Below are 72,089 nucleotides of genomic sequence, written 5' to 3' on the forward strand. Positions count from 1 at the left end.
GGAGGCAAGGACTTACCTCCACCAAACTTGGACTGAAAAGTCACTGGACTGTGGGAGTCAATTGGACAGAGTTGCTGTATTCAAGGGACCTCGCTCGTTGTGCTGAGAGGAGACCCAAGGGACCGGTAATGCAGCTTTTTGGTGCCTGCGGTAGCAGGGGGAAGATTCCGTCGACCCACGGGAGATTTCTTCGGAGCTTCTAGTGCAGAGAGGAGGCAGACTACCCCCACAGCATGCACCACCACGAAAACAGTCGAGAAGGCTGCAGGATCAGCGTTACAGAGTTGCAGCAGTCGTCTTTGCTACTATGTTGCAGTTTTGCAGGCTTCCAGCGCGGTCAGCTATCGATTCCTTGGCAGAAGGTGAAGAGAGAGATGCAGAGGAACTCTGATGAGCTCTTGCATTCGTTATCTAAAGTTTCCCCAGAGACAGAGACCCTAAATAGCCAGAAAAGAGGGTTTGGCTACCTAGGAGAGAGGATAGGCTAGCAACACCTGGAGGAGCCTATCAGAAGGAGTCTCTGACGTCACCTGGTGGCACTGGCCACTCAGAGCAGTCCAGTGTGCCAGCAGCACCTCTGTTTCCAAGATGGCAGAGGTCTGGAGCACACTGGAGGAGCTCTGGACACCTCCCAGGGGAGTTGCAGGTCAGGGGAGTGGTCACTCCCCTTTCCTTTGTCCAGTTTCGCGCCAGAGCAGGGCTAAGGGGTCCCTGAACCGGTGTAGACTGGCTTATGCAGAATTGGGCACAAATGGGCCCAAGAAAGCATTTCCAGAGGCTGGGGGAGGCTACTCCTCCCCTGCCTTCACACCATTTTCCAAAGGGAGAGGGTGTAACACCCTCTCTCAGAGGAAGTCCTTTGTTCTGCCATCCTGGGACAAGCCTGGCTTGACCCCAGGGGGGCAGAAACCTGTCTGAGGGGTTGGCAGCAGCAGCAGCTGCAGTGAAACCCTGAAAAGGCAGTTTGGCAGTACCAGGGTCTGTGCTACAGATCACTGGGATCATGGGATTGTGCCAACAATGCCAGGATGGCATAGAGGGGGCAATTCCATGATCTTAGACATGTTACATGGCCATATTCGGAGTTATCATTGTGAAGCTACATATAAGTAGTGACCTATATGTAGTGCACGCGTGCAATGGTGTCCCCGCACTCACAAAGTCCGGGGAATTGGCCCTGAACAATGTGGGGGCACCTTGGCTAGTGCCAGGGTGCCCTCACACTAAGTAACTTTGCACCTAACCTTTACCAGGTAAAGGTTAGACATATAGGTGACTTATAAGTTACTTAAGTGCAGTGTAAAATGGCTGTGAAATAACGTGGACGTTATTTCACTCAGGCTGCAGTGGCAGGCCTGTGTAAGAATTGTCAGAGCTCCCTATGGGTGGCAAAAGAAATGCTGCAGCCCATAGGGATCTCCTGGAACCCCAATACCCTGGGTACCTCAGTACCATATACTAGGGAATTATAAGGGTGTTCCAGTAAGCCAATGTAAATTGGTAAAATTGGTCACTAGCCTGTTAGTGACAATTTGAAAGAAATGAGAGAGCATAACCACTGAGGTTCTGGTTAGCAGAGCCTCAGTGAGACAGTTAGGCACCACACGGGGAACACATACATATAGGCCACAAACTTATGAGCACTGGGGTCCTGACTAGCAGGGTCCCAGTGACACATAACAAACATACTGAATACATAGGGTTTTCACTATGAGCACTGGGCCCTGGCTGGCAGGATCCCAGTGAGACAGCGAAAACACCCTGACATACACTCACAAACAGGCCAAAAGTGGGGGTAACAAGGCTAGAAAGAGGCTACTTTCTCACACAACCCCCCCCCCCCAAACGAAGGACAATAAGGCTAACCTTGGCCAGTTGAGACTTTATTGTCTAAGTGGTGATAAGTAAAGAGTAGCTCTGCAATAGACTGGTTACTCCCTTTATCATCCACTATATGGTTACTTCCCTGTGGGGATGTAAACCACCCTGTTTGAAGTTTATTAGCTAAACAACAATGTGAAGATGTATTTTCAGAGTTTCTATCAGTAAGTTTTAGTTTAGAGCAGTGGGAATTATCCACTGAACCTATTTGTAATGATGGAAATGCCAGACAGGGATGCTGTCTCAGTAAAGCCATAGCTGGGCAAAAACTTTGTCCATATTGCTGGAAGAGATAACAGGGATGCTGTTTCTCTTTAGTTGGAGCAGGGCAGGGATGCTGTCCTATAAGCTCCACACTAGGGCAGGGATGCTGGCCTAAGTGTTGTGAGGTAGTGCAGGGTTTTTGCACTAAAGTGTCTCTGGGAGGGTTGGAGGGATGCTCCATGTTAACTAAAATGGTGCTCTTTTTCTCACCAATGTTAGTTATCCCACAGAGAGGTACTTCCACCTCAGGGAGTACAGTTTTGCCAACTGATGATTCCCTTGGAACAGGTGCCACCCCAGGAGAGGTTTCTCCTACCACAGGAATGGTATCCTGAATGGTAGGGTGGTTAGGGGATACTGTGATACCCTTGTTACCTGTTGTTGGAGAGGGATCCTGAGTTTTCAGGCCTTCTCTCCTTTGCTTTTTCATTTCAGTAGAAATGAGAGGGAACAATTCCTCTGGGATGCCCAGCATGGCTGCATGGGCATAAAACTCTACATCAGCCCAGCCTGAGGCCTCTAGGTCATTACCTAAGAGACAGTCTACAGGTAAGCTAGGTGATACCACCACCTGCTTAGGGCCAGTAACTCCACCCCAACTAAACTGAATTATAGCTAAGGGAAGAAACTTAGTGGAGTTATGGACATCAATAATTTTATACTGTTGTCCAATGATGTGTTGTTCAGGAGGCACTAGGTTTTCGGTCACCAAAGTGATACTGGAACCTGTGTCCCTGTAGGCCAAGGCCTCAACACCATTTATTGAAACTGTCTGCCTGTATTTATCCATTGTAAGGGGACAAGCAGCCAGTGTGGCAAGGCCAATGCCACTAGGTGTGACAGAAACTGTCTTGGGACTGACTACCCCAGTTTCTACTATGGACCCATAAGTGAGCCCAACTACACCCTTAACTTGACTGTTGCCAGCAGTCCCACCACTAGTACCACTACTGCTAGGGGCACTAGAGCTTGATGTATTAGTGGTGGTAGGCTCAGGGGGTTTACCTGGACAGGACTTATCCCCTGGCCTATGGCCTCTGTTTTTACACACAAAGCACCAAGGCTTTTTAAATTGTGTAGGTTGAGAAGAAGAGGAAGAATTTGTTTTATCCCCACCCCCTGAAGAGTGTTTAAGATTTGAAGTGGGATCTTTGGTTTTACCCTTGCTTATCTTGAGTTTTTCACCATCTTTCTTCTTATTGTTCTCTTTGTCACCCCCTGTATGAACTTTTCTGTTCACCCTTGTTCTGACCCATTTGTCTGCCTTCTTTCCCAATTCTTGGGGAGAGGTCAGATCAGAGTCGACCAAGTACTGGTGTAACAAATCAGACACACGATTATTAAGAATATGCTCTCTCAGGATCAAGTTATACAGGCTGTCATAATCAGTAACTTTACTGCCATGTAACCACCCCTCCAAGGCCTTCACTGAATGGTCAATGAAATCAACCCAGTCTTGTGAAGACTCCTTTTTGGTCTCTCTGAACTTTATCATGTATTGTTCAGTGGTTAAGCCATAACCATCCAGGAGTGCATTCTTAAGTACTGTAAAATTATTGGCATCACTTTCTTTCACAGTAAGGAGCCTATCCCTACCTTTTCCACTAAATGATAGCCATAGGATAGCAGCCCACTGCCTTTGAGGGACATCCTGTACAACACAGGCCCTCTCAAGTGCAGCAAACCACTTGTTAATGTCATCACCCTCCTTATAAGGGGGAACTATCTTGTGCAGATTCCTGGAATCATGCTCTTTTACAGGATGACTATGGGGAATACTGCTGCTGCCACCATGGGTATCTAAACCCAACTTCTGTCTTTCTTTCTCTAGTTGAAAAGACTGTCTATCCAAATCCAGCAGTTGCTTTTTAAGCTTCAGTCTGGTTTGTTCCACTCTCAACTTGTTGAGTTCCCTTTCTAACATTCTGTCATCAGGGTTGGTGGGAGGGACATTCTTAGACACAGAAGAATGAACAGAAGGAGACCTGTCCCTTACAGAAGCCACCCTAACAGCTTGGCTAACAGAAACATCACTTCCACTGTGGTGTGAATAAATGCTCTTGCTATGATGTGAGACAACACTATTTGTATGGTGTGGCTCTTCATCATTACCAACTATGCTAGACTGTCTAGTAATGGGCAGGATAGGAACTTTCTTTCCTGAATCTTTTCCTGGGGGAGTCCCTTGTTCAGATTGGGAACCATTTGCTACTTTTTCAACAGATATGGCCCCTATGGCCTTATCTTGTTCTCTAAGCATATTAAGCAACAATTCCAAGGAAGGATTCTTCCCTACACTCAAACCTCTCTCTACACAGAGACTCCTTGCTCCTTTCCAGCTAAGGTGGTCATATGCAAGTTTGGACAGATCAACATTTTGGCCTGTGCCAGACATTTTTAGAGAGAGTTAAAGTGATAGAAAAAAGTTTTCAGAACTTTTTAGAAAGACAGAAAAAAACTTTTAAAACTTTTTAGAACTTTTAAGAAAGTTTGAAGTACTTTTCAGCACTTAGAAAAGAGTGAAAAGAGGAAATGCAAAACTTTTTAGCAATGTGTACACACACTGAACTTGTTTTGTATATTTTTCTCTTATGAAAAGTACAATGACAAGAGTGGTAAGTAGTCTCAAAGCACTTATCCCACCGCTGCACAACCAATGTAGGAGGCTGGACTGGCTTGTAGTGAGTACCAAGGGGTACTTGCACCTTGCACCAGGCCCAGTTATCCCTTATTAGTGTATAGGGTGTCTAGCAGCTTAGGCTGATAGATAATGGTAGCTTAGCAGAGCAGCTTAGGCTGAACTAGGAGACGTGTGAAGCTACTACAGTACCACTAGTGTCACTTGCACAATATCATAAGAAAACACAATACACAGATATACTAAAAATAAAGGTACTTTATTTTTATGACAATATGCCAAAGTATCTCAGTGAGTACCCTCAGTATGAGGATAGCAATTATACACAAGTTATATGTACACAATACCAAAAATATGCAGTATAGTCTTAGAAAACAGTGCAAACAATGTATAGTTACAATAGGATGCAATGGGGACACATAGGGATAGGGGCAACACAAACCATATACTCCAAAAGTGGAATGCGAACCACGAATGGACCCCAAACCTATGTGACCTTGTAGAGGGTCGCTGGGACTATTAGAAAATAGTGAAAGTTAGAAAAATAGCCCTCCCCAAGACCCTGAAAAGTGAGTGCAAAGTGCACTGAAGTTCCCCAAAAGACAAAGAAGTCGTGATAGAGGAATAATGCAGGAAAGACACAAACCAACAATGCAACAACTGTGGATTTCCAATCTAGGGTACCTGTGGAACAAGGGGACCAAGTCCAAAAGTCACAAGCAAGTCGGAGATGGGCAGATGCCCAGGAAATGCCAGCTGTGGGTGCAAAGAAGCTTCTGCTGGACAGAAGAAGCTGAGATTTCTGCAGGAACAAAAAGGGCTAGAGACTTTCCCTTTAGTGGACAAATCCCACTCGCCGTGGAGAGTCGTGCAGAAGTGTTTTCCCGCCAAAAGAACGCCAACAAGCCTTGCTAGTTGCAATTCATGCAGTTAGCGTTTTTGGACGCTGCTGCGGCCCAGGAGGGACCAGGAAGTCGCAAATTGGACCAGGAGAGAGAGGGGATGTCGAGCAAGACAAGGAATCCTCTCAGCAGCAGGTAGCACCCAGAGAAGTGCCAGAAACAGGCACTACAAGGATGCATGAAACGGTGCTTGCCGAAGTTGCACAAAGGAGTCCAACGTCGCCGGAGACCAACTTAGAAAGTCGTGCAATGCAGGTTAGAGTGCCGTGGACCCAGGCTTGGAGGTGCACAAAGGATTTCCGCCGGAAGTGCACGGAAGCCGGAGTAGTTGCAAAAGACACGGTTTCCAACAATGCAGTCTGGCGTGGGGAGGCAAGGACTTACCTCCACCAAACTGGGACTGAAGAGTCACTGGACTGTGGGAGTCACTTGGACAGAGTTGCTGGATTCAAGGGACCTCGCTCGTTGTGCTGAGAGGAGACCCAAGGGACCAGTAATGCAGCTTTTTGGTGCCTGCGGTAGCAGGGGGAAGATTCCGTCGACCCACGGGAGATTTCTTCGGAGCTTCTAGTGCAGAGAGGAGGCAGACTACCCCCACAGCATGCACCACCAGGAAAACAGTCGAGAAGGCGGCAGGATCAGCGTTACAGAGTTGCAGTAGTCGTCTTTGCTACTATGTTGCAGTTTTGCAGGCTTACAGCGCGGTCAGCTATCGATTCCTTGGCAGAAGGTGAAGAGAGAGATGCAGAGGAACTCTGATGAGCTCTTGCATTCGTTATCTAAAGTTTCCCCAGAGACAGAGACCCTAAATAGCCAGAAAAGAGGGTTTGGCTACCTAGGAGAGAGGATAGGCTAGCAACACCTGGAGGAGCCTATCAGAAGGAGTCTCTGACGTCACCTGGTGGCACTGGCCACTCAGAGCAGTCCAGTGTGCCAGCAGCACCTCTGTTTCCAAGATGGCAGAGGTCTGGAGCACACTGGAGGAGCTCTGGACACCTCCCAGGGGAGGTGCAGGTCAGGGGAGTGGTCACTCCCCTTTCCTTTGTCCAGTTTCGCGCCAGAGCAGGGCTAAGGGGTCCCTGAACCGGTGTAGACTGGCTTATGCAGAATTGGGCACAAATGGGCCCAAGAAAGCATTTCCAGAGGCTGGGGGAGGCTACTCCTCCCCTGCCTTCACACCATTTTCCAAAGGGAGAGGGTGTAACACCCTCTCTCAAAGGAAGTCCTTTGTTCTGCCATCCTGGGACAAGCCTGGCTTGACCCCAGGGGGGCAGAAACCTGTCTGAGGGGTTGGCAGCAGCAGCAGCTGCAGTGAAACCCCTGAAAAGGCAGTTTGACAGTACCAGGGTCTGTGCTACAGACCACTGGGATCATGGGATTGTGCCAACAATGCCAGGATGGCATAGAGGGGGCAATTCCATGATCTTAGACATGTTACATGGCCATATTCAGAGTTATCATTGTGAAGCTACATATAAGTAGTGACCTATATGTAGTGCACGCGTGTAATGGTGTCCCCGCACTCACAAAGTCCGGGGAATTGGCCCTGAACAATGTGGGGGCACCTTGGCTAGTGCCAGGGTGCCCTCACACTAAGTAACTTTGCACCTCACCTTTACCGTGTAAAGGTTAGACATATAGGTGACTTATAAGTTACTTAAGTGCAGTGTAAAATGGCTGTGAAATAACGTGGACGTTATTTCACTCAGGCTGCAGTGGCAGGCCTGTGTAAGAATTGTCAGAGCTCCCTATGGGTGGCAAAAGAAATGCTGCAGCCCATAGGGATCTCCTGGAACCCCAATACCCTGTGTACCTCAGTACCATATACTAGGGAATTATAAGGGTGTTCCAGTAAGCCAATGTAAATTGGTAAAATTGGTCACTAGCCTGTTAGTGACAATTTGAAAGAAATGAGAGAGCATAACCACTGAGGTTCTGGTTAGCAGAGCCTCAGTGAGACAGTTAGGCACCACACAGGGAACACATACATATAGGCCACAAACTTATGAGCACTGGGGTCCTGACTAGCAGGGTCCCAGTGACACATAACAAACATACTGAATACATAGGGTTTTCACTATGAGCACTGGGCCCTGGCTGGCAGGATCCCAGTGAGACAGCGAAAACACCCTGACATACACTCACAAACAGGCCAAAAGTGGGGGTAACAAGGCTAGAAAGAGGCTACTTTCTCACACACAGAGGGTGTGTGAAATGACATAGGTACAGCAGCCCGGCTAGCTCAGTCGGTAGAACATGAGACTCTGAATGTCAGGGTCTTTGGTTCGAGCCCCACGTTGGGCATGATGCTTTTCAAAAGCTTCTCCATTTTCGGGTTTAACATTCACTCTCACCTTTTTCAGATATTTCTCTGAGGCTTAAAACTACACACACACACATCCTGCAGTTTGCCTCACGATTCCCACAGGACCCCACACAACGCAGCACTTCCCGTCCCAGGAGGTGCCGCGGGAAGCGGTACTAGGCCGAGCCTTTCCTGCGCCCTTTCCTAGCCTGAGCCGCCCGTGCTTACAGCGAACTCTGAGTCCGCTCTGGTCCGTCCTGTCCCCCCCCCATCCTTTCAAAAAGAGGAGTTTAAGGTCTCATCCCCGCTGGTGTTATGATTAAAGTAGGTATGAAAACTACTTTATATCGGCAGCAGGATTTGTTGACAGGACTGGGGAAGACACTGCTCTTGAATGTGGCGCCTTACACCGCTCGGCCATTCCGGCAGCCTCCGGAACACGGCTCTGGAGGCTGACTGCCACCTCGCGAAACAGGGAGAGTTCACACTGTTCTCTACTGGACATTTAAGTATGTGCCCAGAGACAGGTTGAGAGGACAGATGCATGTATGTACCAGAGTGAGCTCCAGAGAGACTGATGGGAACATAAGACTGGGGTAGAGCGAGAGATGGAGAAAGAGAAAGGTTCCTGTGTCGAGTCAGCAGCAGAGAAAATTAAACAAAGGAGCCTCCTGGGATAACCACACACTACTTCCTCACAAAGAACACACAGAGGGTGTGTGAAATAACATAGGCACACCAGCCCGGCTAGCTCAGTCGGTAGAGCATGAGACTCTAAATCTCAGGGTTGTGGGTTAGAGCCCCACGTTGGGCATGATGCTTTTTAAAGGCTTCTCCATTTTAGGCTTTAACATTAACTCTCACCTTTTTCAGATATATTTCGCTGAGGCTTAAAACTACACACACACACACACACACACACACACACATCCTGCAGTTTGCCTCTCGATTCCCACAGGACTCCACACAATGCAGCACTTCCCGCCCTGGAAGTCGCCGCTGGGAGCGGTCCTAGGCCGAGCCTTTTCTGCACCCTTTCCTAGCCTAAGCCGCCCGTGCTTACAGCGAGCTCGGAGTCCGCTCCGGTCTGTCCTGTCCCTCCCCATCCTTTCAAAAAGAGGTGTTTATGGTCTCATCCCCGCTGGTGTTATCATTAAAGTAGGTATGAAAACTACTTTATGTCGGCAGCAGGATTTGATCACAGGACTGGGGAAGATACTGCTCTAGAATGTGGCGCCTTACACCGCTCAGCCATTCCGGCAGCCTCCGGAAAACGCCTCTGGAGGCTGACTGCCACCTCGCGAAACAGGGAGAGTTCACACTGTTCTCTACTGGACATTTAAGTATGTGCCCAGAGACAGGTTGAGAGGACAGATGCATGTATGTACCACAGTGAGCTCCAGAGAGACGGACGCGGACATAAGACTGGGGTAGAGCGAGAGATGGAGAAAGAGAAAGGTGCCTGTGTCGAGTCAGCAGCAGAGAAAATGAAACAAAGGGGACTCCTGGGATAACCACACACTACTTCCTCACAAAGAACACATAGACGGTGTGTGAAATGACATAGACACAGCAGCCTGGCCATCTCAGTCGGTAGAGCAGGAGACTCTTAATCTCAGGGTCGTGGGTTCGATCCCCACGTTGGGTGTGATGCTTTTTAAAGGCTTTTGCATTTTTGGGTTTAACATTAACGCTCACCTTTTTAAGATATTTCGCTGAGGCTTAAAACTACACACACACACATCCTCCAGTTTGCCTCACGATTCCCACAGGACTCCACACAACGCAGCACTTCCCGCCCTGGGAGGCGCTGCTGGGAGAGGTCCTAGGCCGAGCCTTTCCTGCGCCCTTTCTTAGCCTGAGCCGCCCGTGCTTACAGCGAGCTTGGAGTCCGCTCCGTCCTGTCCCCCCCCATCCTTTCAAAAAGAGGAGTTTAAGGTCTCATCCCCGCTGGTGTTATGATTAAAGTTAATATGAAAACTACTTTATGTCGGCAGCAGGATTTGATCACGGGACTGGGGAAGATACTGCTCTTGAATGTGGCGCCTTACACCGTCTCGGCCGTTCCGGCAGCCTCCAGAACACAGCTCTGGAGGCTGACTGCCACCTCGCAAAACAGGGAGAGTTCACACTGTTCTCTACTGGACATTTAAGTATGTGCCCAGAGACAGGTTGAGAGGACATATGCATGTATGTACCAGAGTGAGCTCCAGAGAGACTGATGGGGACATAAGACTGGGGTAGAGCGAGAGATGGAGAAAGAGAAAGGTGCCTGTGTCGAGTCAGCAGCAGAGAAAATAAATGAAACAAAGGGTCCTCCTGGGATAACCACACACTACTTCCTCACAAAGAACACACAGAGGGTGTGTGAAATGACATAGGCACAACAGCCCGGCTAGCTCAGTCGGAAGAGCATGAGACTCTTAAGCTCAGGGTTGTGGGTTCGAGACCCACGTTGGGCGTGATGCTTTTTAAAGGCTTCTCCATTTTCGGGTTTAACATTAACTCTCACCTTTTTCAGATATTTCGGTGAGGCTTAAAACTACAGACACACACATCCTGCAGTTTGCCTCACGATTCCCACAGGACTCCACACAACGCAGCACTTCCCTCCCTGGGAGGCGCCGCTGGGAGCGGTCCTAGGCCGATCCTTTCCTGCGCCCTTTCCTAGCCTGAGCCGCCCGTGCTTACAGCGAGCTTGGAGTCCGCTCCGGTCCGTCCTGTCCCCCCCCCCCCCCATCCTTTCAAAAAGAGGAGTTTAAGGTCTCCTCCCGCTGGTGTTATGATTAAAGTAGGTATGAAAACTACTTCCAGTCGGCAGCAGGATTTGATCACGGGACTGGGGAAGATACTGCTCTTGAATGTGGCACCTTACACCGCTCGGCCATTCTGGCAGCCTCTGGAGCACGGCTCTGGAGGCTGACTGCCACCTCGCGAAACAGGGAGAGTTCACATTGTTCTCTACTGGACATTTAAGTATGTGCTCAGAGACAGGTTGAGAGGACAGATGCATGTATGTACCAGAGTGAGCTCTAGAGAGACTGATGGGGATATAAGACTGGGGTAGAGCGAGAGATGGAGAAAGAGAAAGGTGCCTGTGTCGAGTCAGCAGCAGAGAAAATGAAACAAAGGGGCCTCCTGGGATAACCACACACTACTTCCTCACAAAGAACACACAGAGGGTGTGTGAAATGACATCAGCACAGCAGCCCGGTTAGCTCAGTTGGTAGAGCATGAGACTCTTAATCTCAGGGTTGTGGGTGTGAGCCCCACGTTGGGCGTGAAGGTTTTTAAAGGCTTCTCCATTTTCGGGTTTAACATTAACTCTCACCTTTTTCAGATATTTCGCTGAGGCTTAAAACTACACACACACACATCCTGCAGTTTGCCTCACGATTCCCACAGGACTCCACACAACGCAGCACTTCCCGCCCTGGGAGGCGCCGCTGGGAGCGGTCCTAGGCCGAGCCTTTCCTGCGCCCTTTCCTAGCTTGAGCCGCCCGTGCTTATGGCGAGCTCGGAGTCCGCTCCGGTCCGTCCTGTCCCCCCCCATCCTTTCAAAAAGAGGAGTTTAAGGTCTCATCCCCGCTGGTGTTATGATTAAAGTAGGTATGAAAACTACTTTATGTTGGCAGCAGGATTTGATCACGGGACTGGGGAAGATAATGCTCTTGAATGTGGCCCCTTACACCGCTTGGCCATTCAGGCAGCCTCCGGAACACGCCTCTGGAGGCTGACTGCCACCTCGCAAAACAGGGAGAGTTCACACTGTTCTCCACTGGACATTTAAGTATGTGCCCAGAGACAGGTTGAGAGGACAGATGCATGTATGTACCAGAGTGAGCTCCAGAGAGACTGATGGGGACATAAGAATGGGGTAGAGCGAGAGATGGAGAAAGAGAAAGGTGCATGTGTCGAGTCAGCAGCAGAGAAAATGAAACAAAGGGGCCTCCTGGGATAACCACACACTACTTCCTCACAAAGAACACACAGAGGGTGTGTGAAATGACATAGGCACAGCAGCCCGGCTAGCTCAGTCGGTAGGGCATGAGACACTTAATCTCAGGGTCGTGGGTTCGAGCCCCACGTTTGGCGTGATGCTTTTTAAAGGCTTCTCCATTTTCGGTTTTAACATTAACTCTCACCTTTTTCAGATATTTTGCTGAGGCTTAAAACTACACACACACACACACACATACACACATCCTGCAGTTTGACTCACGATTCCCACAGGACTCCACACAACGCAGCAATTCCCACCCTGGGAGGCACCGCTGGGAGCGGTCCTAGGCCGAGCCTTTCCTGCGCCCTTTCCTAGTCTGAGCCGCCCGTGCTTACAGCGAGCTCCGAGTCCGCTCCGGTCCGTCCTGTCCCCCCCCATCCTTTCAAAAAGAGGAGTTTAAGGTCTCATCCCTGCGGGTGTTATGATTAAAGTAGGTATGAAAACTACTTGATGTGGGCAGCAGGATTTGATGACGGGACTGGGGAAGATACTGCTCTTGAATGTGGCGCCTTACACCGCTCGGCCATTCCGGCAGCCTCCGGAACACATCTCTGGAGGCTGACTGCCACCTCGCGAAACAGGGAGAGTTCACACTGTTCTCTACTGGACATTTAAGTATGTGCCCAGAGACAGGTTAAGAGGACAGATGCATGTATGTACCAGAGTGAGCTCAAGAGAGACTGATGGGGACATAAGACTGGGGTAGAGCGAGAGATGGAGAAAGAGAAAGGTGCCTGTGTCGAGTCAGCAGCAGAGAAAATGAAACAAAGGGGCCTCCTGGGATAACCACACACTACATCCTCACAAAGAATACACAGAGGGTGTGTGACATGACATAGGCACAGCATCCCAGCTAGCTCAGTCAGTAGAGCATGAGACTCTTAATTTCAGGGTCGTGGGTTCGAGCCCCCCATTGGGGGTGGTGCTTTTTAAAGGCTTCTCCTTTTTCGGGTTTAACATTAACTCTCACCTTTTTCAGATATTTCGCTGAGGCTTAAAACTACACACACACACACACACACACATCCTGCCGTTTGCCTCACGATTCCCACAGGACTCCACACAACGCAGCACTTCCCGCCCTGGGAGGCGCCGCTGGGAGCGGTCCTAGGCCGAGCCTTTCCTGCGCCCTTTCCTAGCCTGAGCCGCCCGTGCTTACAGCGAGCTCGGAGTCCGCTCCGGTCCGTCCTGTCCCCCCCCATCCTTTCAAAAAGAGCAGTTTAAGGTCTCATCTCCGCTGGTGTTATGATTAAAGTAGGTATGAAAACTACTTTATGTCAGCAGCAGGATTTGATTACGGGACTAGGGAAGATACTGCTCTTGAATGTGGCACCTAACACCGCTCGGCCATTCCGGCAGCCTCTGGAACACGACTCCGGAGGGTGACTGCCACCTCGCGAAACAGGGAGAGTTCACACTGTTCTCTACTGGACATTTAAGTATGTGCCTAGAGACAGGATAAGAGGACAGATGCATGTATGTACCAGAGTGAGCTCCAGAGAGACTGACGGGGATAGAAGACTGGGGTAGAGCGAGAGATGGAGAAAGAGAAATGTGCCTGTGTCGAGTCAGCAGCAGAGAAAATGAAACAAAGGGGCCTCCTGGGATAACCACACACTACTTCCTCACAAAGAACACACAGAGGGTGTGTGAAATGATATAGGCACAGCAGCCTGGCTAGCTCAGTTAGTAGAGCATAAGACTCTTAATCTCAGGGTCGTGGGTTCGAGACCCACGTTGGGCGTGATGCTTTTCAAAGGCTTCTCCATTTTCGGGTATAACATTAACTCTCACCTTTTTCAGATAAATTTCGCTGAGGCTTAAAACTACACACACACACACACACATCCTGCAGTTTGCCTCACGATTCCCACAGGACTCCACACAACGCAGCACTTCCTGCCCTGGGAGGCGCTGCTGGGAGCGGTCCTAGGCCGAGCCTTTCCTGCGCCCTTTCCTAGCCTGAGCCGCCCGTGCTTACAGCGAGCTCGGAGTCCGCTCCGGTCCGTCCTGTCCCCCACCATCCTTTCAAAAAGAGGAGTTTAAGGTCTCTTCCCCGCTGGTGGTATGATTAAATTAGGTATGAAAACTACTTTATGTCAGCAGCGGGATTTAATCACGGGACTGGGGAAGATACTGCTCTTGAATGTGGCGCCTTACACCGCTCGGTCATTCCGGCAGCCTCCGGAACACGGCTCTGGAGGCTGACTGCCACCTCGCGAAACAGGGAGAGTTCACACTGTTCTCTACTGGACATTTAAGTATTTGCCCAGAGACAGGTTAAGAGGACAGATGCATGTATGTACCAGAGTGAGCTCCAGAGAGACTGAATGGGACATAAGACTGTGGTAGAGCGAGAGATGGAGAAAGAGAAAGGTGCCTGTGTCGAGTTAGCAGGAGAGAAAATGAAACAAAGGGGCCTCCTGGGATAACCACACACTACTTCCTCACAAAGAACACACAGAGGGTGTGTGAAATGAGATAGGCACAGCACCCTGGCTAGCTCAGTCGGTAGAGCATAAGACTCTTAATCTCAGGGTCGTGGGTCCGAGCCCCACGTTGGGTGTGAAGCTTTTTAAAGGCTTCTCCATTTTCGGGTTTAACATTAACTCTCACCTTTTTCAGATATTTCGCTGAGGCTTAAAACTACACACACACACACATCCTGCAGTTTGCCTCACGATTCCCACAGGACTCCACACAACGCAGCACTTCCCGCCCTGGGAGGCGCCGCTGGGAGCGGTCCTAGGCCGAGCCTTTCCTGCGCCCTTTCCTAGTCTCAGCCGCCCGTGCTTACAGCGAGCTCGGAGTCCGCTCCGGTCCGTCCTGTCCCCCCCCATCCTTTCAAAAAAAGGATTTTAAGGTCTCATCCCTGCTGGTGTTATGATTAAAGTAAGTATGAAAACTACTTTATGTCGGCAGCAGGATTTGATCATGGGACTGGGGAAGATACTGCTCTTGAATGTGGCACCTTACACTGCTCGGCCATTGCGGCAGCCTTTGGAACACACCTCTGGAGGCTGACTGCCACCTCGCGAAACAGGGAGCGTTCACACTGTTCTCTACTGGACATTTAAGTATGTGCCCAGAGACAGGTTGAGAGGACAGATGCATGTATGTACCAGAGTGAGCTCCAGAGAGACTAATGGGGACATAAGACTGGGGTAGAGCGAGAGATGGAGAAAGAGAAAAGTGCCTGTGCTGAGTCAGCAGCAGAGAAAATGAAACAAAGGGGCCTCCTGGGATAACCACACACTACTTCCTCACAAAGAACACACAGAGGGTGTGTGAAATGAAATAGGCACAGGAGCCTGGCTAGCTCAGTCGGTAGAGCATGAGACTCTTAATCTCAGGGTCGTTGGTTCGAGCCCCACGTTGGGCGTGATGCGTTTTAAAGGCTTCTCCATTTTTGGGTTTAACATTAACTCTCACCTTTTTCAGATATTTCGCTGAGGCTTAAAACTACACACACACACATCCTGCAGTTTGCCTCACGATTCCCACAGGACTCCAGACAAATCAGCACTTCCCACCCTGGGAGGCGCCGCTGGGAGCGGTCCTAGGCCGAGTCTTTCCTGCGCCCTTTCCTAGCAAGAGCCGCCCGTGCTTACAGCGAGCTCGGAGTCCGCTCCAGTCCGTCCTGTCCCCCCCGATCCTTTAAAAAAGAGGAGTTTAAGGTCTCATCCCCGCTGGTGTTATGATTAAAGTAGGTATGAAAACTACTTTATGTCAGCAGCGGGATTTGATCACGGGACTGGGGAAGATACTGCTCTTGAATGTGGTGCCTTACACCGCTCGGCCATTCCGGCAGCCTACGGAACACACCTCTGGAGGCTGACTGCCACCTCGCGAAACAGGGAGAGTTCACACTGTTCTCTACTGGACATTTAAGTATGTGCCCAGAGACAGGTTGAGAGGACAGATGCATGAATGTACCAGAGTGAGCTCCAGAGAGACTGATGGGGACATAAGAATGGGGTAGAGCGAGAGATGGAAAAGAGAAAGGTGCCTGTGTGGAGTCAGCAGCAGAGAAAATGAAACCAAGGGGCCTCCTGGGATAACCACACACTACTTCCTCACAAAGAACACACAGAGGGTGTGTGAAATGACATAGGCACAGCAGTCCGGCTAGCTCAGTTGGTAGAGCATGAGACTCTTAATCTCAGGGTCGGGCGTTCGAGCCCCACATTGGGCGTGGTGCTTTTTAAAGGCTTCTCCATTTTCGGGTTTAACATTAACTCTCACCCTTTTCAGATATTTCGCTGAGGCTTAAAACTACACACACACACATCCTGCAGTTTGCCTTACGATACCCACAGGACTCCACACAACGAGGACTTCCCGCCCTGGGAGGCGCCGCTGGGAGCGGTCCTAGGCCGAGATTTTCCTGCGCACTTTCCTAGCCTCAGCCGCCCGTGCTTACAGCGAGCTTGGAGTCCGCTCTGTCCTGTCCCCCCCATCCTTTCAAAAAGAGGAGTTTAAGGTCTCATCCCCGCTGGTGTTATGATTAAAGTAGGTATGAAAATTACTTTAAATCGGCAGCAGGATTTGATCACGGGACTGGGGAAGATAATGCTCTTGAATGTGGCACCTTACACCGCTCGGCCACTCCGGCAGCCTCCGGAGCACACCTCTGGAGGCTGACTGACACCTCGCAAAACAGGGAGAGTTCACACTGTTCTCTACTGGACATTTAAGTAAGTGCCCAGAGACAGGTTGAGAGGACAGATGCATGTATGTACCAGAGTGAGCTCCAGAGAGACTGATGGGGACATAAGACTGGGGTAGAGCGAGAGATGGAGAAAGAGAAAGGTGCCTGTGTCGAGTCAGCAGCAGAGAAAATGAAACAAAGGGGCCTCCTGGGATAACCACACACTACTTCCTCACAAAGAACACACAGAGGGTGTGTGAAATGACATAGGTACAGCAATCCGGCTATCTCAGTCGGTAGAGCATGAGACTCTTAATCTCAGGTTTGTGGGTTCGAGCCCCACGTTGGGCGTGAAGCTTTTTAAAGGCTTCTCCATTTTCGGGTTTAACATTAACTCTCACCTTTTTCAGATATTTCGCTGAGGCTTAAAACTACACACACACACACACACATCCTGCAGTTTGCCTCACGATTCCCACAGGACTCCACACAACGCAGCACATCCCGCCCTGGGAGGCGCCGCTGGGAGTGGTCCTAGGCCGAGCCTTTCCTGCGCCCTTTCCTAGTCTCAGCCGCCCGTGCTTACAGCGAGCTCGGAGTCCGCTCAGGTCCGTCCTGTCCCCCCCAATCCTTTCAAAAAAAGATTTTAAGGTCTCATCCCCGCTGGTGTTATGATTAAAGTAGGTATGAAAACTACTTTATGTCAACAGCAGGATTTGATCATGGGACTGGAGAAGATACTGCTCTTGAATGTGGCACCTTACACCGCTCGGCCATTCCGGCAGCCTCCGGAACACAATTCTGGAGGCTGACTGCCACCTCGCGAAACAGGGAGAGTTCAGACTGTTCTCTACTGGACATTTAAGTATGTGCCCAGAGACAGGTTGAGAGGACAGATGCATGTATGTACCAGAGTGAGCTCCAGAGAGACTGATGGGGACATAAGACTGGGGTAGAGCGAGAGATGGATAAAGAGAAAGGTGCCTGTGTCGAGCCAGCAGCAGAGAAAATGAAACAAAGGGGCCTCCTGGGCTAACCACTCACTACTTCCTCATAAAGAACACACAGAGGGTGTGTGAAATGACATAGGCACAGCAGCCCGGCTAGTTTAGTCGGTAGAGCATGAGACTCTTAATCTTAGGGTCGTGGGTTTGAGCCCAATGTTGGGCGTGATGCTTTTTAAAGGCTTCTCCATTTTCGGGTTTAACATTAAGTCTCACCTTTTTCAGATATTTCGCTGAGGCTTAAAACTACACACACACACATCCTGCAGTTTGCCTCACGATTCCCACAGGACTCCACACAACGCAGCACTTCCCGCCCTGGGAGGCGACGCTGGGAGCGGTCCTAGGCTGAGCCTTTCCTGCGCCCTTTCCTAGCCTGAGCCGCCCGTGCTTACAGCGAGCTCGGAGTCCGCTCCGGTCCGTCCTGTCCCCCCCCCAATCTTTCAAAAAGAGAAGTTTAAGGTCTCATCCCCGCTGGTGTTATGTTTAAAGTAGGTATGAAAACTACTTTATGTCGGCAGCAGGATTTGATCACGGGACTGGGGAAGATACTGCTCTTGAATGGGCGCCTTACACCACTCAGCCATTCCGGCAGCCTCCAGAGCACAGCTCTGGACGCTGACTGCCACCTCGCGAAACAGGGAGAGTTCACACTGTTCATACTGGACATTTAAGTATGTGCCCAGAAACAGGTTGAGAGGACAGATGCATGTATGTACCAGAGTGAGCTACAGAGAGACTGATGGGGACATAAGACTGGGGTAGAGCGAGAGATGGAGAAAGAGAAAGGTGCCTGTGTCGAGTCAGCAGCAGAGAAAATGAAACAAAGGGGCCTCCTGGGATAACCACACACTACTTCCTCACAAAGAACACACAGAGGGTGTGTGAAATGACATAGGTACAGCAGCCCGGCTATCTCAGTCGGTAGAGCATGAGACTCTTAATCTCAGGGTCGTAGGTTCGAGCCCCACGTTGGGCACGATGCTTTTTAAAGGCTTCTCCATTTTCGGGTTTAACATTAACTCTCACCTTTTTCAGATATTTCGCTGAGGCTTAAAACTACACACACACAAATCCTGCAGTTTGCCTCACGATTCCCACAGGACTCCACACAACGCAGCACTTCCTGCCCTGGGAGGCGCCGCTTGGAGCGGTCCTAGGCCGAGCCTTTCCTGCGCCCTTTCCTAGCCTGAGCCGCCCGTGCTTACAGCGAACTCGGAGTCCGCTCCGGTCCGTCCTGTCCCCCCCATCCTTTCAAAAAGAGGAGTTTAAGGTCTCATCCCCGCTGGTGTTATGATTAAAGTAAGTATGAAAACTACTTAATGTCAGCAGCAGGATTTGATGACAGGACTGGGGAAGATACTGCTCTTGAATGTGGCACCTTACACCGCTCGGCCATTCCGGCAGCCTCCGGAACACACCTCTGGAGGCTGACTGCCACCTCGCGAAACAGGAAGATTTCACACTGTTCTCTACTGGACATTTAAGTATGTGCCCACAGACAGGTTGAGACGACAGATGCATGTATGTACCAGAGTGAGCTCCAGAGAGACTGATGGGGACATAAGACTGGGGTAGAGCGAGAGATGGAGAAAGAGAAAGGTGCCTGTGTCGAGTCAGTGTAGGAGGCTGGACTGGCTTGTAGTGAGTACCAAGGGGTACTTGCACCTTGCACCAGGCCCAGTTATCCCTTATTAGTGTATAGGGTGTCTAGCAGCTTAGGCTGATAGATAATGGTAGCTTAGCAGAGCAGCTTAGGCTGAACTAGGAGACGTGTGAAGCTACTACAGTACCACTTAGTGTCATATGCACAATATCATAAGAAAACACAATACACAGTTATACTAAAAATAAAGGTACTTTATTTTTATGACAATATGCCAAAGTATCTTAGAGTGTACCCTCAGTGAGAGGATAGGAAATATACACAAGATATATATACACAATAGCAAAAATATGCAGTATAGTCTTAGAAAACAGTGCAAACAATGTATAGTTACAATAGGATGCAATGGGGAAACATAGGGATAGGGGCAACACAAACCATATACTACAAAAGTGGAATGCGAACCACGAATGGACCCCAAACCTATGTGACCATGTAGAGGGTCGCTGGGACTATTAGAAAATAGTGAGAGTTAGAAAAATAACCCTCCCCAAGACCCTGAAAAGTGAGTGCAAAGTGCACTAAAGTTCCCCTAAGGACAAAATAGTCATGTTAGAGGAATAATGCAGGAAAGACACAAACCAGCAATGCAACAACTGTGGATTTCCAATCTAGGGTACCTGTGGAACAAGGGGACCAAGTCCAAAAGTCACAAGCAAGTCAGAGATGGGCAGATGCCCAGGAAATGCCAGCTGCGGGTGCAAAGAAGCTTCGACTGGACAGAAGAAGCTGAGGTTTCTGCAGGAACGAAAAGGGCTAGAGACTTCCCCTTTGGTGGACGGATCCCTCTCGCAGTGGAGAGTCGTGCAGATGTGTTTTTCCGCCGAAAGAACGCCAACAAGCCTTGCTAGCTGCAAATAGTGCGTTTGGCGTTTTTGGACGCTGCTGGGGCCCAGGAGGGACCAGGAGGTCGCAAATTGGACCTGAAGAGAGAGGGGACGTGGAGCAAGAGAAAGAGCCCTCACTAAAGCAGATAGCACCCGGAGAAGTGCCAGAAACAGGCACTACGAGGAAGCGTGAAACGGTGCTCGCCGAAGTTGCACAAAGGAGTCCCACGTCGCCGGAGACCAACTTAGAAAGTCGTGCAATGCAGGTTAGAGTGCCGTGGACCCAGGCTTGGCTGTGCACAAAGGATTTCTGCCGGAAGTGCACAGGGGCCGGAGTAGCTGCAAAGTCGCGGTTCCCAGCAATGCAGCCCAGCGAGGTGAGGCAAGGACTTACCTCCACCAAACTTGGGCTGAAGAGTCACTGGACTGTGGGGGTCACTTGGACAGAGTCGCTGGATTCGAGGGACCTCGCTCGTCGTGCTGAGAGGAGACCCAAGGGACCGGTAATGCAGCTTTTTGGTGCCTGCGGTTGCAGGGGGAAGATTCCGTCGACCCACGGGAGATTTCTTCGGAGCTTCTGGTGCAGAGAGGAGGCAGACTACCCCCACAGCATGCACAAGCAGGAAAACAGTCGAGAAGGCGGCAGGATCAGCGTTACAGAGTTGCAGTAGTCGTCTTTGCTACTATGTTGCAGGTTTGCAGGCTTCCAGCGCAATCAGCAGTCGATTCCTTATCAGAAGGTGAAGAGAGAGATGCAGAGGAACTCGGATGAGCTCTTGCATTCGTTATCTGAAGTTTCCCCAGAGACAGAGACCCTAAATAGCCAGAAAAGAGGGTTTGGCTACCTAGGAGAGAGGATAGGCTACTAACACCTGAAGGAGCCTATCAGCAGGAGTCTCTGACGTCACCTGGTGGCACTGGCCACTCAGAGCAGTCCAGTGTGCCAGCAGCACCTCTGTTTTCAAGATGGCAGAGGTCTGGAGCACACTGGAGGAGCTCTGGACACCTCCCTGGGGAGGTGCAGGTCAGGGGAGTGGTCACTCCCCTTTCCTTTGTCCAGTTTCGCGCCAGAGCAGGGGCTAAGGGGTCCCTGAACCGGTGTAGACTGGCTTATGCAGAATTGGGCACATCTGTGCCCAAGAAAGCATTTCCAGAGGCTGGGGGAGGCTACTCCTCCCCTGCCTTCACACCATTTTCCAAAGGGAGAGGGTGTCACACCCTCTCTCAGAGGAAGTTCTTTGTTCTGCCATCCTGGGCCAGGCCTGGCTGGACCCCAGGAGGGCAGCTGCCTGTCTGAGGGGTTGGCAGCAGCAGCAGCTGCAGTGAAACCCCAGGAAGGGCAGTTTGGCAGTACCAGGGTCTGTGCTACAGACCACTGGGATCATGGGATTGTGCCAACCATGCCAGGATGGCATAGAGGGGGCAATTCCATGATCATAGACATGTTACATGGCCATATTCGGAGTTACCATTGTGAAGCTACATATAGGTAGTGACCTATATGTAGTGCACACTTGTAATGGTGTCCCCGCACTCACAAAGTTCAGGGAATTGGCTCTGAACAATGTGGGGGCACCTTGGCTAGTGCCAGGGTGCCCTCACACTAAGTAACTTTGCACCTAACCTTTACCAGGTAAAGGTTAGACATATAGGTGACTTATAAGTTACTTAAGTGCAGTGTAAAATGGCTGTGAAATAACGTGGACGTTATTTCACTCAGGCTGCAGTGGCAGGCCTGTGTAAGAATTGTCAGAGCTCCCTATGGGTGGCAAAAGAAATGCTGCAGCCCATAGGGATCTCCTGGAACCCCAATACCCTGGGTACCTCAGTACCATATACTAGGGAATTATAAGGGTGTTCCAGTAAGCCAATGTAAATTGGTAAAAATGGTCACTAGCCTGTTAGTGCCAATTTGGAAAGAAATGAGAGAGCATAACCACTGAGGTTCTGATTAGCAGAGCCTCAGTGAGACAGTTAGTCACTACACAGGTAACACATTCAGGCACACTTATGAGCACTGGGGCCCTGGGTTACCAGGGTCCCAGTGACACATACAACTAAAACAACATATATACAGTGAAAAATGGGGGTAACATGCCAGGCAAGATGGTACTTTCCTACACAACCCCCCCCCAAACGAAGGACAATAAGACTAGCCATGACCTGATGAGTCTTCATTGTCTAAGTGGAAATATCTGGAGAGTCCATCTGCATTGGAGTGGCTACTCCCAGGTCTATGTTCCACTGTATAGTCCATTCCCTGTAGGGATATGGACCACCTCAACAATTTAGGATTTTCACCTTTCATTTGTTTTAGCCAAAGTAGAGGTTTGTGGTGTGTCTGAACAATGAAGTGAGTGCCAAACAGGTATGGCCTCAACTTCTTCAGAGCCCAGACCACAGCAAAGGCCTCCCTCTCAATGGCAGACCAACGCTTTTCTCTAGGGGTCAACCTTCTACTAATAAAAGCAACAGGTGGATCCTGGCCCTCAGAATTAAGTTGTGATAGGACTGCCCCTTCTCCTAATTCAGATGCATCAGTTTGGACATAGAATTTTTTAGAGTAACAAGGGCTTTTCAGGACAGGTGCAGAGCACATGGCCTGCTTCAGCTCCTCAAAAGCTTTCTGACAGCTTGCTGTCCATAATACCTTTTTAGGCATTTTTTTGGATGTGAGGTCATTAAGAGGGGCTGCAATGGAGCCATAGTTCTTAATGAACCTCCTGTAATACCCAGTGAGGCCTAGGAAGGCTCTCACCTGAGTCTGAGTGGTAGGGGGAACCCAATCAATAATTGTTTGGATTTTCCCCTGAAGTGGTGCAATCTGTTCCCCACCAACCAGGTGTCCCAGATAAACCACCTTACCCTGCCCTATCTGGCACTTTGAAGCCTTGATAGTGAGGCCTGCCTTTTGCAGGGCCTCCAAAACTTTCCATAGGTGGACCAGGTGATCATCCCAGCTGGAGCTAAAGACAGCTATATCGTCCAAATATGCTGCACTGAAAGCTTCCAGCCCTTGCAGGACTGTGTTCACCAACCTCTGAAAAGTGGCAGGTGCATTTTTCAAACCAAAAGGCATTACAGTAAACTGGTAATGTCCTCCAATGGTAGAAAATGCAGTCTTAGGTTTAGCATCTTCTGATAATTTGATCTGCCAATACCCTGCAGTCAAATCAAAAGTGCTTAGATACTTGGCAGATGCCAGTGTATCTATAAGCTCATCTGCCCTGGGTATAGGGTGAGCATCAGTTTTGGTTACCAAGTTGAGACCTCTATAGTCTACACAAAACCGCATTTCCTTCTTTCCATCTTTAGAATTGGGTTTTGGTACCAGTACCACAGGAGAAGCCCATGGACTGTCAGAGTGCTCAACCACTCCTAGTTCCAACATTTTCTGAACTTCTTGCTTTATGCAGTCCCTGACATGGTCAGGCTGCCTATAGATCTTACTTTTGACAGGTAAACTGTCTCCAGTATCTATAGTGTGCTCACACCAAGAAGTGGTGCCTGGCACAGTAGAGAAGAGTTCTGAAAATTGTCCTAGGAGATTTATGCAATTGTCTTTCTGCTCAGCAGTAAGACAATCAGCCAAAACTACACCTTCCACAAGAGCATCTTGATCTGTGGAAGAGAAGAGATCAGGTAGAGGATCACTGTCTTCTTCCTGTCCCTCATCTGTTGCCATGAGCAGGGTGAGATCAGCCCTGTCATAGTAGGGTTTCAGGCGGTTGACATGGAGCACCCTAAGGGGACTCCTGGCAGTACCTAAGTCAACCAAGTAGGTGACTTCACCCTTCTTTTCAACAATTGTGTGGGGTCCACTCCATTTATCTTGGAGTGCTCTTGGGGCCACAGGCTCCAAGACCCACACTTTCTGCCCTGGTTGGTACTGAACCAAAACAGCCTTCTGATCATGCCATTGCTTCTGGAGCTCTTGGCTGGCCTGAAGGTTTTTACTGGCCTTTTTCATGTACTCAGCCATCCTTGATCTGAGGCCAAGTACATAATCCACAATATCCTGCTTAGGAGCTTTTAAAGGTTGTTCCCAACCCTCCTTTACAAGTGTGAGTGGACCCCTAACAGGGTGTCCAAAAAGAAGTTCAAAGGGGCTGAAGCCCACTCCTTTCTGGGGTACCTCCCTGTAGGCAAAAAGGAGGCATGGTAGAAGGATATCCCATCTCCTGCGGAGTTTTTCAGGGAGACCCATAATCATGCCTTTGAGAGTTTTATTAAATCTCTCCACCAGTCCATTTGTTTGTGGATGATAGGGTGTTGTGAACTTGTACGTTACACCACACTCCTTCCACATGGCCTTTAAGTATGCAGACATGAAATTGCTTCCTCTGTCTGATACTACTTCCTTTGGGAAGCCCACCCTGGAAAATATTCCCAGGAGGGCCTTTGCCACTGCAGGAGCTGTAGTGGTCCTTAAAGGAATTGCTTCAGGATATCTTGTGGCATGGTCCACTACCACCAAGATAAACCTATTGCCTGAAGCAGTAGGAGGGTCAAGGGGTCCAACTATGTCAACCCCTACCCTTTCAAAGGGAACCCCAACCACAGGCAGTGGGATAAGGGGTGCCTTTGGAGTGCCACCTGTTTTGCCACTGGCTTGACAGGTTTCACAGGACTTACAAAATTCCTTTGTGTCCTCAGACATCCTAGGCCAATGAAACAATGGAACCAATCTGTCCCAAGTTTTCATTTGACCCAGGTGCCCAGCTAGGGGAATGTCATGTGCCAGTGTTAGGAGGAACTTTCTGTACTCCTGAGGAATCACTAATCTCCTGGCAGCTCCAGGTTTAGGATCCCTATGCTCAGTGTACAAGAGGTTGTCCTCCCAGTAAACTCTGTGAGAGTCACTGACATCCCCATTAGCCTGTTTGACAGCTTGCTGTCTGAGACCCTCTAATGTGGGACAGGTTTGCTGTGCCACACTCAGCTCCTCTCTGGCAGGCCCCCCTTCACCCAAAAGCTCAGCAGTGTCTGCTTCCAGCTCCTCTGTTGTAGGTTCTGCACAGGGAGGGAATTCTTCTTCCTCAGAAGTAGAATCCACTGTAGAGGGAGGGATAGTAGGAAGTGGTTTGCTTCTACTAGCCCTAGCTTTAGGGAGCACTTGGTCCATTGTTCCAGGATCCAAGCTTCCCTGTCCTTTTTGCTTTTTGGCCTGAGCCCTTGTCAAAGCAAAAATATGCCCTGGGATGCCCAGCATTGCTGCATGGGCCTCCAACTCCACATCTGACCAAGCTGATGTCTCCAAATCATTCCCTAATAGACAGTCTACAGGTAAATCTGAAGCTACCACAACTTTCTTTGGACCAGAAACCCCCCCCCCCCAGTTGAGATTTACAACAGCCATGGGGTGGCTTTGTGTTATGTTGTGAGCATCGGTTACTTGGTACTGGTGTCCAAGTATGTGTTGTTCAGGGTGCACCAGTTTCTCAATCACCATTGTGACACTGGCACCTGTGTCCCTGTAGGCCTGGACCTCAACACCATTTATTAGGGTTAGTTGCTTGTACTTCTCCAAGTTATGGGGGCAAGCAACCAAAGTGGCTAAATCAATAGCCCCTTCAGAGACTAAAGTAGCCTCTGTGGTCTCCCTAATCAGACCAACCCCAACTAAGTTACCAAAAGTGAGCCCAGCTACTCCTTTGGATTGGCTATTAGTAGGTTTGCTCCCACCACCACTGCTATTAGTAGGGACACTAGGTGTAGCAGTAGGGGTTGTAGTGGTAGGAGCTGTGGTGCCTTTCTTTGGACAACTGGGATCTGTTGTCCAATGGCCTTTTATTTTACATAAATAGCACCATGGTTTCTTTTCCTTGTTCTGATTAAAGGAGGATTTGGACCCACCACCCCCACCAGAGTGTTTTTGTGGGCCTGATGAAGACTCATTTTTAGATTTGTCCCCACCCTTGTCAGAAGACTTACCATCCTTCTTTTTGTTGCCATCTTTGTCACCCCCTGTATGAACTTTTCTGTTCACTCTTGTTCTGACCCATTTGTCTGCCTTCTTTCCCAATTCTTGGGGAGAGGTCAGATCAGAGTCCACCAAGTACTGGTGCAACAAATCAGACACACAATTATTAAGAATATGCTCTCTCAGGATTAAGTTATACAGGCTGTCATAATCAGTAACTTTACTGCCATGTAACCACCCCTCCAAGGCCTTCACTGAATGGTCAATGAAATCAACCCAGTCTTGCGAAGACTCCTTTTTGGTCTCTCTGAACTTTATCCTGTACTGTTCAGTGGTTAAGCCATAACCATCCAGGAGTGCATTCTTAAGAACTTGGAAATTATTAGCATCATTTTCTTTTACAGTAAGGAGCCTATCCCTACCTTTTCCACTAAATGATAGCCATAGGATAGCAGCCCACTGCCTTTGAGGGACATCCTGTACAACACAGGCCCTCTCAAGTGCAGCAAACCACTTGTTAATGTCATCCCCCTCCTTATAAGGGGGAACTATCTTGTGCAGATTCCTGGAATCATGCTCTTTTGCAGGATGACTATGGGGAATACTGCTGCTGCCACCATGGGTTTCTAAACCCAACTTCTGTCTTTCCTTCTCTAATTCAAAAGACTGTCTATCCAAATCCAGCTGTTGCTTTTTAAGCTTCAGTCTGGTTTGTTCCACCCTCAACTTATTGAGTTCCCTCTCTAACATTCTGTCATCAGGGTTGGTGAGAGGGACATTCCTAGAAACAGAGCTATGATGGGAGTGAACAGAAGGAGACCTGTCCCTTACAGAAGCCACCCTAACAGCTTGGTTAACAGAAACATTACTACCAGTATGGTGAGAATAAATGCTTTTGCTATGATGTGAGACAACACTATTTGTATGGTGTGGCTCATCATCATTCCCAACTCTGCTAGACTGTCTAGTAATGGGCAGGCTAGGGAGTTTCTTTCCTGAATCTTTTCCTGGGGGAGTCCCTGAATCAGATTGGGAACTATTAGGTACTTTTTCAACAGATGAGGCACCTATGGCCTTATCCTGTTCTCTAAGCATGTTAAGTAACAGTTCCAAGGAAGGATTTTTCCCTACACTCAAACCTCTCTCTATACAGAGACTCCTTGCTCTTTTCCAGCTAAGGTTGTCATTTCCAAGTTTGGACAGATCAACATTTTGGCCTGTGCCAGACATTTTTTAGAGAGAGTTAAAGTGATAGAAAAAGAGAAAAAAGTTTTCAGAACTTTTTGGAAAGACAGAAAAAACTTTTTAAACTTTTAAGAACTTTTTGAAAGTTTAGGAGTACTTTTCAGCACTTAGAAAAGAGTGAAAAGAGGAAATGCAAAACTTTTTGGCTATGTGTATATACACTGACCTTGTTTTGTATATTTTTCTCTTATGAAAAGTACAATGACAAGAGTGGTAAGTAGTCTCAAGCACTTATCCCACCACTGCACAACCAATGTAGGAGGCTGGACTGGCTTGTAGTGAGTACCAAGGGGTACTTGCACCTTGCACCAGGCCCAGTTATCCCTTATTAGTGTATAGGGTGTCTAGCAGCTTAGGCTGATAGATAATGGTAGCTTAGCAGAGCAGCTTAGGCTGAACTAGGAGACGTGTGAAGCTACTACAGTACCACCTAGTGTCATATGCACAATATCATAAGAAAACACAATACACAGTTATACTAAAAATAAAGGTACTTTATTTTTATGACAATATGCCAAAGTATCTTAGAGTGTACCCTCAGTGAGAGGATAGGAAATATACACAAGATATATATACACAATAGCAAAAATATGCAGTATAGTCTTAGAAAACAGTGCAAACAATGTATAATTACAATAGGTTGCAATGGGGAAACATAGGGATAGGGGCAACACAAACCATATACTCCAAAAGTGGAATGCGAACCACGAATGGACCCCAAACCTATGTGACCTTGTAGAGGGTCGCTGGGACTATTAGAAAATAGTGAGAGTTAGAAAAATAACCCTCCCCAAGACCCTGAAAAGTGAGTGCAAAGTGCACTAAAGTTCCCCTAAGGACCAAGAAGTCGTGTTAGAGGAATAATGCAGGAAAGACACAAACCAGCAATGCAACAACTGTGGATTTCCAATCTAGGGTACCTGTGGAACAAGGGGACCAAGTCCAAAAGTCACAAGCAAGTCGGAGATGGGCAAATGCCCAGGAAATACCAGCTGCGAGTGCAAAGAAGCTTCTACTGGACAGAAGAAGCTGAGGTTTCTGCAGGAACGAAAAGGGCTAGAGACTTCCCTTTTGGTGGACAGATCCCGCTAGCCGTGGGGAGTCGTGCAGAAGTATTTTCCCGCAGAAAGAACGCCAACAAGCCTTGCTAGCTGCAAATCGTGCGGTTAGCGTTTTTGGACGCTGCTGAGGCCCAGGAGGGACCAGGAGGTCGCAAATTGGACCAGCTGAGAGAGGGGACGTCGAGCAAGACAAAGAGCCCTCTCTGAAGCCGGTAGCTCCCGGAGAAGTGCCAAAAACAGGCACTACGAGGATGCGTGAAACGGTGCTCGCCGAAGTTGCACAAAGGAGTCCCACGTCGCCGGAGACCAACTTAGAAAGTCGTGCAATGCAGGTTAGAGTGCCGTGGACCCAGGCTTGGCTGTGCACAAAGGATTTCCGCCGGAAGTGCACGGAAGCCGGAGTATTTGCAAAAGACGCGGTTTCCAACAATGCAGTCTGGCGTGGGGAGGCAAGGACTTACCTCCACCAAACTTGGTCTGAAGAGTCACTGGACTGTGCGATTCACTTGGACAGAGTTGCTGGATTCGAGGGACCTCGCTCGTTGTGCTGAGAGGAGACCCAAGGGACCGGTCATGCAGCTTTTTGGTGCCTGCGGTAGCAGGGGGAAGATTCCGTCGACCCACGGGAGATTTCTTCGGAGCTTCTAGTGCAGAGAGGAGGCAGACTACCCCCACAGCATGCACCACCAGGAAAACAGTCGAGAAGGCGGCAGGATCAGCGTTACAGAGTTGCAGTAGTCGTCTTAGCTACTATGTTGCAGTTTTGCAGGCTTCCAGCGCGGTCAGCAGTCGATTCCTTGGCAGAAGGTGAAGAGAGAGATGCAGAGGAACTCTGATGAGCTCTTGCATTCGTTATCTAAAGTTTCCCCAGAGACAGAGACCCTAAATAGCCAGAAAATAGCACTTTGCACTCACTTTTCAGGGTCTTGGGGAGGGTTATTTTTCTAACTCTCACTATTTTCTAATAGTCCCAGCGACCCTCTTCAAGGTCACATAGGTTTGGGGTCCATTCATGGTTCACATTCCACTTTTGGAGTATATGGTTTGTGTTGCCCCTATCCCTATGTGTTCCCATTGCATCCTATTGTAACTATACATTGTTTGCACTGTTTTCTAAGACTATACTGCATATTTTTGGTATTGTGTACATATAACTTGTGTATAATTGCTATCCTCATACTGAGGGTACTCACTGAGATACTTTGGCATATTGTCATAAAAATAAAGCACCTTTATTTTTAGTATATCTGTGTATTGTGTTTTCTTATGATATTGTGCAAGTGACACTTGTGGTACTGTAGTAGCTTCACACGTCTCCTAGTTCAGCCTAAGCTGCTCTGCTAAGCTACCATTATCTATCAGCCTAAGCTGCTAGACACCCTATACACTAATAAGGGATAACTGGGCCTGGTGCAAGGTGCAAGTACCCCTTGGTACTCACTACAAGCCAGTCCAGCCTCCTACAGCTCCAGAGAGACTGATGGGGACATAAGACTGGGGTAGAGCGAGAGATGGAGAAAGAGAAAGGTGCCTGTGTCGAGTCAGAAGCAGAGAAAATGAAACAAAGGGGCCTCCTGGGATAACCACACACTACTTCCTCACAAAGAACACACAGAGGGTGTGTGAAATGACTTAGGTACAGCAGCCCGGCTAGCTCAGTCGGTAGAGCATGAGACTCTTAATCTCAGGGTTGTGGGTTCGAGCCCCACGTTGGGCGTGATGCTTTTTAAAGGCTTCTCCATTTTCGGGTTTAACATTAACTCTCACCTTTTTCAGATATTTCGCTGAGGCTTAAAACTACACAAACGTACATCCTGCAGTTTGCCTCACGATTCCCACAGGACTCCACACAACGCAGCACTTCCCGCCCTGGGAGGCGCCTGCTGGGAGCGGTCCTAGGCTGAGCCTTTCCTGCGCCCTTTCCTAGCCTGAGCCGCTCGTGCTTACAGCGAGCTCGGAGTCCGCTCCGGTCCGTCCTGTCCCCCCCCCATCCTTTCAAAAAGAGGAGTTTAAAGTCTCATTCCCGCTGGTGTTATGATTAAAGTAGATATGAAAACTACTTTATGTCAGCAGGAGGATTTGATCACAGCACTGGGGAAGATACTGCTCTTGAATGTGGCGCCTTACACCGCTCGGCCATTCCGGGAAACCTCCGGAACATGGCTCTAGAGGCTGACTGCCACCTTGCGAAACAGGTTGAGTTCACACTGTTCTCTACTGGACTTTTAAGTATGTGCCCAGAGACAGGTTGAGAGGACAGATGCATGTATGTACCAGAGTGAGCTCCAGAGAGACTGATGGGGACATAAGACTGGGGTAGAGCGAGAGATAGAGAAAGAGAAAGGTGCCTGTGTCGAGTCAGCAGCAGAGAAAATGAAACAAAGGGGCCTCCTGGGATAACCACACACTACTTCCTCACAAAGAACACACAGAGGGTGTGTGAAATGACATAGGCACAGCAGCCTGACTAGCTCAGTAGGTAGAGCATGAGACTCTTAATCTCAGTGTCATGGGTTCGAGCCTCACGTTGGGTGTGATGCTTTTTAAAGCCTTCTCCATTTTCAGGTTGTTCATTAACTCTCACCTTTTTCAGATATTTCGCTGAGGCTTAAAACTACACACACACACATCCTGCAGTTTGCCTCACGATTCCCACAGGACTCCACACAACGCAGCACTTCCAGCCCTGGGAGGCGACGCTGGGAACGGTCCTAGGCCGAGCCTTTCCTGCGCCCTTTGCTAGCCTGAGCCGCCCGTGCTTACAGCGAGCTCGGAGTCCGCTTCGGTCCGTCCTGTTCCCCCCCCATCCTTTCAAAAAGAGGAGTTTAAGGTCTCATCCCCGCTGGTGTTATGATTAAAGTAGGTATGAAAACTACTTTATGTCGGCAGTGGGATTACATCACGGGACTGGGGAAGATACTGCTTTTGATTGGTGCACCTTACACCGCTCGGCCATTCCGGCAGCCTCCGTAACATGGCTCTGGAAGCTGACTGCCACCTCGCGAAACAGGGAGAGTTCACACTGTTCTCTACTGGACATTTAAGTATGTGCCCAGAGACAGGTTGAGAGGACAGATGCATGTATGTACCAGAGTGAGCTCCAGAGAGACTGATGGGGACTTAAGACTGGGGTAGAGCGAGAGATGGAGAAAGAGAAAGGTGCCTGTGTCGAGTCAGCAGCAGAGAAAATGAAACAAAGGGGCCTCCTGGGATAACCACACACTACATCCTCACAAAGAACACACAGAGGATGTGTGAAATGATATAGACACAGCATCCTGGCTAGCTCAGTCAGTAGAGCATGAGACTCTTAATCTCAGGGTCGTGGGTTCGAGCCCCAAGTTGGGCGTGATGCTTTTTAAAGGCTTATCCATTTTCGGGTTTAACATTAACTCTCACCTTTTTCAGATATTTCGCTGAGGCTTAAAACTACACACACACACATCCTGCAGTTTGCCTCACGATTGCCACAGGACTCCACACAACGCAGCACTTCCCGCACTGGGAGGCGCCGCTGGGAGCGGTCCTAGGCCGAGCCTTTCCTGCGCCCTTTCCTAGCCTGAGCCGCCCGTGCTTACAGCGAGCTTGGAGTCTGCTCCGGTCCGTCCTGTCTCCCCCTCATCCTTTCAAAAAGAGGAGTTTAAGGTCTCATCCCCGCTGGTGTTATTATTAAAGTAGGTATGAAAACTACTTTATGTCGGCAGCAGGAATTGATCACGGGACTGGGGAAGATACTAATCTTGAAAGTGGCACCTTACACCGCTCGGCCATTCCGGCAGCCTTCCGAACACGGCTCTAGAGGCTGACTGCCACCTCGTGACACAGGGAGAGTTCACACTGTTCTCTACTGGACATTCAAGTATGTGCCCAGAGACAGGTTGAGAGGACAGATGCATGTATGTACCAGAGTGAGCTCCAGAGAGACTGATGGGGACATAAGACTGGGGTAGAGCGAGAGATGGAGAAAGAGAAAGGTCCCTGTGTCGAGTCAGAAGCAGAGAAAATGAAACAAAGGGGCCTCCTGGGATAACCACACACTACTTGCTCACAAATAACACACAGAGGGTGTGTGAAATAACATAGGCACAGCAGCCCGGCTAGCTCAGTCCGTAGAGCATGAGACTATTAATCTCAGGGTTGTGGGTTCGAGCCCCACGTTGGGCGTGATGCTTTTTAAATGCTTCTCCATTTTCAGGTTTAACATTAACTCTCACCTTTTTCAGATATTTCGCTGAGGCTTAAATCTACACAAACACACATCCTGCAGTTTGCCTCACGATTCCCACAGGACTCCACACAACGCAGCACTTCCAGCCCTGGGAGGCGCCGCTGGGAGCGGTCCTAGGCCGAACCTTTCCTGCGCCCTTTCCTAGCCTTAGGCGCCCATGCTTACAGCGAGCTCCGAGTCCGCTCCGGTCCGTCCTGTCCCCCCCCCCATCCTTTCAAAAAGAGGAGTTTAAGGTCTCATCCCTGCTGGTGTTATGATTAAAGTAGGTATGAAAACTACTTTATGTCAGCAGCAGGATTTGATCACAGGACTGAGGAAGACACTGTTCTTGAATGTGGCATCTTACACCGCTCAGCCATTCCGGCAGCCTCCTGAACACCGCTCTGGAGGCTGACTACCACCTCGCGAAACAGGGAGAGTTCACACTGTTCTCTACTGGACATTTAAGTGTGTGCCCAGAGACAGGTTGAGAGGACAGATGCATGTATGTACCAGAGTGAGCTCCAGAGAGACTGATGTGGACATAAGACTGGGGTAGAGCGAGAGATGGAGAAAGAGAAAGGTGCCTGTTTCGAGTCAGCAGCAGAGAAAATGAAACAAAGGGGCCTCCTGGGATAACCACACACTACTTCCTCACAAAGAACACACAGAGGGTGTGTGAAATTAAATAGGCAGAGCAGCCCGGATAGCTCAGTCAGTAGCGTGTGAGACTCTTAATCTCAGGGTTGTGGGTTTGAGCCCCACGTTGGGTGTGATGCTTTTTAAAGGCTTCTCCATTTTCGGGTTTAACATTAACTCTCACCTTTTTCAGATATTTCGCTGAGGCTTAAAACGACACAGATACACACACACTCACATCCTGCCGTTTGCCTTACGATTCCCACAGGACTCCACACAACGCAGCACTTCCCGCCTTGGGAGACGCCGCTGGGAACTGTCCTAGGCCGAGCCTTTCCTGCGCCCTTTCCTAGCCTGAGCCGCCAGTGCTTACAGCGAGCTCGGAGTCCGCTCCGGTCCGTCCTGTCCCCCCCCCCCCATCCTTTCAAAAACAGGAGTTTAAGGTCTCATCCCCGCTGGTGTTATGATTAAAGTAGGTATGAAAACTACTTTATGTCGGCAGCAGGATTTGATCACGGGACGGGGGAAGATACTGTTCTTGAATGTGGCACCTTACACCGCTCGGCCATTCCGGCAGCCTCCTGAACATGGCTCTGGAAGCTGACTGCCACCTCGCGAAACAGGGAGAGTTCACACTGTTCTCTACTGGACACTTAAGTATGTGCCCAGAGACAGGTTGAGAGGACAGATGCATGTATGTACCAGAGTGAGGTCCAGAGAGACTGATGGGGACATAAGACTGGGGTAGAGCGAGAGATGGAGAAAGAGAAAGGTGCCTGTGTCGAATCAGCAGCAGAGAAAATGAAACAAAGGGGCCTCCTGGGATAACCACACACTACTTCCTCACAAAGAACACACAGAGGATGTGTGAAATGACATAGGCACAGTACCCCGGCTAGCTCAGTGGGTAGAGCATGAGACTCTTAATCTCAGGGTCGTGGGTTCGAGCCCCATGTTGGGCGTGATGCTTTTTAAAGGCTTATCCATTTTCGGGTTTAACATTAACTCTCACCTTTTTCAGATATTTTGCTGAGGTTAAAAACTACACACACACACACATCCTGCAGTTTGCCTCACGATTCCCACAGGACTCCACACAACGCAGCACTTCCCACCCTGGGAGGCGCCGCTGGGAGCGGTCCTAGGCCGAGCCTTTCCTGCGCCCTTTCCTATCTTGAGCCGCCCGTGCTTACAGCGAGCTCGGAGTCCGCTTCGGTCCGTCCTGTTCCCCCCCCATCCTTTCAAAAAGAGGAGTTTAAGGTCTCATCCCCGCTGGTGTTATGATTAAAGTAGGTATGAAAACGACTTTATGTCGGCAGCAGGATTTGATCACAGGACTGGGGAAGATATTGCTTTTGAATGTTGCACCTTTCACCGCTCGGCCATTCCGGCAGCCTCCGGAACATGGCTCTGGAAGCTGACTGCCACCTCGCGAAACAGGGAGAGTTCACACTGTTCTCTACTGGACATTTAAGTATGTGCCCAGAGGCAGGTTGAGAGGACAGATGCATGTATGTACCAGAGTGAGCTCCAGAGAGACTGATGGGGACATAAGACTGGGGTAGAGCGAGAGATGGAGAAAGAGAAAGGTGCCTGTTTCGAGTCAGCAGCAGAGAAAATGAAACAAAGGGGCCTCCTGGGATAACCACACACTACTTCCTCACAAAGAACACACAGAGGGTGTGTGAAAGGACATAGGCACAGCAGCCCGGCTAGCTCAGTCGGTAGAGCATGAGGCTCTTAATCTCAGGGTCGTGGGTTCGAGCCCCACGTTGGGCGTGATGCTTTTTAAGGGCTTCTCCATTTTCAGGTTTAACATTAACTCTCACCTTTTTCAGATATTTCGCTGATGCTTAAAACTACACACACACACATCCTGCAGTTTGCCTCACGATTCCCACAGGACTCCACACAACGCAGCACTTCCCGCCCTGGGAGGCGCCGCTGGGAGCGGTCCTAGGCTGAGCCTTTCCTGCGCCCTTTCCTAGCCTGAGCCGCCCGTGCTTACAGCGAGCTCGGAGTCCGCTCCGGTCCGTCCTGTTCCACCACCATCCTTTCAAAAAGAGGAGTTTAAAGTCTCATCCCCGCTGGTGTTATGTTCAAAGTAGATATGAAAACTACTTTATGTCGGCAGCGGGATTTGATCACAGGACTGGGGAAGATACTGCTTTTGAATGTGCACCTTACACCGCTCGGAAATTCTGGCAGCCTCCCGAACACGGCTCTGGAGGCTGACTGCCACCTCGCGAAACAGGGTGTGTTCACACTGTTCTCTACTGGACATTCAAGTATGTGCCCAGAGACAGGTTGAGAGGACAGATGCATGTATGTACCAGAGTGAGCTCCAGAGAGACTGATGGGGACATAAGACTGGGGTAGAGAGAGAGATGGAGAAAGAGAAAGGTGCCTGTGTCAAGTCAGCAGCAGAGAAAATGAAACAAAGGGGCCTCCTGGGATAACCACACACTACTTCCTCACAAAGAACACACAGAGGGTGTGTGAAATACCATAGGCACAGCAGCCTGGCTAGCTCAGTCGGTAGAGCATGAGACTCTTAATCTCAGGGTCGTGGTTTTGAGCCCCACGTTGGGCGTGATGCTTTTTAAAGGCTTCTCCATTTTCGGGTTTAACATTAACTCTCACCTTTTTCAGATATTTCGCTGAGGCTTAAAACTACACAAACACACATCCTGCAGTTTGCCTCACGATTCCCACAGGACTCCACACAACGCAGCACTTCCAGCCCTGGGAGGCGCCGCTGGGAGCGGTCCTAGGCCGAGCCTTTCCTGCGCCCTTTCCTAGCCTGAACGCCCGTGCTTACAGCGAGCTCGGAGTCCGCTCCGGTCCGTCCTGTCCCCCCCATCCTTTTAAAAAGAGGAGTTTAAGGTCTCATCCCCACTGGTGTTATGATTAAAGTAGGTATGAAAACTACTTTATGTCGGCAGCGGGATTTGATCACGGGACTGGGGAAAATACTGCTCTTGAATGTGGCGCCTTACACTGCTCAGCCATTCCGGCAGCCTCCAAAGCACAGCTCTGGAGGCTGACTGCCACTTCGCGAAACAGGGAGAGTTCACACTGTTCTCTACTGGACATTTAAGTATGTGCCCAGAGACAGGTTGAGAGGACAGATGCATGTATTTAGCAGAGTGAGCTCCAGAGAGACTGATGGGGACATAAGAATGGGGTAGAGCGAGAGATGGAGAAAGAGAAAGGTGCCTGTCTCGAATCAGCAGCAGAGAAAATGAAACAAAGGGGCCGCCCGGGATAACCACACACTACTTCCTCACAAAGAACACACAGAGGGTGTGTGAAATGACATAGGCACACCAGCCTGGCTAGAACAGTCGGTAAAGCATGAGACTCTTAATCTCAGGGTCCTGGGTTCGAGCCCCACTTTGGGCGTGATGCTTTTTATTCTCCATTTTCGGGTTTAACATTAACTCTCACCTTTTTCAGATATTTCGCTGAGGCTTAAAACTACAAACACACACCCTGCAGTTTGCCTCACGATTCCCACAGGACTCTACACAACGCAGAACTTCCCGCCCTGGGAGGCGCCGCTGGGAGCGTTCCTAGGCCGAGCCTTTCCTGCGCCCTTTCCTAGCCTGAGCCGCTCGTGTTTACAGCGAGCTTGGAGTCCGCTCCGGTCCATCCTGTCTCTCCCCCATCCTTTCAAAAAGAGGAGTTTAAGGTCTCATCCCCGCTGGTGTTATGATTAAAGTAGGTATGAAAACGACTTTATGTCAGCAGCGGGATTTGATCACAGGACTGGGAAAGATACTGCTCTTGAATGTGGTGCCCTAAACCGCTCAGCCATTCCGGCAGCCTCCGGAACACGGCTCTGGAGGCTGACTGCCCCCTCACGAAACAGGGAGAGTTCACACTGTTCTCTACTGGACATTTAAGTATGTGCCCAGAGACAGGTTGAGAGGACAGATGCATGTATGTACCAGAGTGAGCTCCAGAGAGACTGATGGGGACATAAGACTGGGGTAGAGCGAGAGATGGAGAAAGAGAAAGGAGCCTGTGTCGAGTCAGCAGCAGAGAAAATGAAACAAAGGGGCCTCCTGGGATAACCACACACTACTTCCTCACAAAGAACACACAGAGGGTGTGTGAAATGACAAAGGCACAGCAATCCGACTATCTCGGTCGGTAGAGCATGAGACTCTTAATCTCAGTGTTGTGAGTTCGAGCCCCACGTTGGGCGTGATTTCTTTTAAAGGCTTATCCATTTTCGGGTTTAACATTAACTCTCACCTTTTTCAGATATTTTGCTGAGGCTTAAAACTACACACACACACATCCTGCAGCTTGCCTCATGATTCCCACAGGACTCCACACAACGCAGCACTTCCCGCCCTGGGAGGCGCCACTGTGAGCGGTCCTAGGCCGAGCCTTTCCTGCGCCCTTTCCTAGCCTGAGCCGCCCGTGATTACAGCGAGCTCGGAGTCTGCTCAGGTCCGTCCTGTTCCCACCCATCCTTTCAAAAAGAGGAGTTTAAGGTCTCATCCCCGCTGGTGTTATGATTAAAGTAGGTATGAAAACTACTTTATGTCAGCAGCGGATTTGATCACTGGACTGGGGAAGATACTGCTTTTGAATGTGGCACCTTACACCGCTTGGCCATTGCGGCAGCCTTCGGAACACGGCTCTGGAGGCTGACTGCCACCTTGCGAAACAGGGAGAGTTCACACTGTTCTCTACTGGACATTTAAGCATGTGCCCAAAGACAGGTTGAGACGACAGATGCATGTATGTACCAGAGTGAGCTCCAGAGAGACTGATGGGGACATAAGACTGGGGTAGAGCGAGAGATGGAGAAAGAGAAAGGTGCCTGTGTCGAGTCAGCAGCAGAGAAAATAAAACAAAGGGGCCTCCTGGGATAACCACACACTACTTCCTCACAAAGAACACACAGAGGATGTGTGAAAGGACATAGGCACAGCAGCCCGGCTAGCTCAGTCGGTAGAGCATGAGGCTCTTAATCTCAGGCTCGTTGGTCTGAGCCCCATGTTGGGCGTGATGCTTTTTAAAGGCTTATCCATTTTCGGGTTTAACATTAACTCTCACCTTTTTCAGATATTTCGCTGATGCTTAAAACTACACACACACACATCCTGCAGTTTGCCTCACGATTCCCACAGGACTCCACACAACGCAGCACTTCCCGCACTGGGAGGCGCCACTGGGAGCGGTCCTAGGCCGAGCCTTTCCTGCGCCCTTTCCTAGCCTGAGCCGCCCGTGCTTACAGCGAGCTCGGAGTCCGCTCCGGTCCGTCCTGTTCCACCACCATCCTTTCAAAAAGAGGAGTTTAAAGTCTCATCCCCGCTGGTGTTATGATCAAAGTAGATATGAAAACTACTTTATGTCGGCAGCGGGATTTGATCACAGGACTGGGGAAGATACTGCTTTTGAATGTGCACCTTACACCACTCGGCCATTCCGGCAGCCTCCGGACCATCGCTCTGGAGGCTGACTGCCACCTCGCAAAACAGGGAGAGTTCACACTGTTCTCTACTAGACATTTAAGTATGTGCCCAGAGACAGGTTGAGAGGACAGATGCATGTATGTACCAGAGTGAGCTCCAGAGAGACTGATGGGGACATAAGACTGGGGTAGAGCGAGAGATGTAGAAAGAGAAAGGTGCCTGTGTCGAGTCAGCAGCACAGAAAATGAAACAAAGGGGCCTCCTGGGATAACCACACACTACTTCCTCACAAAGAACACACAGAGGGTGTGTGAAATGACATAGGCACAGCAGCCCGGCTATCTCCGTCAGTAGAGCATGCGACTCTTAATCTCAGGGTTTTGGGTTTGAGCCCCATGTTGGGTGTGATGCTTTTTAAAGGCTTCTCCATTTTCGGGTTTCACATTAACTCTCACCTTTTTCAGATATTTCGCTCAGGCTTAAAACTACACACACACACATCCTGCAGTTTGCCTCACGACTCCCACAGGACTCCACACAACACAGCACTTCCCGCCCTGGGAGGCACCGCTGGGAGCGGTCCTAGGCCGAGCCTTTCCTGCGCCCTTTCCTAGCCTGAGCCGCCCGTGCTTACAGCGAGCTCGGAGTCCGCTCCGGTCCGTCCTGTCCCCCCCATCCTTTCAAAAAGAGGAGTTTAAGGTCTCATCCCCGCTGGTGTTATGATTAAAGTAGGTATGAAAACTACTTTATGTCAGCAGCAGGATTTGATCGCGGGACTGGGGAAGATACTGCTCTTGAATGTGGCGCCTTACACCGCTCGGCCATTCCGTCAGCCTCCGGAGCACCACTCTGGAGGCTGACTGCCACCTCGTAAAACAGGGAGAGTTCACACTGTTCTCTACTGGACATTTAAGTATGTGCCCAGAGACAGGTTGAGAGGACAGATGCATGTATGTACCAGAGTGAGCTCCAGAGAGACTGACGGGACATAAGACTGGGGTAGAGCGAGAGATGGAGAAAGAGAAAGGTGCCTGTGTCGAGTCAGCAGCAAAGAAAATGAAACAAAGGGGCCTCCTGGGATAACCACACACTACTTCCTCACAAAGAACACAAAGAGGGTGTGCAAAATGACATAGGCACAGCAGCGTGGCTAGCTCAGTTGGTAGAGCATGAGACTCTTAATCTCAGGGTCGTGGGTTCGAGCCCCACGTTGGGAGTGATGCTTTTTTAAGGCTTCTCCAATTTCGGGTTTAACATTAACTCTTACCTTTTTCAGATATTTTGCTGAGGCTTAAAACTAACGCACACACATCCTGCAGTTTGCCTCACGATTCCCACAGGACTCCGCACAACGCAGCACTTCCCGCCCTGTGAGGCGCCGCTGGGAGCGGTCCTAGGCCGAGCCTTTCCTGCGCCCTTTCCTAGCCTGAGCCGCCCGTGCTTACAGCGAGCTCGGAGTCCGCTCCGGTCCGTCCTGTCTCCCCCCATCCTTTCAAAAATAGCAGTTTAAGGTCTCATCCCCGCTGGTGTTATGATTCAAGTAGGTATGAAAACTACTTTATGTTGGCAGCAGGATTTGATCACGGGACTGGGAAAGATACTGCTCTTGAATGTGGCGCCTTACACCGCTCGGCCATTCCAGCAGCCTCCGGAACACGCCTCTGGAGGCTGACTGCCACCTTGCAAAACAGGGAGAGTTCACACTGTTCTCTACTGGACATTTAAGTATGTGCCCAGAGACAGGTTGAGAGGACAGATGCATGTATGTACCAGAGTGAGCTCCAGAGAGACTGACGGGACATAAGACTGGGGTAGAGCGAGAGATGGCGAAAGAGAAAGGTGCCTGTGTCGAGTCAGCAGCAGAGAAAATGAAACAAAGGGGCCTCCTGGGATAACCACACACTACTTCTTCAAAAGAACACACAGAGGGTGTGTGAAATGACATAGCCACAGTAGCCCGGCTAGCTCAGTCGGTAGAGCATGAGACTCTTAATCTCAGGGTTGTGGGATCGAGCCCCACGTTGTGCGTGATGCTTTTTAAAGGCTTCTCCATTTTCGGGTTTAACATTAACTCTCACCATTTTCAGATATATATTGCTGAGGCTTAAAACTACACACACACACACACACACATCCTGCAGTTTGCCTCACGATTCCCACAGGACTCCACACAACGCAGCACTTCCCGCCCTGGGAGGCGCCGCTGGGAGCGGTCCTAGGCCGAGCCTTTCCTACGCCCTTTCCTAGCCTGAGCCGCCCGTGCTTACAGCGAGCTCGGAGTCCGATCCGGTCCGTCCTGTCCCCCCCCGATCCTTTCAAAAAGAGGAGTTTAAGGTCTCATCCCCGCTGGTGTTATGATTAAAGTAGGTATGAAAACTAATATATGTCGGCAGCCGGATTTGATCACAGGACTGGGGAAGATACTGCTCTTAAATGTGGCACCTTACACCGCTCGGCCATTCTGGCAACCTCGAGAACATGGCTCTGGAGGCTTACTGCCAACTCGCGAAACAGGGAGAGTTCACACTGTTCTCTACTGGACATTCAAGTATGTGCCCAGAGACAGGTTGAGAGGACAGATGCATGTATGAACCAGAGTGAGCTCCAGAGAGACTGATGGGGACATAAGACTGGGGTAGAGCGAGAGATGGAGAAAGAGAGAGGTGCCTGTGTCGAGTCAGCAGCAGAGAAAATTAAACAAAGGGGCCTCCTGGGATAACCACACACTACTTCCTCACATAGAACACACAGAGGGTGTGTGAAATGACTTAGGCACACCAGCCCGGCTAGCTCAGTCGGTAGAGCTTGAGACTCTTAATCTCAGGGTTGTGGGTTAGAGCCCCACGTTGGGTGTGATGCTTTTTAAAGGCTTCTCCATTTTCGGGTTTAACATTAACTCTCACCTTTTTCAGATATTTCGCTGAGGCTTAAAACTACACACACATAAATCCTGCAGTTTGCCTCACGATTCCCACAGGACTCCATACAACGCAGCACTTCCCGCCCTGGGAGGCGCCGCTGGGAGCGGTCCTAGGCCGAGCCTTTCCTGCGCCCTTTCCTAGCCTGAGCTGCCCGTGCTTACAGCGAGCTCGGAGTCCGCTCCGGTCCGTCCTGTCCCCCCCCCATCCTTTCAAAAAGAGGAGTTTAAGGTCTCATCCCCGCTGGTGTTATGATTAAAGTAGGTATGAAAACTACTTTATGTCGGCAGCAGGATTTGATCACGGGACCAGGTAAAATACTACTCTTGAATGTGGCACCTTACACCGCTCGGCCATTCCGGCAGCCTCCGGACCACTCCTCTGGAGGCTGACTGCCACCTCGCGAAACAGGGAGAGTTCACACTGTTCTCTACTTGATATTTAAGTATGTGCCCAGAGACAGGTTGAGAGGACAGATGCATGTATGTACCAGAGTGAGCTCCAGAGAGACTGATAGGGACATAAGAATGGGGTAGAGCGAGAGATGAAGAAAGAGAAAGGTGCATGTGTCGAGTCAGCAGCAGAGAAAATGAAACAAAGGGGCCTCCTTGGATAACCACACACTACTTCCTCACAAAAAACAAACAGAGGGTGTGTGAAATGACATAATTACAGCAGCCCGGCTAGCTCAGTCGGTAGAGCATGAGACACTTAATCTCAGGGTCGTGGGTTCGAGCCCCACGTTGGGCGTGATGCTTTTTAATGGCTTCTCCATTTTCGGGTTTAACATTAACTCTCACCTTTTTCAGATATTTCGCTGAGGCTTAAAACTACACACACACACACACACACATCCTGCAGTTTGCCTCACGATTCCCACAGGACTCCACACAACGCAGCACTTCCCGTCCTGGGAGGCGGCGCTGGGAGCGGTCCTAGGCCGAGCCTTTCCTGCGCCCTTTCCTAGCCTGAGCCGCCCGTGCTTACAGCGAGCTCCGAGTCCGCTCCGGTCCGTCCTGTCCCCCCCCCATCCTTTCAAAAAGAGAAGTTTAACGTCTCATCCCTGCGAGTGTTATGATTAAAGTAGGTATGAAAACTACTTGATGTGGGCAGCAGGATTTGATGACGGGACTGGGGAAGATACTGCTCTTGAATGTGGCACCTTACAGCGCTCGTCCATTCCGGCAGCCTCCGGAAGACAGCTCTGGAGGCTGACTGCAACCTCGCGAAACAGGGAGAGGTCACTCTGTTCTCTACTGGACATTTAAGTATGTGCCCAGTGACAGGTTAAGAGGACAGATGCATGTATGTACCAGAGTGAGCTCAAGAGAGACTGATGGGGACATAAGACTGGGGTAGAGCGAGTGATGGAGAAAGAGAAAGGTGCCTGTGTCGAGTCAGCAGCAGAGAAAATGAAACAAAGGGGCCTCCTGGGATAACCACACACTACTTCCTCACAAAGAACACACAGAGGGTGTGTGAAATGACATAATTACAGCAGCCCGACTAGCTCAGTCGGTAGAGCATGAGACTCTTAATCTCAGGGCCGTGGGTTCGAGCCCCGTATTGGGCTTGATGCTTTTTAAAGGCTTCTCCATTTTCGGGTTTAACATTAACTCTTACCTTTTTCAGATATTTCGCTGAGGCTTAAAACTACACTCACACACACATCCTGCAGTTTCCTCACGATTCCCACAGGACTCCACACAACGCAGCACTTCCCGCCCTGGGAGGCGCCGCTGGGAGCGGTCCTAGGCCGAGCCTTTCCTGCGCCCTTTCCTAGCCTGAGCCGCCCGTGCTTACAGCGAGCTCGGAGTCTGCTCCGGTCCGTCCTGTCCCCCCCCGATCCTTTCAAAAAGAGGAGTTTAAGGTCTCATCCCCGCTGGTGTTATGATTAAAGTAGGTATGAAAACTAATATATGTCGGCAGCCGGATTTGATCACAGGACTGAGGAAGATACTGCTCTTAAATGTGGCAGCTTACACCGCTCGGCCATTTTGGCAACCTCTGGAACCTGGCTCTGGAGGCTTACTGCCAACTCGCGAAACAGGGAGAGTTCACACTGTTCTCTACTGGACATTCAAGTATGTGCCCAGAGACAGGTAGAGAGGACAGATGCATGTATGAACCAGAGTGAGCTCCAGAGAGACTGATGGGGATATAAGACTGGGGTAGAGCGAGAGATGGAGAAAGAGAAAGGTGCCTGTGTCGAGTCAGCAGCAGAGAAAATGAAACAAAGGGGCCTCCTGGGATAACCACACACTACTTCCTCACAAAGAACACACAGAGGGTGTGTGAAATGACATAATTACAGCAGCCCGACTAGCTCAGTCGGTAGAGCATGAGACTCTTAATCTCAGGGTTGTGGGTTAGAGCCCCACGTTGGGTGTGATGCTTTTTAAAGTCTTCTCCATTTTCGGGTTTAACATTAACTCTCACCTTTTTCAGATATTTCGCTGAGGCTTAAAACTACACACACATAAATCCTGCAGTTTGCCTCACGATTCCCACAGGACTCCATACAACGCAGCACTTCCCGCCCTGGGAGGTGCCGCTGGGAGCGGTTCTAGGCCGAGCCTTTCCTGCGCCCTTTCCTAGTCTGAGCCGCCCGTGCTTACAGCGAGCTCGGAGTCCGCTCCGGTCCGTCCTGTCCCGCCCCCATCCTTTCAAAAAGAGGAGTTTAAGGTCTCATCCCCGCTGGTGTTATGATTAAAGTAGGTATGAAAACTACTTTATGTCGGCAGCAGGATTTGATCACGGGACCAGGGAAAATACTACTCTTGAATGTGGCACCTTATACCGCTCGGCCATTCCGGCAGCCTCTGGACCACTTCTCTGGAGGCTGACTGCCACCTCGCGAAACAGGGAGAGTTCACACTGTTCTCTACTTGACATTTAAGTATGTGCCCAGAGACAGGTTGAGAGGACAGATGCATGTATGTACCAGAGTGACCTCCAGAGAGACTGATGGGGACATAAGACTGGGGTAGAGCGAGAGATGGAGAAAGAGAAAGGTGCCTGTGTCGAGTCAGCAGCAGAGAAAATGAAACAAAGGGGCCTCCTGGGATAACCACACACTAATTCCTCACAAAGAATACACAGAGGGTGTGTGACATGACATAGGCACAGCAGCCCAGCTAGCTCAGTCAGTAGAGCATGAGACTCTTAATCTCAGGGCCGTGGGTTTGAGCCCCGTATTGGGTGTGATGCTTTTTAAAGGCTTCTCCATTTTCGGGTTTAACATTAACTCTTACCTTTTTCAGATATTTCGCTGAGGCTTAAAACTACACTCACACACACATCCTGCAGTTTCCTCACGATTCCCACAGGACTCCACACAACGCAGCACTTCCCGCCCTGGGAGGCGCCGCTGGGAGCGGTCCTAGGCCGAGCCTTTCCTGCGCCCTTTCCTAGCCTGAGCCGCCCGTGCTTACAGCGAGCTCGGAGTCTGCTCCGGTCCGTCCTGTCCCCCCCCCGATCCTTTCAAAAAGAGGAGTTTAAGGTCTCATCCCCGCTGGTGTTATGTTTAAAGTAGGTATGAAAACTAACATATGTCGGCAGCCGGATTTGATCACAGGACTGGGGAAGATACTGCTCTTAAATGTGGCACTTTACACCGCTCGGCCATTCTGGCAACCTCCTGAACATGGCTCTGGAGGCTTACTGCCAACTCGCGAAACAGGGAGAGTTCACACTGTTCTCTACTGGACATTCAAGTATGTGCCCAGAGACAGGTTGAGAGGACAGATGCATGTATGAACCAGAGTGAGCTCCAGAGAGACTGATGGGGACATAAGACTGGGGTAGAGCGAGAGATGGAGAAAGAGAAAGGTGCCTGTGTCGAGTCAGCAGCAGAGAAAATGAAACAAAGGGGCCTCCTGGGATAACCACACACTACTTCCTCACAAAGAACACACAGAGGGTGTGTGAAATGACATAATTACAGCAGCCCGACTAGCTCAGTCGGTAGAGCATGAGACTCTTAATCTCAGGGTTGTGGGTTAGAGCCCCACGTTGGGTGTGATGCTTTTTAAAGGCTTCTCCATTTTCGGGTTTAACATTAACTCTCACTTTTTTCAGATATTTCGCTGAGGCTTAAAACTACACACACATAAATCCTGCAGTTTGCCTCACGATTCCCACAGGACTCCATACAACGCAGCACTTCCCGCCCTGGGAGGCGCCGCTGGGAGCGGTTCTAGGCCGAGCCTTTCCTGCGCCCTTTCCTAGCCTGAGCCGCCCGTGCTTACAGCGAGCTCGGAGTCCGCTCCGGTCCGTCCTGTCCCCCCCCCATCCTATCAAAAAGAGGAGTTTAAGGTCTCATCCCCGCTGGTGTTATGATTAAAGTAGGTATGAAAACTACTTTATGTCAGCAGCAGGATTTGATCACGGGACCAGGGAAAATACTACTCTTGAATGTGGCACCTTACACCGCTCAGCCATTCCGGCAGCCTCTGAACCACTCCTCTGGAGGCTGACTGCCACCTCGCGAAACAGGGAGAGTTCACACTGTTCTCTACTTGACATTTAAGTATGTGCCCAGAGACAGGTTGAGAGGACAGATGCATGTATGTACCAGAGTGAGCTCCAGAGAGACTGATGGGGACATAAGAATGGGGTAGAGCGAGAGATGAAGAAAGAGAAAGGTGCATGTGTCGAGTCAGCAGCAGAGAAAATGAAACAAAGGGGCCTCCTGGGATAACCACACACTACTTCCTCACAAAGAACACACAGAGGGTGTGTGAAATGACATAATTACAGAAGCCCGGCTAGCTCAGTCGGTAGAGCATGAGATACTTAATCTCAGGGTCGTGGGTTCGAGCCCCACGTTGGGCGTGATGCTTTTTAAAGGCTTCTCCATTTTCGGGTTTAACATTAACTCTCACCATTTTCAGATATATTTCGCTGAGGCTTAAAACTACACACACACACACACACACATCCTGCAGTTTGCCTCACGATTCCCACAGGACTCCACACAACGCAGCACTTCCCGCCCTGGGAGGCGCCGCTGGGAGCGGTCCTAGGCCGAGCCTTTCCTACGCCCTTTCCTAGCCTGAGCCGCCCGTGCTTACAGCGAGCTCGGAGTCCGCTCCGGTCCGTCCTGTCCCCCCCCCGATCCTTTCAAAAAGAGGAGTTTAAGGTCTCATCCCCGCTGGTGTTATGATTAAAGTAGGTATGAAAACTAATATATGTCGGCAGCCGGATTTGATCACAGGACTGGGGAAGATACTGCTCTGAAATGTGGCACCTTACACCGCTCGGCCATTCTGGCAACCTCCAGAACATGGCTCTGGAGGCTTACTGCCAACTCGCGAAACAGGGAGAGTTCACACTGTTCTCTACTGGACATTCAAGTATGTGCCCAGAGACAGGTTGAGAGGACAGATGCATGTATGAACCAGAGTGAGCTCCAGAGAGACTGATGGGGACATAAGACTGGGGTAGAGCGAGAGATGGAGAAAGAGAAAGGTGCCTGTGTCGAGTCAGCAGCAGAGAAAATGAAACAAAGGGGCCTCCTGGGATAACCACACACTACTTCCTCACAAAGAACACACAGAGGGTTTGTGAAATGACTTAGGCACAGCAGCCCGGCTAGCTCAGTCGGTAGAGCATGAGACTCTTAATCTCAGGGTTGTGGGTTAGAGCCCCACGTTGGGTGTGATGCTTTTTAAAGGCTTCTCCATTTTCGGGTTTAACATTAACTCTCACCTTTTTCAGATATTTCGCTGAGGCTTAAGACTACACACACATAAATCCTGCAGTTTGCCTCACGATTCCCACAGGACTCCATACAACGCAGCACTTCCCGCCCTGGGAGGCGCCGCTGGGAGCGGTCCTAGGCCGAGCCTTTCCTGCGCCCTTTCCTAGCCTGAGCCGCCCGTGCTTACAGCGAGCTCGGAGTCCGCTCCGGTCCGTCCTGTCCCCCCCCATCCTTTCAAAAAGAGGAGTTTAAGGTCTTGTAGGAGGCTGGACTGGCTTGTAGTGAGTACCAAGGGGTACTTGCACCTTGCACCAGGCCCAGTTATCCCTTATTAGTGTATAGGGTGTCTAGCAGCTTAGGCTGATAGATAATGGTAGCTTAGCAGAGCAGCTCAGGCTGAACTAGGAGACGTGTGAAGCTACTACAGTACCACTTAGTGTCATATGCACAATATCATAAGAAAACACAATACACAGTTATACTAAAAATAAAGGTACTTTATTTTTATGACAATATGCCAAAGTATCTTAGAGTGTACCCTCAGTGAGAGGATAGGAAATATACACAAGATATATATACACAATAGTAAAAATATGCAGTATAGTCTTAGAAAACAGTGCAAACAATGTATAGCTACAATAGGATGCAATGGGGAAACATAGGGATAGGGGCAACACAAACCATATACTCCAGAAGTGGAATGCGAACCACGAATGGACCCCAAACCTATGTGACCTTGTAGAGGGTCGCTGGGACTATTAGAAAATAGTGAGAGTTAGAAAAATAACCCTCCCCAAGACCCTGAAAAGTGAGTGCAAAGTGCACTAAAGTTCCCCTAAGGACAAAATAGTCGTGTTAGAGGGAAAATGCAAGGAAAACACAAATCAGCAGTGCAACAACGATGGATTCCTGACTGAGGGTACCTGTGGAACAAGGGGACCAAGTCCAAAAGTCACAAGCAACTCGGAGATGGGCAGATGCCCAGGAAATGCCAGCTGCGGGTGCAAAGAAGCTTCAACTGGACAGAAGAAGCTGAGGTTTCTGCAGGAACGAAAAGGGCTAGAGACTTCCCCTTTGGTGGACGGATCCCTCTCGCCTTGGAGAGTCGTGCAGAAGTGTTTTCCCGCCGGAAGGACGCCAACAAGCCTTGCTACACGCAAATCGTGCGTTTGGTGTTTTTGGATGCTGCTGGGGCCCAGGAGGGACCAGGAGGTCGCAAATTGTACCTGCAGAGAGAGGGGACGTCGAGCAAGACAAAGAGCCCTCACTGAAGCAGGTAGCACCCGGAGAAGTGCCAGAAACAGGCACTACGAGGATGCGTGAAACGGTGCTCGCCGAAGTTGCACAAAGGAGTCCCACGTCGTCGGAGACCAAATAGAAAGTCGTGCAATGCAGGTTAGAGTGCCGTGGACCCAGGCTTGGCTGTGCACGAAGGATTTCCGCCGGAAGTGCACAGGGGCCGGAGTAGCTTGCAAAGTCGCGGTTCCAAGCAATGCAGCCCAGCGAGGTGAGGCAAGGACTTACCTCCACCAAACTTGGGCTGAAGAGTCACTGGACTGTGGGGGTCACTTGGACGGTGTCGCTGGATTCGAGGGACCTCGCTCGTCGTGCTGAGAGGAGACCCAAGGGACCGGTAATGCAGCTTTTTGGTGCCTGCGGTTGCAGGGGGAAGATTCCGTCGACCCACGGGAGATTTCTTCGGAGCTTCTGGTGCAGAGAGGAGGCAGACTACCCCCACAGCATGCACAAGCAGGAAAACAGTCGAGAAGGCGGCAGGATCAGCGTTACAGAGTTGCAGTAGTCGTCTTTGCTACTATGTTGCAGGTTTGCAGGCTTCCAGCGCGGTCAGCGGTCGATTCCTTATCAGAAGGTGAAGAGGGAGATGCAGAGGAACTCGGATGAGCTCTTGCATTCGTTATCTAAAGTTTCCCCAGAGACAGAGACCCTAAATAGCCAGAAAAGAGGGTTTGGCTACCTAGGAGAGAGGATAGGCTACTAACACCTGAAGGAGCCTATCAGCAGGAGTCTCTGACGTCACCTGGTGGCACTGGCCACTCAGAGCAGTCCAGTGTGCCAGCAGCACCTCTGTTTCCAAGATGGCAGAGGTCTGGAGCACACTGGAGGAGCTCTGGACACCTCCCAGGGGAGGTGCAGGTCAGGGGAGTGGTCACTCCCCTTTCCTTTGTCCAGTTTCGCGCCAGAGCAGGGGCTAAGGGGTCCCTGAACCGGTGTAGACTGGCTTATGCAGAATTGGGCACATCTGTTCCCAAGAAAGCATTTCCAGAGGCTGGGGGAGGCTACTCCTCCCCTGCCTTCACACCATTTTCCAAAGGGAGAGGGTGTCACACCCTCTCTCAGAGGAAGTTCTTTGTTCTGCCATCCTGGGCCAGGCCTGGCTGGACCCCAGGAGGGCAGATGCCTGTCTGAGGGGTTGGCAGCAGCAGCTGCAGTGAAACCCCAGGAAGGGCAGTTTGGCAGTACCAGGGTCTGTGCTACAGACCACTGGGATCATGGGATTGTGCCAACTATGCCAGGATGGCATAGAGGGGGCAATTCCATGATCATAGACATGTTACATGGCCATATTCGGAGTTACCATTGTGAAGCTACATATAGGTAGTGACCTATATGTAGTGCACGCGTGTAATGGTGTCCCCGCACTCACAAAGTTCAGGGAATTGGCTCTGAACAATGTGGGGGCACCTTGGCTAGTGCCAGGGTGCCCTCACACTAAGTAACTTTGCACCCAACCTTTACCAGGTAAAGGTTAGACATATAGGTGACTTATAAGTTACTTAAGTGCAGTGTAAAATGGCTGTGAAATAACGTGGACGTTATTTCACTCAGGCTGCAGTGGCAGGCCTGTGTAAGAATTGTCAGAGCTCCCTATGGGTGGCACAAGAAATGCTGCAGCCCATAGGGATCTCCTGGAACCCCAATACCCTGGGTACCTCAGTACCATATACTAGGGAATTATAAGGGTGTTCCAGTAAGCCAATGTAAATTGGTAAAATTGGTCACTAGCCTGTTAGTGACAATTTGAAAGTAATGAGAGAGCATAACCACTGAGGTTCTGGTTAGCAGAGCCTCAGTGAGACAGTTAGGCACCACACAGGGAACATATACATGCACATCTATGAGCACTGGGGCCCTGTGTGACAGGGTCCCAGTGACACATACATATAGGCCACAAACCAATGAGCACTGGGGTCCTGACCAGCAGGATCCCAGTGACACATAACAAACATACTGAAAACATAGTGTTTTCACTATGAGCACTGAGGCCTGGCTATCAGGATCCCAGTGAGACAGTGAAAACAGTGACAAAACACCCTGACATACACTCACAAACAGGCCAAAAGTGGGGGTAACAAGGCTAGAAAGAGGCTACCTTCTCACACAACCCCCCCCCAAACGAAGGACAATAAGGCTAACCTTGGCCAGTTGAGACTTTATTGTCTAAGTGGTGATAAGTAGAGAGTAGCTCTGCAATAGACTGGTTACTCCCTTTATCATCCACTATATGGTTACTTCCCTGTGGGGATGTAAACCACCCTGTTTGAAGTTTTTTAGCTAAGCAACAATGTGAAGATGTATTTTCAGAGTTTCTATCAGTAAGTTTTAGTTTAGAGCAGTGGGAATTGTCCACTGAACCTATTTGTAGTGATGGAAATGCCAGACAGGGATGCTGTCTCAGAAAAGCCATAGCTGGGCAAAAACTTTGTCCATCTGGCTGGAAGAGAGAACAGGGATGCTGTTTCTCTTGAGTTGGAGCAGGGCAGGGATGCTGTCCTATGAGCTCCACACTAGGGCAGGGATGCTGTCCTAAGTGTTGTGAGGTAGTGCAGGGTTTCTGCACTAAAGTTTCTCTGGGAGGGTTGGAGGGATGCTCCATGTTAACTAAAATGGTGCTGTTTTTCTCACCAATGTTAGTTATCCCACAGAGAGGTACTTCCACCTCAGGGAGTCCAGCTTTGCTAGCTGATGATTCCCTTGGAACAGGTGCCACCCCAGGAGAGGTTTCTCCCACCACAGGAATAGTATCCTGAATGGTAGGGTGGTTAGGGGATACTGTAATACCCTTTTTACCTGTTGATGGAGAGGGATCCTGAGTTTTCAGGCCTTCTCTCCTTTGCTTTTTCATTTCACTTGAAATGAGAGGGAACAATTCCTCAGGGATGCCCAGCATGGCTGCATGGGCATAAAACTCTACATCAGCCCAACCTGAGGCCTCTAGGTCATTACCTAAGAGACAGTCTACAGGTAAGCTAGGTGATACCACCACCTGCTTAGGGCCATTAACTCCACCCCAACTAAACTGAATTATAGCTAAGGGAAGAAACTTAGTGGAGTTATGGACATCAATAATCTTATACTGTTGTCCAATGATGTGTTGATCAGGGTGCACTAGGTTTTCAGTCACCAAAGTGAAACTGGCACCTGTGTCCCTGTAGGCCAAGGCCTCAACACCATTTATTGAAACTGTCTGCCTGTACTTATCCATTGTAAGGGGACAAGCAGCCAGTGTGGCAAGGCCAATGCCACTAGGTGTGACAGAAACTGTCTTGGGACTGATTACATCAGTTTCCACTATGGACCCATAAGTGAACCCAACTACACCCTTTGCTTGACTGTTGCCAGCAGTCCCACCACTAGTACCACTACTGCTGGGGGCGCTAGAGCTTGATGTATTAGTGGTGGTAGGCTCAGGGGGTTTACCTGGACAGGACTTATCCCCTGGCCTATGGCCTCTGTTTTTACACACAAAGCACCAAGGCTTTTTAATGTGTGCAGGTTGAGAAGAAGAGGAAGAATTAGTTTTATCCCCACCCTCTGAAGAGTGTTTAAGATTTGAAGTGGGATCTTTGGTTTTACCCTTATCCCCATGCTTATCTTGAGATTTTTCACCATCTTTCTTCTTATTGCCATCTTTGTCACCCCCTGTATGAACTTTTCTGTTCACCCTTGTTCTGACCCATTTGTCTGCCTTCTTTCCCAATTCTTGGGGAGAGGTCAGATCAGAGTCTACCAGGTACTGGTGCAACAAATCAGACACACAATTATTAAGTATATGCTCTCTCAGGATTGTGTTATACAGGCTTTCATAATCAGTAACTTTACTGCCATGTAACCACCCCTCCAAGGCCTTCACTGCCTGGTCAATGAAATCAACCCAGTCTTGTGAAGACTCCTTTTTGGTCTCTCTGAACTTTATCCTGTACTGTTCAGTGGTTAAGCCATAACCATCCAGGAGTGCATTCTTAAGAACTTGGAAATTATTGGCATCATTTTCTTTTACAGTAAGGAGCCTATCCCTACCTTTTCCACTAAATGATAGCCATAGGATAGCAGCCCACTGCTTTTGAGGGACATCCTGTACAGCACAGGCCCTCTCAAGTGCAGCAAACCACTTGTTAATGTCATCCCCCTCCTTATAAGGGGGAACTATCTTGTGCAGATTCCTGGAATCATGCTCTTTTGCAGGATGACTATGGGGAATACTGCTGCTGCCACCATGGGTATCTAAACCCAACTTCTGTCTTTCCCTCTCTATTTCTAAAGACTGTCTATCCAAATCCAGCTGTTGCTTCTTGAGCTTCAGTCTGGTTTGCTCCACTCTCAATCTATTGAGCTCCCTTTCTAACAATCTGTCATCAGGGTGGGTGGGAGGGACATTTCTAGATACAGAGGTATGATGGGAATGAACAGAAGGAGACCTGTCCCTTACAAGGGGCACCCTAACAGCTTGGCTACCAGCATAATGTGAGAGCACATCATCAGTATGATGTGATTCAACCTCTGTACCAACTATGCTAGACTGTCTAGTAATGGGCAGGCTGAGAAGTTTCTTTCCTGAACCTTTTCTTGGGGGAGTCCCTGGATCAGATTGAGAACCATTAGCTACTTTTTCTACAGATTGGGCACTTATGGCCTTATCCTGTACTCTAAGCATATTAATTAACAGTTCTAAGGAAGGATTCTTCCCTACACTCAAACCTCTCTCTATGCAGAGACTCCTTGCTCCTTTCCAGCTAAGGTGATCATATGCAAGTTTGGACAGTTCAACTTTTTGGCCTGTGCCAGACATTTTGTAGAGAGAGTTAAAGTGATAGCAAAAGAGAAAAAAGTTTTCAGAACTTTTTGGAAAGACAGAAAAAAACTTTTTAAACTTTTAAGAACTTTTTGAAAGTTTAGAAGTACTTTTCAGCACTTAGAAAAGAGTGAAAAGAGGAAATGCAAAACTTTTTGGCTATGTGTATATACACTGACCTTGTTTTGTATATTTTTCTCTTATGAAAAGTACAATGACAAGAGTGGTAAGTAGTCTCAAAGCACTTATCCCACCGCTGCACAACCAATGTAGGAGGCTGGACTGGCTTGTAGTGAGTACCAAGGGGTACTTGCACCTTGCACCAGGCCCAGTTATCCCTTATTAGTGTATAGGGTGTCTAGCAGCTTAGGCTGATAGATAATGGTAGCTTAGCAGAGCAGCTCAGGCTGAACTAGGAGACGTGTGAAGCTACTACAGTACCACTTAGTGTCATATGCACAATATCATAAGAAAACACAATACACAGTTATACTAAAAATAAAGGTACTTTATTTTTATGACAATATGCCAAAGTATCTTAGAGTGTACCCTCAGTGAGAGGATAGGAAATATACACAAGATATATATACACAATAGTAAAAATATGCAGTATAGTCTTAGAAAACAGTGCAAACAATGTATAGCTACAATAGGATGCAATGGGGAAACATAGGGATAGGGGCAACACAAACCATATACTCCAGAAGTGGAATGCGAACCACGAATAGACCCCAAACCTATGTGACCTTGTAGAGGGTCGCTGGGACTATTAGAAAATAGTGAGAGTTAGAAAAATAACCCTCCCCAAGACCCTGAAAAGTGAGTGCAAAGTGCACTAAAGTTCCCCTAAGGACAAAATAGTCGTGTTAGAGGGAAAATGCAAGGAAAACACAAATCAGCAGTGCAACAACGATGGATTCCTGACTGAGGGTACCTGTGGAACAAGGGGACCAAGTCCAAAAGTCACAAGCAACTCGGAGATGGGCAGATGCCCAGGAAATGCCAGCTGCGGGTGCAAAGAAGCTTCGACTGGACAGAAGAAGCTGAGGTTTCTGCAGGAACAAAAAGGGCTAGAGACTTCCCCTTTGGTGGACGGATCCCTCTCGCCTTGGAGAGTCGTGCAGAAGTCTTTTCCCCCCGGAAGGACGCCAACAAGCCTTGCTACACGCAAATCGTGCGTTTGGCGTTTTTGGACGCTGCTGGGGCCCAGGAGGGACCAGGAGGTCGCACATTGGACCTGCAGAGAAAGGGGACGTCGAGCAAGACAAAGAGCCCTCACTAAAGCAGATAGCACCCGGAGAAGTGCCAGAAACAGGCACTACGAGGATGCGTGAAACGGTGCTCGCCGAAGTTGCACAAAGGAGTCCCACGTCGTCGGAGACCAACTTAGAAAGTCGTGCAATGCAGGTTAGAGTGCCGTGGACCCAGGCTTGGCTGTGCACGAAGGATTTCCGCCGGAAGTGCACAGGGGCCGGAGTAGCTTGCAAAGTCGCGGTTCCCAGCAATGCAGCTCAGCGAGGTGAGGCAATGACTTACCTCCACCAAACTTGGGCTGAAGAGTCACTGGACTGTGGGGGTCACTTGGACGGTGTCGCTGGATTCGAGGGACCTCGCTCGTCGTGCTGAGAGGAGACCCAAGGGACCGGTAATGCAGCTTTTTGGTGCCTGCGGTTGCAGGGGGAAGATTCCGTCGACCCACGGGAGATTTCTTCGGAGCTTCTGGTGCAGAGAGGAGGCAGACTACCCCCACAGCATGCACAAGCAAGAAAACAGTCGAGAAGGCGGCAGGATCAGCGTTACAGAGTTGCAGTAGTCGTCTTTGCTACTATGTTGCAGGTTTGCAGGCTTCCAGCGCGGTCAGCGGTCGATTCCTTATCAGAAGGTGAAGAGGGAGATGCAGAGGAACTCGGATGAGCTCTTGCATTCGTTATCTAAAGTTTCCCCAGAGACAGAGACCCTAAATAGCCAGAAAAGAGGGGTTGGCTACCTAGGAGAGAGGATAGGCTACTTACACCTGAAGGAGCCTATCAGCAGGAGTCTCTGACGTCACCTGGTGGCACTGGCCACTCAGAGCAGTCCAGTGTGCCAGCAGCACCTCTGTTTCCAAGATGGCAGAGGTCTGGAGCACACTGGAGGAGCTCTGGACACCTCCCAGGGGAGGTGCAGGTCAGGGGAGTGGTCACTCCCCTTTCCTTTGTCCAGTTTCGCGCCAGAGCAGGGGCTAAGGGGTCCCTGAACCGGTGTAGACTGGCTTATGCAGAATTGGGCACATCTGTTCCCAAGAAAGCATTTCCAGAGGCTGGGGGAGGCTACTCCTCCCCTGCCTTCACACCATTTTCCAAAGGGAGAGGGTGTCACACCCTCTCTCAGAGGAAGTTCTTTGTTCTGCCATCCTGGGCCAGGCCTGGCTGGACCCCAGGAGGGCAGATGCCTGTCTGAGGGGTTGGCAGCAGCAGCAGCTGCAGTGAAACCCCAGGAAGGGCAGTTTGGCAGTACCAGGGTCTGTGCTACAGACCACTGGGATCATGGGATTGTGCCAACTATGCCAGGATGGCATAGAGGGGGCAATTCCATGATCATAGACATGTTACATGGCCATATTCGGAGTTACCATTGTGAAGCTACATATAGGTAGTGACCTATATGTAGTGCACGCGTGTAATGGTGTCCCCGCACTCACAAAGTTCAGGGAATTGGCTCTGAACAATGTGGGGGCACCTTGGCTAGTGCCAGGGTGCCCTCACACTAAGTAACTTTGCACCCAACCTTTACCAGGTAAAGGTTAGACATATAGGTGACTTATAAGTTACTTAAGTGCAGTGTAAAATGGCTGTGAAATAACGTGGACGTTATTTCACTCAGGCTGCAGTGGCAGGCCTGTGTAAGAATTGTCAGAGCTCCCTATGGGTGTCACAAGAAATGCTGCAGCCCATAGGGATCTCCTGGAACCCCAATACCCTGGGTACCTCAGTACCATATACTAGGGAATTATAAGGGTGTTCCAGTAAGCCAATGTAAATTGGTAAAATTGGTCACTAGCCTGTTAGTGACAATTTGAAAGTAATGAGAGAGCATAACCACTGAGGTTCTGGTTAGCAGAGCCTCAGTGAGACAGTTAGGCACCACACAGGGAACATATACATGCACACCTATGAGCACTGGGGCCCTGTGTGACAGGGTCCCAGTGACACATACATATAGGCCACAAACCTATGAGCACTGGGGTCCTGACCAGCAGGATCCCAGTGACACATAACAAACATACTGAAAACATAGTGTTTTCACTATGAGCACTGAGGCCTGGCTATCAGGATCCCAGTGAGACAGTGAAAACAGTGACAAAACACCCTGACATACACTCACAAACAGGCCAAAAGTGGGGGTAACAAGGCTAGAAAGAGGCTACCTTCTCACAGGTCTCATCCCCGCTGGTGTTATGATTAAAGTAGGTATGAAAACTACTTTATGTCAGCAGCAGGATTTGATCACGGGACTGGGGAAAATACTCCTCTTGAATGTGGCACCTTACACCGCTCGGCCATTCCGGCAGCCTCCGGACCACTCCTCTGGAGGCTGACTGCCACCTCGCGAAACAGGGAGAGTTCACACTGTTCTCTACTTGACATTTAAGTATGTGCCCAGAGACAGGTTGAGAGGACAGATGCATGTATGTACCAGAGTGAGCTCCAGAGAGACTGATGGGGACATAAGAATGGGGTAGAGCGAGAGATGAAGAAAGAGAAAGGTGCATGTGTCGAGTCAGCAGCAGAGAAAATGAAACAAAGGGGCCTCCTGGGATAACCACACACTACTTCCTCACAAAGAACACACAGAGGGTGTGTGAAATGACATAATTACAGCAGCCCGGCTAGCTCAGTCGGTAGAGCATGAGACACTTAATCTCAGGGTCGTGGGTTCGAGCCCCACGTTGGGTGTGATGCTTTTTAAAGGCTTCTCCATTTTCGGGTTTAACATTAACTCTCACCTTTTTCAGATATTTCGCTGAGGCTTAAAACTACACACACACATCCTGCAGTTTGCCTCATGATTCCCACAGGACTCCACACAACGCAGCACTTCCCGCCCTGGGAGGAGCCGCTGGGAGCGGTCCTAGGCCGAGCCTTTCCTGCGCCCTTTCCTAGCCTGAGCCGCCCGTGCTTACAGCGAGCTCGGAGTCCGCTCCGGTCCGTCCTGTCCCCCCCCCATCCTTTCAAAAAGAGCAGTTTAAGGTCTCATCCCCGCTGGTGTTATGATTAAAGTAGGTTTGAAAACTACTTTATGTCAGCAGCGGGATTTGATTACGGAACTGGGGAAGATACTGCTCTTGAATGTGGCACCTTACACCGCTCGGCCATTCCGGCAGCCTCTGGAACACCACTCCGGAGGCTAACTGCCACCTCGCGAAACCGGGAGACTTCACACTGTTCTCTACTGGACATTTAAGTATGTGCCCAGAGACAGGATGAGAGGACAGATGCATGTATGTACCAGAGTGAGCTCCAGAGAGACTGATGGGGACATAAGACTGGGGTAGAGCGAGAGATGGAGAAAGAGAAAGGTGCATGTGTCGAGTCAGCAGCAGAGAAAATGAAACAAAGGGGCCTCCTGGGATAACCACACACTACTTCCTCACAAAGAACACACAGAGGGTGTGTGAAATGACATAGGCACAGCAGCCTGGCTAGCTCAGTTGGTAGAGCATAAGACACTTAATCTGAGGGTCGTGGGTTCGAGCCCCACGTTGGGCGTGATGTTTTTTAAAGGCTTCCTCATTTTCGGGTTTAACATTAACTCTCACCTTTTTCAGATATTTCGCTAAGGCTTAAAACTACACACACACACACACACATCCTGCAGTTTGCCTCACGATTCCCACAGGACTCCACACAACGCAGCACTTCCCGCCCTGGGAGGCGCCGCTGGGAGCGGTCCTAGGCCGAGCCTTTCCTGCGCCCTTTCCTAGCCTGAGCCGCTCGTGCTTACAGCGAGCTCCGAGTCTGCTCCGGCCCGTCCTGTCCCCCCCCATCCTTTCAAAAAGAGCAGTTTAAGGTCTCATCCCTGCGGGTGTTATGATTAAAGTAGGTATGAAAACTACTTGATGTGGGCAGCAGGATTTGATGACGGGACTAGGGAAGATACTGCTCTTGAATATGGCACCTTACACCGCTCAGCCATTCAGGCAGCCTCCAGAACACGACTCTGGAGGCTGACTGCCACCTCGCAAAACAGGGAGAGTTCACACTGTTCTCTACTGGACATTTAAGTATGTGCCCAGAGACAGGTTGAGAGGACAGATGCATGTATGTACCAGAGTGAGCTCCAGAGAGACTGACGGGACATAAGACTGGGGTAGAGCGAGAGATGGAGAAAGAGAAAGGTGCCTGTGTCGAGTCAGCAGCAGAGAAAATGAAACAAAGGGGCCTCCTGGGATAACCACACACTACTTCCTCACAAAGAATACACAGAGGGTGTGTGAGATGACATAGGCACAGAAGCCCAGCTAGCTCAGTCAGTAGAGCATGAGACTCTTAATCTCAGCGTGGTGGGTTTGAGCCCCACATTGGGCGTGATGCTTTTTAAAGGCTTCTCCATTTTCGGGTTTAACATTAACTTTCACCGTTTTCAGATATTTCGCTAAGGCTTAAAGCTACACACACACACACATTCTGCCGTTTGCCTCACGATTCCCACAGGACTCCACACAACGCAGCACTTCCCGCCCTGGGAGGCGCCGCTGGGAGCGGTCCTAGGCCGAGCCTTTCCTGCGCCCTTTCCTAGCCTGAGCCGCCCGTGCTTACAGCGAGCTCCGAGTCTGCTCCGGTCCGTCCTGTCCCCCCCCCATCCTTTCAAAAAGAGCAGTTTAAGGTCTCATCCCCGCTGGTGTTATGATTAAAGTAGGTATGAAAACTACTTTATGTCAGCAGCGGGATTTGATTACGGGACTGGGGAAGATACTGCTCTTGAATGTGGCACCTTAAACCGCTCGGCCATTCCAGCAGCCTCCGGAACACAACTCTGGAGGCTGATTGCCACCTCGCGAAACAGGGAGAGTTCACACTGTTCTCTACTGGACATTTAAGTATGTGCCCAGAGACAGGTTGAGAGGACAGATGCATGTATGTACCAGAGTGAGCTCAAGAGAGACTGATGGGGACATAAGACTGGGGTAGAGCGAGAGATGGAGAAAGAGAAAGGTGCCTGTGTCGAGTCAGCAGCAGAGAAAATGAAACAAAGGGGCCTCCTGGGATAACCACACACTTCTTCCTCACGAAGAACACACAGAGGGTGTGTGAAATGACATAGGCACAGCAGCCAGGCTAGCTCAGTCGGTAGAGCATGAGACTCTTAATCTCAGGGTCGTGGTTTCGAGCCCCACGTTGGGCGTGATGCTTTTTAAAGGCTTCTCCATTTTCGGGTTTAACATTAACTCTCACCTTTTTCAGATATTTTGCTGAGGCTTAAAACTACACACATACACATCCTGCAGTTTGCCTCACGATTCCCACAGGACTCCACACAACGCAGCACTTCCCGCCCTGGGAGGCGCCGCTGGGAGTAGTCCTAGGCCAAGTCTTTCCTTCACCCTTTCCTAGCCTGAGCTGCCCGTGCTTACAGCGAGCTCGGAGTCCGCTCCGGTCCGTCCTGTCCCCCCCATCCTTTCAAAAAGAGCAGTTTAAGGTCTTATCCCCGCTGGTGTTATGATTAAAGTAGGTATGAAAACTACTTTATGTTGGCAGCAGGATTTGATCACGGGACTGGGGAAAATCCTGCTCTTGAATGTGGCACCTTACACCGCTCGGCCATTCCGGCAGCCTGCGGAACACGGCTCTGGAGGCTGACTGCCACCTCGCGAAACAGGGAGAGTTCACACTGTTCTCTACTTGACATTTAAGTATGTGCCCAGAGACAGGTTGAGAGGACAGATGCATGTATGTACCAGAGTGAGCTCCAGAGAGACTGATGGGGACATAAGAATGGGGTAGAGCGAGAGATGGAGAAAGAGAAAGGTGCATGTGTCGAGTCAGCAGCAGAGAAAATGAAACAAAGGGGCCTCCTGGGATATCCACACACTACTTCCTCACAAAGAACACACAGAGGGTGTGTGAAATGACATAATTACAGCAGCCTGGCTAGCTCAGTCAGTAGAGCATGAGACACTTAATCTCAGGGTCGTGGGTTCGAGCCCCACGTTGGGCGTGATGCCTTTTAAAGGCTTCTCCATTTTCGGGTTTAACATTAACTCTCACCTTTTTCAGATATTTCGCTGAGGCTTAAAACTACACACACACACACATCCTGCAGTTTGCCACAGGACTCCACACAACGCAGCACTTCACGCCCTGGGAGGCGCCGCTGGGAGCGGTCCTAGGCCGAGCCTTTCCTGCGCCCTTTACTACCCTGAGCCGCCCGTGCTTACAGCGAGCTCCGAGTCCGCTCCGGTCCGTCCTGTCCCCCCCCATCCTTTCAAAAAGAGGAGTTTAAGGTCTCATCCCTGCGGGTGTTATGATTAAAGTAGGTATGAAAACTACTGATGACGGGACTGGGGAAGATACTGCTCTTGAATGTGGCGCCTTACACCGCTCGGCCATTCCGGCAGCCTCCGGAACACATCTCTGGAGGCTGACTGCAACCTCGCGAAACAGGGAGAGTTCACACTGTTCTCTACTGGACATTTAAGTATGTGCCCAGAGACAGGTTAAGAGGACAGATGCATGTATGTACCAGAGTGAGCTCAAGAGAGACTGATGGGGACATAAGACTGGGGTAGAGCGAGAGATGGAGAAAGAGAAAGGTGCCTGTGTCGAGTCAGCAGCAGAGAAAATGAAACAAAGGGCCTCCTGGGATAACCACACACTGCTGCCTTTCAAAGAATACACACAGGGTGTGTGACACGACATATGCACAGCAGCCCAGCTAGCTCAGTCAGTAGAGCATGAGACTCTTAATCTCAGGGCCGTGGGTACGAGCCCCATAATGGGCGTGATGCTTTTTAAAGGCTTCTCCATTTTCGGGTTTAACATTAACTCTCACCTTTTTCAGATATTTCGCTGAGGCTTAAAACTACACACACACACACATTCTGCCGTTTGCCTCACGATTCCTACAGGACTCCACACAACGCAGCACTTCCCGCCCTGGGAGGCGCCGCTTGGAGCGGTCCTAGGCCGAGCCTTTCCTGCGCCCTTTCCTAGCCTGAGCCGCCCGTGCTTACAGCGAGCTCGGAGTCCGCTCCGGTCCGTCCTGTCCCCCCCCCCCATCCTTTCAAAAAGAGCAGTTTAAGGTCTCATCCCCGCTGGTGTTATGATTAAAGTAGGTATGAAAACTACTTTATGTCAGCAGCGGGATTTTATTACGGAACTGGGGAAGATACTGCTCTTGAATGTGGCACCTTACACCGCTCGGCCATTCCGGCAGCCTCTGGAACACGACTGCGGAGGCTAACTGCCACCTCGCGAAACCGGGAGAGTTCACACTGTTCTCTACTGGACATTTAAGTATGTGCCCAGAGACAGGATGAGAGGACAGATGCATGTATGTACCAGAGTGAGCTCCAGAGAGACTGATGGGGACATAAGACTGGGGTAGAGCGAGAGATGGAGAAAGAGAAAGGTGCATGTGTTGAGTCAGCAGCAGAGAAAATGAAACAAAGGGGCCTCCTGGGATAACCACACACTACTTCCTCACAAAGAACACACAGAGGGTGTGTGAAATGACATAGGCACAGCAGCCTGGCTAGCTCAGCTGGTAGAGCATAAGACACTTAATCTGAGGGTCGTGGGTTCGAGCCCCATGTTGGGCGTGATGTTTTTTAAAGGCTTCCTCATTTTCGGGTTTAACATTAACTCTCACCTTTTTCAGATATTTCGCTGAGGCTTAAAACTACACACACACACACACACACATCCTGCAGTTTGCCTCACGATTCCCACAGGACTCCACACAACGCAGCACTTCCCGCCCTGGGAGGCGCCGCTGGGAGCGGTCCTAGGCCGAGCCTTTCCTGCGCCCTTTCCTAGCCTGAGCCGCTCGTGCTTACAGCGAGCTCCGAGTCTGCTCCGGTCCGTCCTGTCCCCCCCCCATCCTTTCAAAAAGAGGAATTTAAGGTCTCATCCCTGCGGGTGTTATGATTAAAGTAGGTATGAAAACTACTTGATGTGGGCAGCAGGATTTGATGACGGGACTAGGGAAGATACTGCTCTTGAATATGGCACCTTACACCGCTCGGCCATTCAGGCAGCCTCCAGAACACGACTCTGGAGGCTGACTGCCACCTCGCAAAACAGGGAGAGTTCACACTGTTCTCTACTGGACATTTAAGTATGTGCCCAGAGACAGGTTGAGAGGACAGATGCATGTATGTACCAGAGTGAGCTCCAGAGAGACTGACGGGACATAAGACTGGGGTAGAGCGAGAGATGGAGAAAGAGAAAGGTGCCTGTGTCGAGTCAGCAGCAGAGAAAATGAAACAAAGGGGCCTCCTGGGATAACCACACACTACTTCCTCACAAAGAACACACAGAGGGTGTGCGAAATGACATAGTGTGAGAAAGTAGCCTCTTTCTAGCCTTGTTACCCCCACTTTTGGCCTGTTTGTGAGTGTATGTCAGGGTGTTTTCACTGTCTCACTGGGATCCTGCCAGCCAGGGCCCAGTGCTCATAGTGAAAACCCTATGTTTTCAGTATGTTTGTTATGTGTCACTGGGACCCTGCTAGTCAGGACCCCAGTGCTCATAAGTTTGTGGCCTATATGTATGTGTTCCCTGTGTGGTGCCTAACTGTCTCACTGAGGCTCTGCTAACCAGATCCTCAGTGGTTATGCTCTCTCATATCTTTCAAATTGTCACTAACAGGCTAGTGACCAATTTTACCAATTTACATTGGCTTACTGGAACACCCTTATAATTCCCTAGTATATGATACTAAGGTACCCAGGGTATTGGGGTTCCAGGAGATCCCTATGGGCAGCAGCATTTCTTTTGCCACCCATAGGGAGCTCTGACAATTCTTACACAGGCCTGCCACTGCAGCCTGAGTGAAATAACGTCCACGTTATTTCACAGCCATTTTACACTGCACTTAAGTAACTTATAAGTCACCTATATGTCTAACCTTTACCTGGTAAAGGTTAGGTGCAAAGTTACTTAGTGTGAGGGCACCCTGGCACTAGCCAAGGTGTCCCCACATTGTTCAGAGCCAATTCCCTGAACTTTGTGAGTGCGAGGACACCATTACACGCGTGCACTACATATAGGTCACTACCTATATGTAGCTTCACAATAGTAACTCCGAATATGGCCATGTAACATGTCTAAGATCATGGAATTGCCCCCTCTATGCCATCCTGGCATTGTTGGTACAATTCCATGATCCCAGTGGTCTCTAGCACAGACCCTGGTACTGCCAAACTGCTCTTCCTGGGGTTTCACTGCAGCTGCTGTTGCTGCCAACCCCCCAGACAGGCATCTGCCCTCCTGGGGTCCAGCCAGGCCTGGCCCAGGATGGCAGAACAAAGAACTTCCTCTGAGGGAGGGTGTGACACCCTCTCCCTTTGGAAAATGGTGTGAAGGCAGGGGAGGAGTAGCCTCCCCCAGCCTCTGGAAATGCTTTTTGGGCACAGATGTGCCCAATTCTGCATAAGCCAGTCTACACCGGTTCAGGGACCCCTTAGCCCCTGCTCTGGCGCGAAACTGGACAAAGGAAAAGGGAGTGACCACTCCCTTGACCTGCACCTCCCCTGGGAGGTGTCCAGAGCTCCTCCAGTGTGCTCCAGACCTCTGCCATCTTGGAAACAGAGGTGCTGCTGGCACACTGGACTGCTCTGAGTGGCCAGTGCCATCAGGTGACGTCAGAGACTCCTGCTGATAGGCTCCTTCAGGTGTTAGTAGCCTATCCTCTCTCCTAGGTAGCCAAACCCTCTTTTCTGGCTATTTAGGGTCTCTGTCTCTGGGGAAACTTCAGATAACGAATGCAAGAGCTCATCCGAGTTCCTCTGTATCTCTCTCTTCACCTTCTGATAAGGAATCGACTGCTGACCGCGCTGGAAGCCTGCAAACCTGCAACATAGTAGCAAAGACGACTACTGCAACTCTGTAACGCTGATCCTGCCGCCTTCTCGACTGTTTTCCTGCTTGTGCATGCTGTGGGGGTAGTCTGCCTCCTCTCTGCACCAGAAGCTCCGAAGAAATCTCCCGTGGGTCGACGGAATCTTCCCCCTGCAACCGCAGGCACCAAAAAGCTGCATTACCGGTCCCTTGGGTCTCCTCTCAGCACGACGAGCGAGGTCCCTCGAATCCAGCGACTCTGTCCAAGTGACCCCCACAGTCCAGTGACTCTTCAGCCCAAGTTTGGTGGAGGTAAGTCCTTGCCTCACCTCGCTGGGCTGCATTGCTGTGAACCGCGACTTTGCACCTACTCCGGCCCCTGTGCACTTCCGGCGGAAATCCTTTGTGCACAGCCAAGCCTGGGTCCACAGCACTCTAGCCTGCATTGCACGACTTTCTAAGTTGGACTCCGGCGACGTGGGACTCCTTTGTGCAACTTCGGCAAGCACCATTTCACGCATCCTCGTAGTGCCTGTTTCTGGCACTTCTCCGGGTGCTACCTGCTTCAGAGAGGGCTCCCTGTCTTGTTCGACGTCTCCTCTCTCTGCTGGTCCAATTTGCGACCTCCTGGTCCTTCCTGGGCCTCAGCAGTGTCCAAAAACGCTAACCACACGATTTGCAGCTAGCAAGGCTTGTTGGCGTTTTTTCGACGGGAAAACACTTCTGCACGACTCTACACGGCAAGAGGGATCCGTCCACCAAAGGGGAAGTCTCTAGCCCTTTTCGTTCCTGCAGAAACCTCAGCTTCTTCTGTCCAGTAGAAGCTTCTTTGCACCCGCAGCTGGCATTTCCTGGGCATCTGCCCATCTCCGACTTGCTTGTGACTTTTGGACTTGGTCCCCTTGTTCCACAGGTACCCTAGATTGGAAATCCACAGTTGTTGCATTGCTGGTTTGTGTCTTTCCTGCATTATTCCTCTAACACGACTTCTTTGTCCTTAGGGGAACTTTAGTGCACTTTGCACTCACTTTTCAGGGTCTTGGGGAGGGTTATTTTTCTAACTCTCACTATTTTCTAATAGTCCCAGCGACCCTCTACAATGTCACATAGGTTTGGGGTCCATTCGTGGTTCGCATTCCACTTTTGGAGTATATGGTTTGTGTTGCCCCTATCCCTATGTTTCCCCATTGCATCCTATTGTAACTATACATTGTTTGCACTGTTTTCTAAGACTATACTGCATATTTTTGCTATTGTGTATATATATCTTGTGTATATTTCCTATCCTCTCACTGAGGGTACACTCTAAGATACTTTGGCATATTGTCATAAAAATAAAGTACCTTTATTTTTAGTATAACTGTGTATTGTGTTTTCTTATGATATTGTGCATATGACACTAAGTGGTACTGTAGTGGCTTCACACGTCTCCTAGTTCAGCCTAAGCTGCTCTGCTAAGCTACCATTATCTATCAGCCTAAGCTGCTAGACACCCTATACACTAATAAGGGATAACTGGGCCTGGTGCAAGGTGCAAGTACCCCTTGGTACTCACTACAAGCCAGTCCAGCCTCCTACATTGGTTGTGCAGTGGTGGGATAAGTGCTTTGAGACTACTTACCACTCTTGTCATTGTACTTTTCATAAGAGAAAAATATACAAAACAAGGTCAGTGTATATACACATAGCCAAAAAGTTTTGCATTTCCTCTTTTCACTCTTTTCTAAGTGCTGAAAAGTACTTCTAACTTTCTAAAAAGTTCTAAAAAGTTTAAAAAGTTTTTTTTCTCTGTCTTTCTAAAAGCTCTGACAAACTTTTTATCTTTTACTATCACTTTAACTCTCTCTAAAAATGTCTGGCACAGGCCAAAATGTTGATCTGTCCAAACTTGCATATGACAACCTTAGCTGGAAAAGAGCAAGGAGTCTCTGTATAGAGAGAGGTTTGAGTGTAGGGAAGAATCCTTCCTTGGAACTGTTACTTAACATGCTTAGAGAACAGGATAAGGCCATAGGTGCCTCATCTGTTGAAAAAGTACCTAATAGTTCCCAATCTGATTCAGGGACTCCCCCAGGAAAAGATTCAGGAAATAAACTTCCTAGCCTGCCCATTACTAGACAGTCTAGCATAGTTGGTAATGATGATGAGCCACACCATACAAATAGTGTTGTCTCACATCATAGCAAAAGCATTTATTCTCACCATACTGGTAGTAATGTTTCTGTTAGCCAAGCTGTTAGGGTGGCTTCTGTAAGGGACAGGTCTCCTTCTGTTCATTCCCATCATACCTCTGTATCTAGGAATGTCCCTCCCACCAACCCTGATGACAGAATGTTAGAGAGGGAACTCAATAAGTTGAGGGTGGAACAAACCAGACTGAAGCTTAAAAAGCAACAGCTGGATTTGGATAGACAGTCTTTTGAACTAGAGAAGGAAAGACAGAAGTTGGGTTTAGAAACCCATGGTGGCAGCAGCAGTATTCCCCATAGTCATCCTGCAAAAGAGCATGATTCCAGGAATCTGCACAAGATAGTTCCCACTTATAAGGAGGGGATGACATTAACAAGTGGTTTGCTGCACTTGAGAGGGCCTGTGTTGTACAGGATGTCCCTCAAAGCCAGTGGGCTGCTATCCTATGGCTATCATTTAGTGGAAAAGGTAGGGATAGGCTCCTTACTGTCAAAGAAAATGATGCTAATAATTTCCAAGTTCTTAAGAATGCACTCCTGGATGGTTATGGCTTAACCACTGAACAGTACAGGATAAAGTTCAGAGAGACCAAAAAGGAGTCTTCACAAGACTGGGTTGATTTCATTGACCATTCAGTGAAGGCCTTGGAGGGGTGGTTACATGGCAGTAAAGTTACTGATTATGAAAGCCTGTATAACACAATCCTGAGAGAGCATATACTTAATAATTGTGTGTCTGATTTGTTGCACCAGTACCTGGTAGACTCTGATCTGACCTCTCCCCAAGAATTGGGAAAGAAGGCAGACAAATGGGTCAGAACAAGGGTGAACAGAAAAGTTCATACAGGGGGTGACAAAGATGGCAATAAGAAGAAAGATGGTGAAAAATCTCAAGATAAGTATGGGGATAAGGGTAAAACCAAAGATCCCACTTCAAATCTTAAACACTCTTCAGAGGGTGGGGATAAAACTAATTCTTCCTCTTCTTCTCAACCCACACACATTAAAAAGCCTTGGTGCTTTGTGTGTAAAAATAGAGGCCATAGGCCAGGGGATAAGTCCTGTCCAGGTAAACCCCCTGAGCCTACCACCACTAATACATCAAGCTCTAGTGCCCCTAGCAGTAGTGGTACTAGTGGTGGGACTGCTGGCAACAGTCAAGCAAAGGGTGTAGTTGGGTTCACTTATGGGTCCATCATAGAAACTGGGGTAGTCAGTCCCAAGACAGTTTCTGTCACACCTAGTGGCATTGGCCTTGCCACACTGGCTGCTTGTACCCTTACAATGGATAAGTACAGGCAGACAGTTTCAATAAATGGTGTTGAGGCCTTGGCCTACAGGGACACAGGTGCCAGTATCACTTTGGTGACTGAAAACCTAGTGCACCCTGATCAACACATCATTGGACAACAGTATAGGATTATTGATGTCCATAACTCCACTAAGTTTCTTCCCTTAGCTATAATTCAGTTTAGTTGGGGTGGAGTTACTGGCCCTAAGCAGGTGGTGGTATCACCTAGCTTACCTGTAGACTGTCTCTTAGGTAATGACCTAGAGGCCTCAGGTTGGGCTGATGTAGAGTTTTATGCCCATGCAGCCATGCTGGGCATCCCAGAGGAATTGTTCCCTCTCATTTCTACTGAAATGAAAAAGCAAAGGAGAGAAGGCCTGAAAACTCAGGATCCCTCTCCATCAACAGGTAAAAAGGGTATCACAGTATTGCCTAACCACCCTGCCATTCAGGATACCATTCCTGTGGTGGGAGAAACCTCTCCTGGGGTGGCACCTGTTCCAAGGGAATCATCAGCTGGCAAAGCTGTACTCCCTGAGGTAGAAGTACCTCTCTGTGGGATAACTAACATTGGTGACAAAAAGAGCACCATTTTAGTTAACATGGAGCATCCCTCCAACCCTCCCAGAGAAACTTTAGTGCAGAAACTCTGCACTGCCTCACAACACTTAGGACAGCATCCCTGCCCTAGTGTGGAGCTGATAGGACAGCATCCCTGCCCTGCTCCAACCCAAGAGAAACAGCATCCCTGTTGTCTCTTCCAGCCATATGCACAGGGCCCCAGTGCTCATAAGTGTGCCTGAATGTGTTACCTGTGTAGTGACTAACTGTCTCACTGAGGCTCTGCTAATCAGAACCTCAGTGGTTATGCTCTCTCATTTCTTTCCAAATTGTCACTAACAGGCTAGTGACCATTTTTACCAATTTACATTGGCTTACTGGAACACCCTTATAATTCCCTAGTATATGGTACTAAGGTACCCAGGGTATTGGGGTTCCAGGAAATCCCTATGGGCAGCAGCATTTCTTTTGCCACCCATAGGGAGCTCTGACAATTCTTACACAGGCCTGCCACTGCAGCCTGAGTGAAATAACGTCCACGTTATTTCACAGCCATTTTACACTGCACTTAAGTAACTTATAAGTCACCTATATGTCTAACCTTTACCTGGTAAAGGTTAGGTGCAAAGTTACTTAGTGTGAGGGCACCCTGGCACTAGCCAAGGTGCCCCCACATTGTTCAGAGCCAATTCCCTGAACTTTGTGAGTGCGGGGACACCATTACACGCGTGCACTACATATAGGTCACTACCTATATGTAGCTTCACAATGGTAACTCCGAATATGGCCATGTAACATGTCTAAGATCATGGAATTGCCCCCTCTATGCCATCCTGGCATTGTTGGTACAATTCCATGATCCCAGTGGTCTGTAGCACAGACCCTGGTACTGCCAAACTGCCCTTCCTGGGGTTTCACTGCAGCTGCTGCTTCTGCCAACCCCTCAGACAGGCATCTGCCCTCCTGGGGTCCAGCCAGGCCTGGCCCAGGATGGCAGAACAAAGAACTTCCTCTGAGAGAGGGTGTGACACCCTCTCCCTTTGGAAAATGGTGTGAAGGCAGGGGAGGAGTAGCCTCCCCCAGCCTCTGGAAATGCTTTGTTGGGCACAGATGTGCCCAATTCTGCATAAGCCAGTCTACACCGGTTCAGGGACCCCTTAGCCCCTGCTCTGGCGCGAACTGGACAAAGGAATGGGGAGTGACCACTCCCCTGACCTGCACCTCCCCTGGGAGGTGTCCAGAGCTCCTCCAGTGTGCTTCAGACCTCTGCCATCTTGGAAACAGAGGTGCTGCTGGCACACTGGACTGCTCTGAGTGGCCAGTGCCATCAGGTGACGTCAGAGACTCCTGCTGATAGGCTCCTTCAGGTGTTAGTAGCCTATCCTCTCTCCTAGGTAGCCAAACCCTCTTTTCTGGCTATTTAGGGTCTCTGTCTCTGGGGAAACTTCAGATAACGAATGCAAGAGCTCATCCGAGTTCCTCTGCATCTCTCTCTTCACCTTCTGATAAGGAATCGACTGCTGACCGCGCTGGAAGCCTGCAAACCTGCAACATAGTAGCAAAGACGACTACTGCAACTCTGTAACGCTGATCCTGCCGCCTTCTCGACTGTTTTCCTGCTTGTGCATGCTGTGGGGGTAGTCTGCCTCCTCTCTGCACCAGAAGCTCCGAAGAAATCTCCCGTGGGTCGACGGAATCTTCCCCCTGCAACCGCAGGCACCAAAAAGCTGCATTACCGGTCCCTTGGGTCTCCTCTCAGCACGACGAGCGAGGTCCCTCGAATCCAGCGACTCTGTCCAAGTGACTCCCACAGTCCAGTGACTCTTCAGCCCAAGTTTGGTGGAGGTAAGTCCTTGCCTCACCTCGCTGGGCTGCATTGCTGGGAACCGCGACTTTGCAGCTACTCCGGCCCCTGTGCACTTGCGGCGGAAATCCTTTGTGCACAGCCAAGCCTGGGTCCACGGCACTCTAACCTGCATTGCACGACTTTCTAAGTTGGTCTCCGGCGACGTGGGACTCCTTTGTGCAAGTTCAGCAAGCACCGTTTCACGCATCCTCGTAGTGCCTGTTTCTGGCACTTCTCCGGGTGATACCTGATTCAGAGAGGGCTCTCTGTCTTGCTCGACGTCCCCTCTCTCTGGTGTTCCAATTTGCGACCTCCTGGTCCCTCCTGGGCCTCAGCAGCGTCCGAAAACGCTAACCGCACAATTTGCAGTTAGCAAGGCTTGTTGGCATTCTTTCGGCGGGAAAACACTTCTGCACGACTCTCCACGGCGAGAGGGATCAGTCCACCAAAGGTGAAGTCTCTAGCCCTTTTCGTTCCTGCAGAAACCTCAGCTTCTTCTGTCCAGTAGAAGCTTCTTTGCACCCGCAGCTGGCATTTCCTGGGCATCTGCCCATCTCCGACTTGCTTGTGACTTTTGGACTTGGTCCCCTTGTTCCACAGGTACAGTAGATTGGAAATCCACAGTTGTTGCATTGCTGGTTTGTGTCTTTCCTGCATTATTCCTCTAACACGACTTCTTTGTCCTTAGGCGAACTTTAGTGCACTTTGCACTCACTTTTCAGGGTCTTGGGGAGGGTTATTTTTCTAACTCTCACTATTTTCTAATAGTCCCAGCGACCCTCTACAAGGTCACATAGGTTTGGGGTCCATTCGTGGTTCGCATTCCACTTTTGGAGTATATGGTTTGTGTTGCCCCTATCCCTATGTTTCCCCATTGCATCCTATTGTAACTATACATTGTTTGCACTGTTTTCTAAGACTATACTGCATATTTTTGCTATTGTGTATATATATCTTGTGTATATTTCCTATCCTCTCACTGAGGGTACACTCTAAGATACTTTGGCATATTGTCATAAAAATAAAGTACCTTTATTTTTAGTATAACTGTGTATTGTGTTTTCTTAAGATATTGTGCATATGACACTAAGTGGTACTGTAGTGGCTTCACACGTCTCCTAGTTCAGCCTAAGCTGCTCTGCTAAGCTACCATTATCTATCAGCCTAAGCTGCTAGACACCCTATACACTAATAAGGGATAACTGGGCCTGGTGCAAGTACCCCTTGGTACTCACTACAAGCCAGTCCAGCCTCCTACACATAGGCACAGCAGCCCGGCTAGCTCAGTCGTTAGAGCATGTGACTCTTAATCTCAGGGTCGTGGGTTCGAGCTCCACGTTGGGAGTGATGCTTTTTTAAGGCTTCTCCAATTTCGGGTTTAACATTAACTCACACCTTTTTCAGATATTTTGCTGAGGCTTAAAACTAACACACACACATCCTGCAGTTTGCCTCACGATTTCCACAGGACTCCACACAATGCAGCACTTCCCGCCCTGGGAGGCGCCGCTGGGAGCGGTCCTAGGCCGAGCCTTTCCTGCGCCCTTTCCTAGCCTGAGCCGCCCGTGCTTCCAGCGAGCTCGGAGTCCGCTCCGGTCCGTCCTGTCTCCCCCCATCCTTTCAAAAAGAGCAGTTTAAGGTCTCATCCCCGCTGGTGTTATGATTCAAGTAGGTATGAAAACTACGTTATGTTGGCAGCAGGATTTGATCACAGGACTGGGGAAGATACTGCTCTTGAACGTGGCGCCTTACACCGCTCGGCCATTCCAGCAGCCTCCAGAACATGGCTCTGGAGG

General features: G+C 49.8%; 3 non-coding genes across 3 annotated transcripts; all 3 read left to right on the forward strand.

Annotated features, from left to right (window-relative positions):
* Positions 1–30,014: 30,014 nt before the first annotated feature.
* On the forward strand, positions 30,015–30,087 carry TRNAK-CUU (transfer RNA lysine (anticodon CUU)). Its single transcript has one exon. It is a non-coding gene; the product is annotated as a tRNA-Lys (tRNA).
* Positions 30,088–32,461: 2,374 nt separating this feature from the next.
* On the forward strand, positions 32,462–32,534 carry TRNAN-AUU (transfer RNA asparagine (anticodon AUU)). The gene has a single exon. It is a non-coding gene; the product is annotated as a tRNA-Asn (tRNA).
* A 2,388-nt stretch (positions 32,535–34,922) lies between these two features.
* On the forward strand, positions 34,923–34,995 carry TRNAK-CUU (transfer RNA lysine (anticodon CUU)). The gene has a single exon. It is a non-coding gene; the product is annotated as a tRNA-Lys (tRNA).
* The last annotated feature ends 37,094 nt before the right edge of the window (positions 34,996–72,089 follow it).

Source organism: Pleurodeles waltl, chromosome 6, assembly GCF_031143425.1.
Source record: "Pleurodeles waltl isolate 20211129_DDA chromosome 6, aPleWal1.hap1.20221129, whole genome shotgun sequence".
Lineage (NCBI taxonomy): Eukaryota > Metazoa > Chordata > Amphibia > Caudata > Salamandridae > Pleurodeles > Pleurodeles waltl.